The sequence below is a fragment of the Rattus norvegicus genome, chromosome 6 (genome assembly GCF_021556685.1).
Source record: "Rattus norvegicus strain SHRSP/BbbUtx chromosome 6, alternate assembly SHRSP_T2T, whole genome shotgun sequence".
NCBI classification, from domain to species: Eukaryota; Metazoa; Chordata; class Mammalia; order Rodentia; family Muridae; genus Rattus; species Rattus norvegicus.
In genome coordinates, this window is record NC_141539.1 from 130,283,872 (window position 1) to 130,355,434 (window position 71,563).

Here is a 71,563-nt window from a genome sequence, read left to right on the forward strand (position 1 = left end):
GGGGATTACCATCACTTTGTGGATCAAATGACCCTTTCACAGGGGTCGTCTAAGTCCATCTGCATATCAGATATTTACAATATGACTAATAACTAACAAAGTTGCAGGTATGAAGTAGCAACAAAAATAATTTCATGGTTGGGGGGGTCACCATAGCATGAGGGACTATATTAAGGGGTGGCAGCCTTAAGGAAGTTGAGAATCACTGGCTTAGGGCAAGGAATGATGTTGATACTTTTATGGTCTGGTAAATTGTTGTGTAGCAGTTTCCTCCAGATTGAAAACACTCCATCTCCTAGGGAAGCTCACTTAGAAAGAAAGTAAACAACTCAAAGTAGCATCAGGAAGTCCCTGAAACTGACCAGATTCACTAGGTCCTCCCCTCCCCAAGAGTACATAAAGAGTAAAGCCTGTTGAAACTCACTTAGATAAACCAAGTTGCAAAGAAGAATCTCAGTCAGGCCAAGTTGAGATTGGCCGAGCTGTCTAGAGAGGCCCAAACAAAACAGTTGAGCTTGTGGGGGGCATTTTTATTCAAACCACTCACTGCACCTTTGTTCCTGTAAGTAATAAAACACCTATAAAATTCATTGTTTTACTAAGTTGGACTTTGGTGATATACATACTTCAGTCTGCTGTGGGCTCCCTATGTGAAGTGAGTAGATGCATGTGCCTAGGGATATGTGTGTGTGTGTGTGTGTGTGTGTGTGTGTGTGTGTGTGTGTGTGTGTGTGTTGTATCTCCCTAGGATATCTTTGTTGCATAATGAAAGATCCACTATGCCTACAGAGTGGATAATGGATTGGAGACCAAGAGCCCAGATGTTGAGCCAGATGTGAGCCTGTTGAAGCTTTCAGATGAGGAAGGGGCTGAGCAGCTGAAATAAGGTTGGGGCAATGGGAATGGAGGGAGGGGTACATCTGAGTGAAGGCTGAAAGGCACACAAAAGAAACTTCCACAGAAGAAGGCAACATGTTTAATCTACTTCCCTGACCTGTCAGCTCCTCATTTTAGCATCTTCTGAGGATTCTCTTTGGTCCATAGGGTCAAATGTAAAATTTTAAATACATGCCCCTCCCGCTCCCCACTAAAATAGGACATTATTGGAAAAGATGTAGGAATCTATGGCAGTGTGTAACATTGGTTCTCTGGCATAGCGTTTGATCTTCTGCTGAGTGTGGTTGATTAAACTCCAATGTAAAGCTGTTAAGAGTGGTGTCCCAGTTGGTATGGTGACCTTGAGCTCATTATGCTACTCTCCTTCACTTATTAGATGGGCTCTAAAGAATCCATGCAGAGCACAGGAGCTGCATGGTTCATGACATGAGGTGTAGTCCACAGAGATGTGTCTTGGGAGTTCACAAAGCATGTTCCACATGAAAAGGTCAATCACAGCGAGGTTGTGTGATTGTCGTGTCTCCTGTCAAGATTACAGGGCCCACAGGAGAGGCCAGACAAAGAAGGGCAGAGGGACTGGACACACTCCCTGGAGGAAGGTGTGGCTGGAACTGAGCGCCGTTGAGAATAGAAAGGTCTGGTGAGGTGAAAATGGGAAGAGAAAGCTGGAAGGTAGGATGGTGGTAGGGTCGTTTACCAGATGGTGGGATGCTGGGGAGACCCTGAGATGTCTCCAAGGTCCTAGATTCTCTGTCTTCACCATTTTTTTTATAGAATCTCCTTTTCTTGATTGCAGGCACGAGCTGTGATTTGCTCTTAATCAATAAAACATAGCAAAGGTGATAGAATGCCACGCTGGTGATTAGATTATGTAAGATGATGGTTTCTTCTCCCCAGCAGACTCTTTTTATTGCCTTCTCAACTTGCACAGTTTGCAAGCTGACAGAGAGGCCCACATGGCAAGGAACTGAGAGTGGCCTTGGCCAAAAGTCAGCTGGGAAATGCTGAGGCAAGTCCAGCTTCCCTCAAGGAAGCTCCGCTGTGCCAACGATGCCATGAGCAATGGCTGGGGGTGACTATGAGCTCTCTGAGCTCTCTGATGGGATCCCGGCCCTGGCTAGTGTGCTTGAGAGAAGACCCAGAAAAGATGGGCCTCTGACACACGATGACTGTGAGGTAGTAGAATGTGTTGTTGAGGCCAGAAGATGGCTCAGTGGGTAAAGTGCTTGCTGTGCAGGCCTGGGGATCTAAATTTAAGCTTCAATACCCATAGGAAAACCTCTATTATCCCATCTCTGGGGAAGTGGAGTCAGGTGGACCCCTCTGATCCCTCAGCCAGTCAGCCTAGCTGGTGACATCCACGTTCAGTGAGAGACCATAACTCAAAAATGAGGTGAAAAGATTGAAGAGGACACTTCAATTAACTTCTGGCTTTCCCATGCACATATGCACACACATATGCACACACTCACTCACACACATGGACACACACACATACGTGAACCCACACATACACATGCACACACCATACACATGCACATACACATATACACATGCACACACACAGGCATACACATGCACGCACACAGATACACATGCATGCATACATACACATACACACACACACACACACACTCCCATACTCCCATATACATACTCCCACACAAATTATGTTGTCGTAAGTCACTATGTGTTATGGCTATACGCAATAACTAACCAATACAGGGCTTCAGATGTGTCCTGAGCACCTCGGACTGCGCACTTTTCTCTGTAGCTAAGTGTACAAGCAGCCGATCTCTCAGGTTTGGTTAAGAAATTAATAAACAACTTGTGGGACGCCAGCATTCTGCAGAGTTGTGGTCACCACAGCTTTGTCTCCACTAACCTGGGAAGAACCGTTGCAACAGATATTTTACAAGTCGTGTGTGTTTCTCCATCTATTGGAGGGATCTCTGTGGCTCTGTGGACTTCTCCTAGATATCACAGTCCAGGATGGGGGAGGGGACTCTCCAGGCTTTAACCCCTCATAGGCTCTGACAGTGCACACAGCACAGTCTGATCCCACCCATCAAAGAATTGCCAGAGTCCTTGCAGAAGGGTAATTCATCTTTCATCACGGAAGAGAAGGGCAGCTCTGAGCTAGTTCTCAAGTCAGCATTGCCAAGTTAACACATGGCTCAGACAATTCTTAGAGCACTGTGTTTTCTTTTCTACACCCCCGTCCTACTCAGCTTTCAACACAACAGCCCGTGGGTGCTAGTCACTTCGCAGTTGTGAGACAAACTGAAGAGGGTGAACGTATTCTCTAGTCATTTCCACAGAAGCTTGGCTGGAATAACCAAGCTGCAGTCTGTAGAACAGGTTTCACCGAGTTTGTGCTGCCTTTTCCTTCTGTTTCTGCTGTCTGTAAAACTCGGTCATCACCAGACACTGCCTGTGCCCTGTACTCACTCTCACAGCCCTGCCCATGTACTTTCTCCAGCCATCAGACTGAGCATGGTTGAGCGTGTATGCACACGTCTGTAAGAATACCCCCTTCTGAGTCAGGGACACTGACACAGGAAAGTGGAGCGCTTGTGACATACTTCATTTCCATGCATTTAACTTTTACCTGTCTTTTCTGTTCTCACGGGCTGTTGACTCTCATACAGGCTGCTATGACACATGGTTGGCAAGGGGTTCCGGGAAGGACTTTGAATGGCTGGTATGAAGAAGCAGCTAAGGAAGACATCTTTCTGATAGGTTCCTTCCTTCTCTCCTTCTTTCCTTTCTTTCTTTGTGTGTGTTTAGTGTGTGTTTAGTGTGTGTGTATGTTTAGTGTATGTGTGTGTGTGTTTAGTGTGTGTGTATGTGTGTTTGAGTGTGTTTGTGTATGTGTGTATGTGTGTATATGTGTGTTTGTGTATGTGTGTATATGTATGTTTGTGTATGTGTGCATGTGTGTGCGTGTACCTGTGTATACATACATAAACACATACACACATACACAAACACACACACATACACACACTCATACACAAGCACACACACATACATAGACACTCATGTACAGTATAAATTGAGGTCGTAGGACAATTTGCAGGAGTCTGTTCTGTGCTTCCACACAGGTTCAAGTTGTCAGACTTGGCAGTGAGCACTGTCAGCCATCTTGCCAGCCCCATGGTATGTACTTTCAATGATCACTGAAAACATAGAACACCCCAATACTGTGCTAAACAAGCTTCCTTATAATTAAAGCTAATGATTGAGGGAATAAAGATGGAGAAGAAATGGAAAGAGACTTTTTATTTGTTCAAAAGTAGGTGTGATAGTTCAACGTTCTGAGAGGGAAGACTCTGAAGATGGCAGCCGTTGGCCAGGACAGAAGGTTGGCCTTTTAGCCATTGTTGTGTTAAATGAAAAAAAAAAAAGAGGAAAATGCACCATGCTAGCTCTGGCTACTCTCTGGTCCCAGCCGTCTCGCCACCTCCAAGGCTAGCCCCATGTAGCAACCCCCTATCTCATGGCTAGCTGTCATAAACCCCTGTAATCTGGTAAAATCAAAACTCTAGAGGTGTGTAATGATCAGTCAGACATATATCAGTAAATTCTCAACCCACAAAACGTCCAAACAATGAACTCAGAGCCAATTGGTATTGATATAACTGCCCACCTAGATTGGACAAATTGTCCTGTGCTATTCCATCCCTTCTATGATATTCAAAGCTACACGGATCGAGTTTGTCCTTCTCTTCCTCCACCTTCCTTCCTTCTCCCCTCCCTCATATCTCTCCTGCTTCTCAGAAACTCTCAGCCCGCCCTCCTTTCTGCTGTCCAATCACAGGCCCTAGCCTTGTCTTTCACCTGCCCTCATGGCTGGCTTACAGACAGCCATCTACGAGCCACAGTTGGTTTTGTTCTTTGTTTTGTTTTGCTTTCCCTCCGTGAAGGGAGAGATCTTTCTTAAACGCTCTTCATTTATGTTTGTTGAGTGGTAGACGGTGTGTAGGTTTTATCGGTGAGACCCATGACTTTTAAGATACAGACGTCTGTCTTGCTGTTAGCATTCAGTTAATAGCTGCTCGTGTCTGCTACCCTCCTCTGGTACATTAGAGTGTGGATGGTAAAGGACTGTGCTGGGCTCTAGAGACCGCTGTGTCTCTGTCTCTCAATCAGGTAATGAAGTGCCATTGCTTGAAAACTGTAGGTTGAGGTGAAAGTAGCTAGCGCAGGACTGGGATGCGATTAATGTGGGTTATGGCGGTAACAGTGATGATGATGGTGGCCGATGAGAGATGCACACACCCAGATCTCAGGCCCTGGCTTTCGTCCCTCGGGGACGAGTCTCTGGAAGTTCTCCAGTTATTGATACGGTCACCTGAGCAGCCCAACAGTCTCCCCCAGTCTCAGGAGACGCCAGATCCCCTCCCTCGGTTATCCTAAAGGAATCTAACCTTGGGATCTCTAACAGGGCAAGCTGGGGTGTGGCTGGTTGGTTAGAAAAGCCTTTGTAAAGATCGTGAGCAGAAAGTCAAGGTGAAAAAACTCTGCCTCCCCTGTGCTCAAGACATCTCTTCTGTAAGTGTGACCGAGGTGACAGCTGGGAGCTCCTGTCGGTGGCCCCAGATGGCATGGCCAGCTGGGCATGTGTGACGGAGTAGCCAGGTCTGCTAAGTGGCTTCAGATCATATGTCAGCTCGATGATGCGCTGTCTCCCCATTGCCGAGGCTCCCCCATCATCGGAGAACACTTGTCAGGGTTCGGAGCAATTAACATTACGGGCAGCTGAGTCTGGTGGGAGAGACGAGGGGTCGTGGCAGCATTTACATCTTTAGCGGTTTTACAGAAACGCTCCTTTATGGAACAATCTCTCCGGCAGACCTGAATTTACTATTGCTAATATTGATCCTGGGAAGGCAATAATGAGTGTGGTGTGAACATAGCAATTAATTTCATTATATTTTCCCATCTAACCTCAAGAACCCAAACCCAGCACGCCAACTCTGGGCAATCATAAATAAAATACCCAGGGACGAACGGTTTTGTTTGTAATGCAGTGGCAACGAGGTTTTTATTTCTCACACCACGCATGATCATGAGGGGGGAAAAAACCCAGAAAAGTAAGAAGCAACTCTCGTTTAAGAATTTAACATCGTCCAAGCTCTGGTCGGGGGAAATGTAAGCAGGAAGCAGGCAGAAAGAATGTGTTCTGGGAGGAAGGCATAGGGGAGGTTGGAAATGAGATAATTGCTGCCCCGGACAAAGGGGAACAGAAGACACTGGCGTGCCTGGCTGAGGGGGGCTCTGAGAGGGCATTTGGTATAAGTCTTGCTGGGTGTAATCTTTAACATTCTAAGGACGCACTGGGTAGCGTTAAGATTTCTCCTAGCTAGAGAGCAAGCCCTGCTTTGGTTTAAGTAGGTATCGAGTACGATTAACTGGCAGAGAGCAGATGCCATAGAGTCAGAACAGGTTTCAGGAGGAAAGGCCCCACCCCAGGGGCATCCGTAGGGCCACGCCATCTTGCCAGCACCCGGGAATAGCTATGGCAAAAATAACGCAGGTTGAAAAGTAAACTAAATTCCCTTTTCTGCCATGTTTCTTTGATGAGGGAGGGGGAAAAAAATCAATCCTCAAAGCAGCAAGGGCTGTAGAAAAATTGGTACCTAGAATTCAGTGCGGCGTGGGTGGGATTAGAGTCACTTGGGGACTGGAAAGCAGGTCTGCCCTGAGAAGCAGCACAAGCTACCACAATCAAGTCAGCCTTTGCCAGTGGAATTCACTCAGGGACATGCGCTTTTGCTGGTTGAGAAGTCTGCACCTACCACAGATGACGGCGCGAGACGTTCTGCTTTTGTCTCGTCACCCCAGAGTCTCCCAGACTAAGGTGGAGACTTAACCCATTTTGTATTCAGTACTAGCTCGAAAGGACATCAGAGTGACTGTGGACTTTGGGTTCTCCTTAGAGATCACAACATCCCGCTTGGAAAGGAAGCAGAATTCCTGCTAATAACTTTGCGAGTTTGGCTGCCTGGGATCGGTGTGCCTGGCTGTGTTATTTCCTTTGCCTTTGATCCTCCCAAGTCATCTGAATCTGCTCACGCTGTCCAGGGTTCAGGTGACCACGTCTCTAAGGGCAGGTGCTCTGTCCCGTGCAGGCTGGCCGAGTTGTCAGAAAAATGTCCCTGGCAATCCCAAAAGAAACCAACAAACTGACCTCCCTGACACTAAATCTAACCCCTTGCAAAAACATGGAACGTTGCATGAGTCCTCTGGGTATAATGGTAGCCTAGGAAGCGGGGAAGGAGAACCAGTATACATACATCAGAGAGTGGTTTGGGAAGCAACGGGTCTACTGAATGTGCTCTGTGGAAGGCGAGCCATCTGCAGCTGTGACTGACATGACTATCAGACAGCCCAGAAACCTGAATACCTCCTATTAGGCTGGACTCTCACAGTCTCCAAGGCCTCTTCGGGCCGTGTCCTCCAGTCACAGTTTACCAGATCTTCTGGTTTTTGGTTGGATATCACAGGTGCCAGGGAACTCACTACCCACCAGGACAGTCCATCTGGTGCCGGGCTTCTCTAAGCTGGGGCTGGATGTCAGTAAGTCTCAGTACCCAGCTTTACCACGTAAAAGAACACGGAGCTGCAAACCCACACAATGGTTAACAAAAATCCTTGAGCAGAATGTGGCCTGTGAAGTATAATTCTCCCACCACTGTTCTAGCATAAAAGTATTCTTCCTTGTTCTGAAAAGAAGTATGGCCCTGTCTCCGGTGGCCTGGATTCCCCTGTAGGGGCCACGTAGGTCCTGCAAGACAGTGACACCTCTTTCTGAGTGCCTTGTCTTATCACAGGCTGCCTTGGCTGTTCCTGGTGTCTTCATTCCAGACCTGAAGCCGGGAGGTTAGTTCATTTGATGTGAGCATTGCAAAAAAAAAAAAAAAAAAAAGCCATAGACACCAATGCTTCCTTTCCTACAGAATGTTGGTATCTTTCTGTTTCATCTCCACTACTGGCCAGGCCCCATCTCTTCCCACAATGCTCCATGTTCTATGAGGTGAGGGGCTACAGATGAGCCCTGCTGGTCACTCTGCATTTTTGGCTACCGTGTGCTATGCTCAACTCCCCATGGCATCTATCCCTCAGAAGCCAGAGTTGTGGGGACCACAAGGGACACTCAGGAGGGTGGCCTGAAAAGGGCCACAGCACCCAGGAAGAAGTATAGAAACAAGTTTGGGTTCCCTGCCCAGGGGTTGGCTGTGAGACTGAAATATTGCTCCATCTACTCTAAGTGTGTGACAGAAGCCAGTGTAAGCCAGTGGGGAGACAGCAGCCTGGAGAGCTGAGCCCTGGAGAATGAACGTCCTCACAGGCAGATCCTGATCATGCAGGTTTGCTGTATTGACTGTTAATCATTGCACACGGGTGTAGCACCCAGGGTGTCTCTTGGTGTTTGCATGCACGACACTGCTATCTGATCAGGCACATCCACCACATCAAACATTTTTTGTAGTAAAACGCATTTGAAATTCTCTCTTCTGGCACACACGCTCAGCAGGCTAAGGTGAGAGGGTCAGGGGTTCTAGGCCAGCCTGGGATAGATAGAGAAGAGGCCTGGTCTGAAGAAATAGAGAAGAAAAGGAAGGAAGTTGGAGTGGGAGGAGAAAGGAAGGTCCATATTCTCTCCCATGTATTTTGAAATATTCATGGTGATATTATTAAGTGTAGCCATGCAACTGTATGACGGGACCTTGGCAGCTATTCCTCCCGACTGTAACTCTGAACCTGTAGGCTTTCCTCAGCCTATCCTCTCCTGCCCTGTTGGCTGTGTACTATTCTTTACTCTATTCTGTGAGGTCAGCATCTCTAGATTCCATACAGTGTTTGACTCCCTATGTGTGCTGGTTGATTGCTCCTGTGAGAAATTTTCTTGGTCAGATTATTTGAAGTGGGGAGAGTTACTCTGGATGTTAGAGCCCCCTTCTGTTGTTGTTGTTGTTTTATTTTGTTTTGTTCTGTTTCTTTTTGCCTGCTTGCCTTCACTCTTGTTGGCAAGTTCATCTACTTTGTGGCTGGTGCTTCTGCATCTTTCACTGTTACCAGGACCCAGTTTTGGGTTTCCGATGTGGACTAGAGGCCAGCCCTCCAGAAATCCTCAGGACCTCAGTAGCCTGGGTTCTGCTGAGACATCCAGCCTCATGTACTGAGCAATGACCAGGGTCTCAGTCTCTCTGGCATAAGATAATCCTCGTCTGACTACCCAGACCATATTACATAGGCAATCTGACAAATCTTTTAATACACTTATTCTACTGGTTCTGCTCTTCTAGAGTCCTGATTACTATACTGTGCCTGGCCCATTCCAACTAATATAATGTCCTCCAGAATCCTCGAGGGTGCCTCGAATGACAAGATTTCATCTTTTAGTGACTGAACGGTAGTCTCTCTGTATGTGTTCCACAGTTTGTCCCTCTGTTGGGGAACAGTTAGGTGGAATCCACGGCCTCGTTGCTGCAAATACTGGTGAGCGGACATGTGGATCTCATCAGTGTGCCGAGTTCAGGAGCTGGGGAAGCAGCTCAGGTGGTAAGGCGCTTGCCACACAAACACAGACAAGATGGGGCAAACGTGCATGGGAAGTAGTGTACCACCATGCACATGTACACAGAGCACATGAACACATATCTACACCATACACCACACACACATGCACTCACACATGCATGCATACTGTGAATGAACTAGGTTTTTTGTTTTTTTGTTTTTTGACTGTGATACTAAAACCCCTGACAGAGACTGAGACATAGTAACCAACTATTCACCTCCCCTGCCCCTCCCCTCAGTCTTCTGCTATGGGGGAGGCTGCAAATGTCTGGGCATAGAATAGATTCTCTGAGGTTTGGGGTATTATAAGCCCTGGACTCCCTGACCAAATGATATGTCAAATTATTCCTGCAAGCGGGAGGTTAGCGCTGACGAAAGTCTGTTGAAAAGCTGCCGTTATACATTAAAAACTGGAGGCAAACGTCGGGGATGTTGCACCCAGTCTTGCTGTGAAATGTCAGAACGTAACTGCTGCCTAGGGACCAGGAATGACAGCAGGTTTCTGTAGAAAAAGCACTGTTGGGGTGTGTGTGCATGTGTGTGTGTGTGTGCATGTGTGTGTGTGTGTGTGTGCATGTGTGTGTGTGTGTGTGTGTGTGTGTGTTGTGTGTGCGAGCGCGCATGCGCTCCCGCCCTGGTTTCTATTTGGAAGGGTTAGTAGGGGTAGAAGAATGAATGAACAGAGAAAAAGCCACCACTGACATCAAAACCTCAGCAGCCCATCCCCCATTCTCAAATCCTCGTGGGGGGAGGGGCTCCTCCCTCTAGAGAGTCTGGGTTAAGATGTAGGATGTGGGTCCTGGGCATGTTGTGATTCTCTGAAAGGTCCGTCTTCTCCCTCTACCTCCTCATGTTCACACCAGGAAAAGGACAGCAGCAGCCTTGGAAGGAGTGAAGGATGAGACGGGGACTGGCCCTCGGGAGATGGCAGCTGTTCCTGTTGTAGGGAAGGGGCAGAATCTTGGCAGGTTTGAGAGTCTTTTAGACATGGCAGAGTCCTTGTATAAAGCCTAAGTCTGGGTTCTACCCACTGCATTTGAAGGTTTACTTCACCATAGGCTGTGGTCCCTGCCTGCTTTGACTTTGGGGATGAGGACTCTATTTTAGATAGGATGTTAAGTTACTTTGATCCGTCCTATAAGCTGCGAAGAATTGGCTGTGCCTGAGGCCCAGTCTGGCCTGAGAGGCAGCGTAGGAAGGCACACGGGAATCCACAAGAAGGAAGGCACATGGAGGCAGGTTTTTGATCTCCTGAAACTAGATACCTGGTGCGCTGGTCGGGCATCATGGGCTGGGGGACTAAGCTGTCACTACCTAGCAGCCATCCTCTGGTTCTCCAAGGGGTAGGAGGAGCTCAGTGAGATAGCAAGGAGCTTTCATGATGAGAACAGCGCAAGAGCAAAATGTCCAGGAAGGAGGGAGGCAAGGCCAAGAAAGGGGGGGGGGCACCTCTCTCACCCAAGTCCCTGGGTCTCCAAATACTCCATGTGGGTGGGGGCCATCTCACACACACCCACACGCCCACGGCCACATTCGCTGGCTCATCTCTTCATTCCTATGAGCGTCAGGCCTCCATGGGCCACGTCGCCGCCACCTGCTGCTGTAACCCCAGCACAGGGGAACCTGCATCACCATTTCCCTCCATCCACCCTCACGCAGGAGCAGGTCCCCGATCCTCGGGACCAGACTGTGACTACGTCTTTCCTGGCCCACTCCCCAGCAGCGACGTGTAGGTAGAGGGAGGAGCTCTTGCTGGCAACGCCAGATTCCCCTGCCCCCTTCCATTGGAGCTCCCCTCCTCTCCCCCTTCGCTCCCCTCCTTATCCCTCCTCTCCCCTCCCCTCTGCCGCAGCCCAGCTCCTAGCGCGTCAGCGTGGGCTTCCCGGAGCGAGTCGCTAGGTAACAGGGCTGGCTCCGCAGACCCGGGCCGGGGAAGCCCGCGCGCGTCCTCAGCATCTGCGCCGCGGGGCGGGGAACGCACTGACCCTCCCCTATAGGGTCCTGCAGACCCCCTCCGCTGGCTCGCAGTCCCCTCCTCGGATGCCTTAAGGGCGGCCACTGCTGCCGCGGAGTTGCCCCTCCCCTGCGGGGACCCCGACGTCGCCGCCCCCTTCTCCTCCCACGCTGGTCCGCACCACTCTCCGCACGGCCAGGTAGGCGACCCTCCGCCGCGGTTGCGGTGGCCGCCGGTAAGGTGCGATCTGGAGCTGGGGCGGGTACTACGCCACGAGCGGGGCTCGGGCCACAGCGGCCGGCGGACCGGCCATGTGCTAAAGTTTCTGGGGCTCGGCTGCCCGGCGGGTGCGCGGCGCGGGGCGCAGAGCGCGGTGGGTGGGGCGCGCGGTGCTGCCCGCCCCCGGCCCCGCGGGGCGCAGCTCAGTGCTCTCTCACGCTTCCTTTCTCTCCTTTCCCGGGCGCAGCCGCCCTCTGCGATCTTCCCGCCGAGCCCAGGCGCGGGGCATGAGGAGCCCCTGGGTATCGCCTGCAGACAACCCAGCCTCGCGCACACCTCGCCAGTCGCTGACAGAGACATGAGCAGCATGATTGGGTTGCGGTGTCCGGCGGCCAGCCTCAGCCGGAGGCGGCCAGTGGGTCTGCGCTGCTTGGGAGAATGAGGCAGGAACCCACGGCCACCTCTCTTTCCTCCTTCTCGCCTTCCTCTGGCTCCCGCGCCCCGGACCCGGGCCGGGCTGTGGCTCTGCTGCGTGCCCTGCGCGCCCCCCACCTGCCTCCGGATGCTCTTCTCGGTAAGCCAGGCCCTTCGCCTCGGGAACAAAGCCCCTTCACAGGGCTCAGAGGCTGCCTCTGAGCCCCCTCTCCAACCATAACCCAGTGCTTGGAATCTGTCCCCAAACCCTACCTGGTCTCTGAACTGCCTAGGTGCCTTCAAGACCCGGTGTTTTCCTGGGCTATCAGGGAGATGGCAGCGAGATTGACATGCAGGCAGGCAAGAGACCTGTTTGGTCTAGATAAGCATCTATGTGTGCAACCTGGATTCGGACTTAGTCACTAGTGGGAACTGGATGTTTGGTGGGTGTCCAGGCATTGCTGGTTGGTGGACCTCCAAACCGCTCCAAGGAAGTAGGATTTCCCTTCTCTGTATTCCAGTTGAGGAAACTGAGGCCCAGGGATATTGAATGTGCTAATCAAGGTCACAAGGTGGAAACCAAAGTGCTCACCATCTTATCCTGATCCTTTGGTCACAAACACCCCGATTCATTTCCTCCACTAGCTGCTTCTGTCTCAAGAGCCACACTGCATGTGTGTGAAACTACTCCCTCCAATGACAGCCGAGATGGAACAAATTACTAGTGGAATGTATATGCCATTCTCTTCTCCTTTTAGGGAGGGCAGTCATCACAAGAAGCCTCATTGTGGGGCGTGGGGAGGATTGTTAATACGTTTTCCTTGTGGTTTCTTTGCGGGCTCTGTTTTCCAGGGCCTTTAGGGGATGTTGAACAGTTTAACTTGCTCCCATGTCCCCACTCCCATGTTGTGTGGCCCAGGCAAGTTCACCCTCACATAGCACTCTCAGCCTTTCCCCTTGGGCAATACCCACCAGTACCACCCCGGGGTTGGTTGTGCAGATCTTAGGGCCTGGGGGGCTGATTCCAAATGGCCACGAGGCAAGGGCCACCTGGGCCCTGACTCACAGTTGCCATCTGTCTGTGTGTCAGCAAAACTTCACACTTCTTAACCTAGAGGGAGAGGGGTTAAGCTCTGATACAGACACGAGGCTCTCTTCGCCTAAATGCATGCGGGTGATTCTAATCAAGATCACCACCAGGGAATCGTTTGGTCCTTGTCTGAGCACTCGTTTGAGAGGTTGAGTATTTAACTTGTCTGTCTACACCATGTGGAAAGTGATGGTGTTGGAGCAGGGGGAAGATCTTTTGCCACAGAGGCCTCGGTGCCTGTGTTAGGGTTAGGGTGGGTAATGTCTCAGATCCCTCCCAGCTCCAGGACTCTGTGAGTATGAGAACTAGGGGGTCACAGGTCTGAGCTAGGGTATGGGGGGGCATCAATCACCCAGGTAGACTGAATAGATAGTTGATTTCCAAGAAGAGTACGCCTGTGTCGAAAGAGCGGTGAGAGTCTAGTTCAGCCAAAGGAGGCGGTGCCTCAGCGGTAGTGCGTTATCTATTAGGTAAAAATATAGTGGCTATAAAATGTCCCTAGGGGCCAGACTGGGGTTATGGGATAGTGTAGGCACTTCAGTCTGAAGAGATGATGACATTGGCCCCTAAGAACTGATACAATCCAGTATCACCTTGACGTACAGCGGGCTGGGAAGCCTCGTGGCCAGCGGGCCTTGCTGCCCTCTGAAAAGGATCAGTGACAGTTTGTAAGTGAATCCCAGCCTGAGCCATCGGTGTGAGGACAGCACAGGGGTGGTTTGCTCTCTCACCGCTGCTCTCTGGTGATTATGCCAATGACAGGTGGAGTCCACTGAGCGCCTTCAGAGAAGCTGTGAGGAGAAGGGTGGGTGGCAGGCTGCTCAGACCCTCACTGAATTTCATTTTATTTGGGGGCTGCTAATAGAGCTAAATGTATCAAGTTGACCTATGGGCCATTGATGGGTTGCCGGCAGCCCTTTTAAAGATGTAGATTCATGAACCCTTTAAAGCAGTACTGAATCCGAACGCGAATGGACGTGTTGTCACCTTTTCCCAGAAACTCAGCTCCCAGCAGGGCTTGATGGGTATTCGAAAGTCACCAAACCGGAGAAAAGTTTCCTTTATTTTTGACACGCTCTCCTCTCGGGATCTGTGAAGGGAAGACAGTGCTTCTTGGTGGTGGCATTAATCTCCCAGTGCTGTGTGTCCTCACGATTAACGACGGGTGTGGTTTTGGATAAAAAACAAGCGCAGAGAAATGATTTTCATTTAAGTCACTCGCGACAGTGACAGCGTAATTATGGAACAACGATTTCCGGATCGTCTATCATACCCCTAGCACACAAAACTGGATCACACAGTACGCCATCGATCCCCTTTTTTTCTGATATTTAATTTTTAATTCATCGTTTTCTCCCATCTCACTCTGTGCTTTTCCCACACACACGTGCACAGCGCCATGGAAGTGGACAGCAGACTAGAGTCTTCCTTCCGAGAACGTCTCAAAAGCCAAGCACACAGTCCCTAGGCTGGCCTCTGGTTAAAGTATGTCCTAGGTGCTTGTATTTCTGGGGGAGGGCAGGAGGATATGTATGGTGTATAAATAAATAAGATGAAGAAGTTCCTTCGTGGGCTTACCTGTCTGACAGGGAGTGTGGCCACTGGCTTCTGTGCTGGTGAGTCGTGCTTGGCCCTGCGAGGTCTCTGAGGTCTTCCTTGCTACACAGTGACTGTCACTGGAGGTGCCCGTGTGGACAGATCACATCAAGGTGCACGCACAGAGGAAGAGGCCGGGAAACTGGCATTCATCCGCTTGTGAACTTGGCTTTGTAACCTGGGACGGTTTATTCCCACCCTTCGGGGTCTAGACTCCACTCTGCCCGATGGGGCTTCATGTTTATGCATAAATGTGTGTGGTTAGTAACGGATGATGTCCTCTGACTCTCAACTCGAAGAATCCTTAGAGTTTGGCCACAGCCGGTTATTAATAGATCCGGAACGCTGTGTGCACTCCGGTTACATAACACTTTCAATTAGACATCCACGCAAACAATGAGGACCCGGTCACTTTAAAAGATGCATTTTGTTGGCTTAAGTGAAGCCCCAGTGCCCTGGGTTCACAATAATGGAACTCTCATCCTGAGAGACACATGCCAGGTTCCCTCAAACATACCTGAGAACACGGGAACGAGCCGTGACTCTCCCCGGCATCCATGTGGCAAGAGACACAAGAAGGGTTATGTAATTTGGGTCAGTGGGGTAGGAAGAACACAAAGTCCTAGATGCAGAGCCTCAAAGTCAAGGGACTTGGGGATTTTGCCTCGTTCCCAGGCTATTCCTGGAAGGTAGGGAGGGAAGATGGTAATTACTGCTTGCATTTGTTTTGAAAATGGAAAGTACTTAATTAGAGCCCTGAGCTCAGTGGAAGCTTCAGAGTGGCGAGGCACAGTGTCAGTTATCTGTGTGGTCAACCCTCCTGGGTCATGTGGGTAGGTAGCATGTTGGCTGGGGTCAAGGCTGCCTGTTGAAGTCATTTTCGGATAGAGTGAGAGGGAGGAAGCAGCCACCAGACCTTAAACACCTTGGCCCTTACAGAGTAGACGTTGTCCAGCTCCTGAACTAGAGTGCATGGCTGGGCTCCGAGAGCAGATGGATCTTCGACTTACAGAAGTGTCAAAACGGCATGACATGGACCGCTTTTCAGAGTACACTGGAGAGGGAATAAAACCACCTCACACTGTAGCTGATGTCCTCTGGTGCTGCAGTGTCTGCTAACCAAAGACTGTCCTTCCTCCTTCCTCCAAAAATTTTTAAATAATGCCACTGTACTAAAAAAAGCATGTGGAAGATTTGCTGTGCAGACCATATGGAGTGATTCAGCTATTGATAGACCTCTGAATTGTACTTTTTTTTTTAAAAAAAAAAAGGACGTCAGATTTCTTTTAACTGAATAATGTCAAATACGCGTGTCCCCAAAGAGAGTCAGAGCTAAGCCGAGGGTAACCTTAAAAAGGTTGGTGTTAGCTGATCTTTGGGGAAGAGCGAAAATAACTTCCCCAGGTTCCACATGCCCCTGGGGTTCTGTGGGAAGTGGTAGGCAGATGACACCCCAGTCCCTTTAGAAGGTACTGCAAGCCCATACCTGCTGACAAGGGACAGAGAATAAAAGTTACATAACAGAAACTTTCAAAGGTTGGTTTCTCCTGCTCTACCGGATGCCAGTGAGTTAATCCTTCCAAACAGCACAGGCAAGGGATAAATGTGAGGCTTTCAAAGTCCACCCTCAGTGTGGAGGAAGCTCAGGACTTAGGGAGCGTGGGTTCCGAAGAGCTCAGAGTGTGAGCATGGTGGTGGTGGCAGATGTCTGAGATGGCCTTAGGAACCGAGCTGTCTCCTCCGTTCTTTGCTGTTTGCCGTTGGGTTTGCAGAACTTCTTCAGAGCAGCCCTCCCCAGGATGCAAGACTGCCAGGTCCCACCTGCAGCCTGCAATTGATGGAGACTGAAGGGAGGTCGCTAGGATACATGGTCACTGGCTACGTGGCTTTACAGTCTGAGAGTAAAACCTCAGCCTGGTTATTTTTCTCCAGCAGCTGAACATCCGCAGTTCTGCTGTCAGTTTTACCTGTGTCTTCCTAGTGATGTCTTAACAAAAGAACCCTCCCCACCCCCACTCTGGACTGCCAAACTGCTGTGGTGCCAAGAAGCCTTAAGTTTCACGAGAGGTGATTCATGGGGGGAGGGGCGGGGGGCAACAGAACGAGGTAGAAAACTTGAGGGTGATTCAGCTGTGATCCGTAAAATACCATCAGCCTCCTGGCGATCAGCATGGAGATTTTATTCGCTAAGTGAGGATTCCTGGGACTTGATCCCAGTGAGAACGAGAGAGTTCAAACTCTGAGAGAGCAGATGGGTGCCTGGTAGTCGTAGTGAGATTTTAGCGTGTGTGGCTACTGAAAAGTAGGAAGTTCCTGACGAATCGGAGCGTGTGAATGTTGGGACTTGCCCAGGACCCGTTAAGTTGATTAGATATAATGTTCACGTCTAATGTGAGCGCAGGATTCATTCAGCTAAGCCATTGTAGGCATTCACGTGGCCTGCATATGCTTCAGACAGACGTCAGTGGTTTTCTGCAGCTAAACCTCCCCCTGGTCTGCCTTTCCTGTTAGAGAGTTATGCGTTGACACTTGACGCACTTGGATGATGGAAACCTGAGTCTCAAGGTCAGAATGTGGTTATCTCTGAGTGTGTAATCCACACGGATTCCTAATGGGTTTTGTTGCTTAATAATCTGATCGGCCGCTGAGCTGCCCTGTGCACCTTGTTTAGCATCAGGAAGCTAAGAAGCAAACAGGGAATGCCCAGGGCATTTTCCCATCAGCCTGGATCTGCTAATGCAATCAGGGGACTCGTCCAGCGGAAGAGGGACGGGTAGAGTTCAGATTGGCCTTGCCACGTCTACACCTGAGCGGGGCCTCTTTGATTCCGAAAGTGGGCGATGACGACGATCACTGTCTTTTAATGATAGCGTCAGCTCTCAGAATTTTTAAATGAGGCGAACACGCTTTATTTTAAGCCACGCGCCGTGAGTGAGCGTGGGATGATTTGGGGGTGTGGGGGGCGTCCCTTCCGCTTGCTCTGTCAGACACTTCTAAAACAGTAAGCCCTGCTCTGTTTAAGCAAGGCAAGTGCCGGCATCCTGAGCTTCCGGTCAGAAAAGCGAGAGTGGAAAAATCCACCCGCTTTCTGAAAGGGAGAGCGGAAGGCTGCTCCTCTGTCACTCTTACTGACAAGATCAGCATCGCCTCAGTCCAGAAAGTCCCTGCGGGTGGGTGCAGCCTCTACGCTCAGGCCTACTGGAGGACACCCTGGTGGCACCTCCTGGAGCTGCCGTGTCCACCTGTGCAGTCATGGCCCCACCATCTCCTCCACTAGCAGCATGCCCCACTCTGGTACTGCCTGATGAGCAGATCGCACCACCTTCCTCCTTTCGGACACATGCCCGTGGTCAGCACCTTCTCGCTAACTTAGCACGCATGGCCTCTGCTCCGTGGTAAATGTAAACAGCTTCAATGCGTGTGTAATCCTACTGCCCTCGTCGGCCTGGTGCATTACCGGTGCCCTTTGTCCGAGAAGCCATCCAGAGCGGAGGGCTTAGCTGTCACAGTAGGAGTTGGAAGCAGGCTGGGTGAGGGTGGGTGGGACTGGGGTGTGAGTTAGAGGTGTGCTTGTTAGCCTCTCTTCCCTCTTGTGTCCCCTAGGTGCCTAGGGAGAAGCCAACACCCCACTCGTGCCCTTCATGGGCTCCTGTATCCATCTAGGCCGGGAGGCTGCCTAGTGTCATTTTCCAAATGTGACCAGGTACCCTGGCTGTGCAGGCTCTGGAGAGCTTGCTAAATTTGTCGCTCATCTGTAGAATTGGAAACTCTCAGGGACCGAGTCCTACGTCTGGGTTTCTGAGACACCTTCCAGGTCATTGCCACCTCGGGCACTGTGCAATTCCAGGTTGCCGCCCACCATGGGCGTGATCATGGCGGTGGGTGTGACCGCTGGTGGTCATCCCGGCTTTGGACGCTCTTCTGGAACCCTTCCCAGGCCTGGGATTGTCCTCACTCCCGTGCCCACCACACCTCTGCCATCCTCACACCAGCCCCTCCCAACCACTCTTCCTGCTCCCTCACTGCCCTCTACATCTTGTTTCCGTGGGACGTGCAATGGACTCGTGTCCCCCTCGGCTGGCTCAGGGAATGCCAGTGCCTGCCGTGTCCCTGTGAGTCTCTGCGTCATCTGGTCCTGAGTCTCGCCTGCTCTTCTCCCACCGCCCTCCAGCCACACTGGCCTCCTGGCCAGACTTCAGTCCACCTGTTTGCCCAGGTGTGCCCTCTGAGATGCTGGGCGAGGTCATCTGGCAGGAACTGCCATCCTCGGCCCCATTGTTTGAGAATCCGCAGAACCTTTTCTCTTGCCCCTTTGGGACGAGCCTCAGCTTCCGGCTTACCATCCCCGCAGAAGCTGACTTCGAAGTAGCTTCTCTAATTTCCGGCACGGTGTTACAGGATGACTCATCATTACCAGGGCTGGATTGCCAATGTGGATGTAGAAGTGTCTTTCAGAAGGAGTTTCTAGAAATAGACCGTGTCTCTCTTGGGCTAGACTATCTTGTCAGCTGCCTTAGACCCTCGAGGCCCCATCTTTGCTCTCCCTTCCTGACTCACAGGTCCCTTGCTACCTCTAGGCACCATGGAGGATCCTGGATACTAGTCTGAAGTTTTAAGACACCGGCTCTCTTGCTCTCATGCAGGTCAGCAACGTCCCTCTCTGGCTTATTTTAACCTTTCTTTTCTTTTTTTTCTTTTTCTTTTTTTCGGAGCTGGGGACCGAACCCAGGGCCTTGCGCTTGCTAGGCAAGCGCTCTACCACTGAGCTAAATCCCCAACCCCTATTTTAACCTTTCTAACCAGAAACAAGCTCTCCCCATTCTTCACCAGGCCCTTCTGGTACCTCGGTTGAGCAAGCCACGTTTGGCCTTACCCACTTTGCGACTGTCTCGGGGATGGAACTCAAGGACGCTCTTAGCTTGTGATTGAGAAAATGGGGTCGTTGGGGTGGAATGCGTGGCTGTCACACAGAGCTTGGTTTAGCACCTGGAAGCCGTCTCCCCACCCAGCTGTGTGGTATCAAGGCCACAGAGATGTCTCGAGTTTCCACCCTCACCTGATGCCCACGAGTGCATCCATTGCTGCTTGTGCCTTGAAATCTAGACTCCACGTAGGAAGGAAAGAAAACACGTAGTATTTGCCTTTCTGAGTCTGCCTCATTTGACTTAATCTAGTGATCTCCAGTTCCATCTATTTCCTTGCAGATGACACAATTTCACTTTTGCGATCAAACAGAACTCTGTTTTCTTTGCCCTCCAGGGGCACCATGGCTGGTTCTATAGCTCAGCTGCTGTGTGTGGTGCCGTAGGAAGAAGGGGTGGCTGGGTGTCTCTGTGGTATGTCAAATCAGCGTTCTCCATGGGTGCACCCGGGATGGGCGGAGCTGCACCGGAACACAGGCCTTTCTTAGCACTGGTTTTTCTCTGCGTTAGCAACTGGGGAATCACATTGTCCCTGTTTGTGCCGAGAGGCCAGGGGCAGGATGCTATGGAGGGTGGAGGTAAGTGAGGTGATGATGTCTCTTTTCAACAAACTCAAGGACAGTTTGGAGAAGTTTGATATAGCTGATTAGAACGGCTGGCGTGCCCAGAGAGGGCAGAGATGGAGGGTGTATATTGTCTATGGAGGATGGAGACGAGCTCAACTTTGTCAAGGAAGCAGGGAAAAGCATGTCTGGTTGGTAGGAAGGAATGAATGAAAGCAATGAGACCCCGGGGGCTGCAGGGACCAAGTTACACAGGCAGAAGGTGGGGCCAGTCCTACAAAATGGGGGTGGGGCCTTGAATGCCAGGTTAAGGGGCGTTCCCTATCTTATAGGTGGCAGGGAACCATGGGAGGTATTTGAGCAAGAGTGTGGGTTTTAAAACAATGTGTGGCATTCCTGATCCTTGGTATCCTGCTGCCTAAGCATAGGGCAGTAAAGACAATGTGTGGAATGTTGAAAAACCATTGCATGGGAATGAGCTTGACTCTCAGGTATGGCCAGCAGTTCTGTGGCTCTGTTAGCGCCATTTGCTCCCACTGACTGACCTTCCAGGAAGGCCCTGTGCATAGACCCTATCTCCCTTGACCTTGCCAGGCCTTGCACGGGAAGCCAGGTAGACGCTGGCTGCAGCCCTGGCTGCCCAACTCCTGTGGACAGTGGCCAACAGGAAATGGAGTGGGCAGTGTCCCAGCCCAATTCATTGAGCCGTGGGGCTCCCCGTGTCTCTGCAAATGCACTCAGGATGCTTCTGGCCTGAAAACAGCTTCCCAGACCCACATCTACAGCTGAGAGAATCCAGGACACCAGCCTCCCAGCCCTGGTAGTGACCATGACGGTTGGGAAGAGAGGGTCATTGTTCGCAGCCACTGAGACTTGATTTAAAGTGCACAGGCTCTGTAGGGTGGGCGGCTTGTTCCAAGTGGCCTGGAGAGGAAGTGTGTCCCTGGATCACAGGTGGTTACATGCATGTTCCCTCTACTACCCTCACTGACCCATGCAAAACCTCTCTTACTAGCCAATAGACAAGTTACTTGGGACTTTCCGGGAGCTGTGTCCCTAGCAGAGAGACTTCTTCAAGTCAGGCTGGTGAGCATGCCAGGCCAAGAAGAGGCATGTGAAGCAATGCCCTCCAAAAGGTTCCCGCCCCTTCCGTGGACCTAGAGAAAGAAACAGCCATAGTCACCAACAGACGCCCTTTAGGTCAACAAATTAAAGACCAGAGGTGGGAAAGAACCAGCCCAAGGTCACCTAGGGATCATGAATATGCGGGGGACCCAGTAATTCTATAGCCACCATGGTTATTGAGGTTGGCTGGGACTCACAGCTGGCTTGTGTCCATTTGAAAACAGGCAGGCATGCTCACACGGCCATGCTGGCCACAGGCCCTGGGCCTGTAACTCCCACTCCTTCCTTGTGGGACTTACTCCCCAGCGTTCAGATTCTCTGGCCCTCTATTTGCTCCTTGGTTTCCAAAGCTTGTGAGGGTCTTCAGTGCTAGCAAAGAGGGGCATTTGGCCTCCAGTTGCCAAATCCCTGCCAAAATCCCTGTGTTCGGGAAGAGATGGGTTTGTAGTCTGTGTTGGAGCTCCAGGGGTTCGGGTGGGGTCTCAGCTTGCACCACTGGGTTCCGGGGTGTCAAACCCCCCATACCTACCCTGAGGTCTGCCTGAAATATCTCTGGGCATTACCCTCAGAGGCTACCCTTTTTCCCTTGGCTCTGCTCTGGGTCCCCGGTACCTGGGACAAAATGATTCACACTTAGCAATTGCTGCTTTCCAAGTATGGCTGAGTGAGGGGTGCTGGGTTTCATGGGTATCTCAGCGTGGCTTTCTCAGTGACCTGGCTCTCTGGGCTGCCCTGCACCCTCTCAGATACATCCTCCCGTGTGTGAGCAGTGGATGTCCCTTCTGCCAGCTGACTACAGTCAAAGCCTTCCTGGACATCTCCGTGCCCACAGCTCCTGCCCATCGAGTGTCATCTGTCCCAGTGCTACCAACATGAAGGAATACTTTGTAAGCGTTCCCAAGCGTTATCCCCAAACTTGGCCAATCTGTGTTTTGGGTGAATTATGTTAATGGGCCCATTGTTTACTGCAGTTCTGTGTAGATGTGATCTACCTGAATGGCACCGGTTCCATTGTAATTGATTCCCGTTTTAAAGAAAGGAGAGCAGCATTGTTAAAACCCAAAGAGAATTTGAGGTAGTAAGTGAGGTGACAGTAAAAACAGTGTGAGTGCTGGGCAAGCTTTTAGGGTGGTTATGGTTAAGATTATTTTAGCTGGACATGATGGAACATGACTGTAATCTCAGCACTTGGAGGGTGGAGGCAGGAGGATGAGGAGTTCGATGTCATCCATGGCTACAGAGTAAATTTAAAGGCAGTCTGGGATACATGAGTCCCTGGCTCAAAAATAAAATGAAAGAAAGAGAGAGAGGGAGAGGGAGAGAGAGAGAGAGAGGACATTCTGAATATCTTTCTCAAGCTTGTTTTTCTGGGCAAGGACCTGGCCACTTATAGATTCCCTTCCACTTGGCTGATGGCTCCTCTGCCTGAAATCCCACATTTGGAGTGACAGTTCCCCAGCAAGATTCTTCACGCTGTGACAGCTACTTCCAGGGCTCCGCACCTGTTGCCTGAAGCTGTTCTCAGGGAGAAAACTGGAGCCTTACACAGATCTGGATTTAAGTCCAGCTCCCTCTTCTCTCTCTCTCTCTCTCTCTCTCTCTCTCTCTCTCTCTCTCTCTCTCTCTCTCTCTCTCTCTCCCCCTCCCTCCCTCCCTCCCTCCCTCCCTCCCTCTCTCTCCTCTCTGTCTCTGTCTCTGTCTCTGTCTCTGTCTCTGTCTCTGTCTCTGTCTCTCTGGTTCTTGGACAGTTCTCTCTAGCTGTTACAAGTACTGTTTCCTACAATCCAGCAATTACTGAGAGGTGTGGGCTTTCTATCTTAACTACTTACCATGAGTACAGATCTGTGCTGATTGAACTGCCAACCTCACACAATCTAGAATCATCACTGGAGAAGTGAATCTTCATGAGGAATTACCTAGATGGGATTGGTCTATGAGTATGTCTTTGGAGAATTGTCTTAATTGTCAATTCACATAGGCAGCCCACCCTGGGTGGCACTATTCCCTAGGCATGGAGTCCAGAACAGTGTGAGATGGGGAAGGCTAGCTTAATCTCTCTTTGCCATTCACTGGCTGTGATGTGACCAGCTGCTTGATTTCCTGCCTTGATTTCTTTGAAATGATGAGCTCTGATGTGAAATTATAACTCAAACTCTTTCTCTTCAAAATTTCTTGTTCTTGGGGTATTTGTTGCAGCAACAGAAATGAAACTAGAAGGAGACGCTACAGACAGACTACTTAGCTGCTTGTGTTAGCTTCTCATTTCACAGATGAAAAACTAGTGTTTAGGGAGTATTTGATTCTGCCTGCAAAACATCTCCAAACAGTGGTCTTTGCCTCTAGTAATTGTCCATTTTGTTCAGATAGATAGTTCTCGCTAGGGCTGGGGCTGGAACCATCTGGAAGACATCATCTTCCTGGCCTGGCACCTGGACTTAGGAGATGTGCACAGCTCAAGGTGAGGGCTACGAAGTGTGAATGGGGGATGGTCCTTCCTCTGTCACTTTGTGGCCACTCCAGGTTGGTTGACTTAGAGTCAGGCAGGAGATCTCTGCTTCCCACGTACAGCTGACGTGCTGGGGGGCATGGTAAAGACGTCTACCGAAGCTCTGAATCTTTTATGGCAGCCTTGGGAATCATGTGGCATCGCCGCTGACGTATAGTTACAAACATGTCACTAGTCCTTGAAGGAAGAAAGAAAAGCAGGACTCCATCTTTTGCCTTGAGTAGTGTCGAAGGAATTGAAGTGTAACTTTTGGCTAAAGCGGATTGTTTTTGTGATGCATGTGGCAGGCCATGCCAACAGAGCTCTACGTACACCTACGTTGTTGCCAGGGTGCGTCCCTTCCGGTTAAAGAGATCTTGGTCCAGCTATGGTACACACCACCCTTCCCATCCCATCTCTTCATCTCTTTTCCCTCAGCCTACAGTCGCATCTGGACTTTCGGGGGTGGGGGTCCTAAAAGCCTTTGTCTTCGTGGGTACCTTCAGAGTTATCCACACATCCATATTATATATCTATCGCATGCGTCTTGTGACAAATGAGTCAATATAAAGAGGAATTTCCTATTGTGCTGTATGAAAACATTTTCTTTGGGGGACAGTGGTGGCAGACTTCTTTAATCCCAGCACTTGGGAGACAGAGGCAGGTGGATTTCTGAGTTTGAGGTCAGCCTGGTTAAAGTTAACCAGGACCTACACAGAGTAATTGTCTAAACAAAGCAAAACAAAATTTCTCTCCTCCTCCTCCTTCTCCTCCTCCTCCTCCCCCCCATCTATCTCTACTATATGTGTGTGTGCACATGTATGTGTGTGTGTGTGTGTGTGTGTGTTTGCATAGAGTTTTAGATTTTTTTCCTTTTGATTTAAAATAAAAGGTGCATTTCTGTGGACACTAGGCACCGTGCCTACCACATCTCGTGGAGAGAGGAGCCGAGATTGCCGTCTCTCCCACCTACATTCCCTGTCCTCCCACTTCCCTCTGCCTTCCCGGTCCCCTTTCAGGCCATGTCCTCTCCCAACCTGAATCTTCGAAGCCCTTCTCTGCATCACTGACCAAGCCCCAGTCCACTCCTGCCACTGGGAGCCTCCTCTCTTCAGGTTCTCTTCAGGCCTGCGTTTGGCTAAGAGCTGTGTCCCCTGGCTCCTGGCTGGTCTCTGAGAGCAGAGCTCTGGTGGGCCCTCCCTCTTATTTCCCTGGAGAGCGGAGCTTCGTCTGGGCCTCCAGATTCTCCAAGCCAGGTTCTGATCCTCACGCGGCCTCCACCCACTTGGTACTGCATAGCTGCTCTCCGTGTCCAGCCTTTCACTGGGGCTCCCTGATCTCCGCCCTCAGAGACTCAGTGTCAAAAGGCAAACAAGGTAAAACAACAGACAAATGGCTGCAAGCAACAGAGTGGAGTTTTGATATAGGGACTGGCGTTGTGCAGAATCTAGAGCAATGAGTTCTGTCTGCTCGCACGAGAGAGGAGGGGATGGCAACCAGACACTCATCTGAGGAAGATCAGTGTGCCCTCTGTCCCCAGCACTGGGTCCTGCTGTCTCCTCTATCCCCCATCTCTCTGGGCTTTGACTTTCCCTCTCTCCTCTGAATAGTCAAATGACAGTCACCCCATCATGGCAGCCTTAGTGCTGCATCCGAATGACCTGACTCCTTCAGGCTCCCTGGACACACTGGCTCCTATACAAGAAGCTAAGTGGCCTGCCGGGGCGAGCATGCTTGGTCCAGGAAGCTGTGGCTACTCGTGGATCTCACGGTGAGGAGGGCTACCTCATGGGGCTGTGAATGTGATATGTTCCCCCAGGAAGGGCGCACAGGATGGGAAATCGGAGGTGGCAGGCCCTCTGTCTCAGGACTGCTTTCTGGTTTGGGGCGGCAGTTTCTGGGCTGTTGGTAAGCATCCTTGAGAAACCAGCCTATGGTTTTAATATTATCACGTGGTAAATAACTCAAGCACTAAGGAGACGATATTTGGATTTGTCCAGAGTAATTCTTTTGAATTAGTTAATAAAGTTGATCAGTCAACAGGTGCTGTCCTTGTTTGGGTTTGGTTTGGTTTTCCACCCTGGCTAAGGTTGTAGACTCAAGTGAGTTGTGTCTGTGGACTTTCACTGGAGACTAAAAGCATTAGGAGTCCTGGAGGTCACTCAACTCAAAGTCTGGACACTGGCAGCCACAAGAGTTGGCTCGTGTTCAGAACTGGCCAAGGCTGGCTTACAGGGAAGCAGCCTCCTCCCTCCCGTGGCTTAGAAAGAAAGAGAGGCTCTGGCAGTTTGAGAGACCTGTATCTGGGACACTCTGTCCAGCACCCACTCTGAGTCAAGAGATGCAGGCTGAACCAGGCGTGGTGGTGCATGCCCATAATCCAAGCCCTCAAGAGGCTGAATCAAGATGATCTTTGCACGTTTGAGGCCAGCCTAGGCTGTATAGCAAAACATCGTCACCAGCAAACACGCAACAGAAGCAGGCTACAGAGATGTGAGAATGATCTTGACTTTCTCACATCTTTCTGGGAGGAAGACCCTGGTTTTTCAGGAGAAATATTGCCCTCTCTTTGTTTGATTGCTGTCATGAACCTTGTTTGTACAGCCCACTCATGATGGTCCCTGATGACAAAGGAGGAAACAGGCTGGGACCGCATGGGGAGTTTGTTCTGGGTCACTCGGCTTCTAAGAAGTGGGGCAGGAGTGCGGATCAGAGCTGCCTCTTGTCAAGTTCCCCGTGACAGCATCGTAAGAAGCCTGTCATCTTCTTATGGGCACCAGCTCCTGTATTGTGGGGACGGTGCTTGCCCGGGGACTCTGGTGGCAGTCCCTTGTTCCCAGCTGTGGAAGGATTTTTCCTTCTTAACTCTTGTGCGTGTGTTTGTATCTCCGATTTCAATCCTCACCTTTCTCCTTGCTTGAAAAGGGGCCCCTCATCGTTCTCCATTGTGTGTGCCAAGCTAGCTGGCCCTCCACTTGGAGAGCGTCTCCTGTCTCCACCTCCCATCTCACCGTAGGAACACTGGCATTACTGATGGGCGGTGTTGTGTCCAACTTTACCTGAGTTCTGGGGACCGGGACTCGGGTGCTTACACCTTTGCAAACAGAGCCAGGTTTATCTCCCCAGCCCACCCTAGAAGTGCTCTTACACAGTCCTAATAACCAAGCTGAAAAACAGAACAATAATATATTGCCTCCTAGTGTGGAGTTCGGAATCCAAAGGTAAAATTGGCCAGGGTGATGTCTTTGCTGGTCTCAGGGGAGGGCGACCCCTCCACTCCTTGCCTCCTCCAGTCCGTGGTGGTGGCCAGCAGTTCTTGCTGACCTTGATGTGTAGAACCATTCTGTTCTATCCCACTGTCCTCACTTGCTCCCTGCGTGTCTCTGGCCACTTCTCCATTTCGTTCTTTTATAATGACATGATTCAGGTCTAAGGCCCACTCTGATCCAGCATGATCTAGCTAGGACTCAGACATAACTAATAGAGGGATGGAGCTAATGTTATAGCAGGGTGTCTGCCTAAGGTCCTCTAGGGGATCATACTGTCAGCTAGAATGTTCTATGAGTGGTCAGTGCTGCCCCACCCTGGGGCCTCACTGTCTCCTGCCTAGGTCAGCTTGGTGAGTGTCCCAGTGATGTCCTGCATCCCCTAATCCCTCTGTCAGGATGGCCGTAGCTCCTGCTGCTGCCTTCTTGGAGCTCTGGACAGTTTGCTGCTTTGGCATCTGTTTGGAGCCCCTGCCAACTCCTGGCACAGTGAGTGGGTGGCAGCTTGGGCACAGTGTGTGTCTGCAAGGCTCTCCCCCCTCCCCAGCTGTGTGTGTCATTTTCCTCGGGCCTCTTGGCAGCCCCTGACTGGTCAGGGTGTCATCGACCCCAGTGTGGCTGAGGGGCAGCTGTGCTTGGGGACGAAACTGGGAGCTGTGGATTGATCTGGTTCCCTTCACCTCAGTTTCACCAAGTGACAGGAGAGTCTGTTTCCTCTCCTCAGTTTCACATGTGGGGGGACTGCTGTGTGACATCAACTTATCTCGCCTCCTGGGGGACCCTGGGAGACTCCCTTGGGCGGATTCCTCACTCTGTGTGGGGTTGTTACAGCTTGAAAGGATTCATATCGAAAGCTCGTCCTCGAGAATGCCGCCACTCACCTTAGAGTCTGGGATATGCTTAGCTGAGGAACACCAGAAGACAATGTCCCCGTATGTCTGCCGGAGGCATGGGTGGTAATGTGGCCCTAGTCTAACCACTCCTAGGCTTGAGTGTGGAAGTGGTGACCCTATGAAAAAAACTTGTCACAATTGCAGGTGAATGTGGGGGTGATGGTGGTGGTGGGGTCTGTGTTCTCCAGCTAGCCAGCCTGCAGGGATTGTCCCTTCCTGAGGTTTTCTCACTTGAGGGCACCAGAGAGAGGGAACAGGGATCCTCTAGATTTTAAGGGGTCTTCTCCCAGGGACTTCAGGAAACTCAAGGGCAGGTTGTAGATGAGATGAGGGAAGGGGTGGGAGGAAAAGTAGGAACTTGGGGAAGAGATTTGTAGAGATGGCAGGAAGCTATCTGGGACAGCTGGAGGTGACAGTGGCACTTCAGGCCTTTAGGAGACAGGGGCCTGGGGCAGTCTCACTGAAACCACAGATGTCCTGAGTCTTTAAAGTACTCCTGCACAGCAGACTTCATGGTGGCCCTGTGCTCACTGGAAAGGTGGCTGCCTTTGGTAGCATCTCAAGTCCTGGGAATGAGGCTCCCTCTTGCTTTCCCAAGCTGCCTGTGTGCCTGCTGAGGACAGCGGCTGGTTCTGAAGAAAAAAGGAGTCTTCAGTACTGGAGGCATCCTGCACAGGCACTGCGAGTCTCAATTCATAGGCATTCCAGAACATTCTAACAGGCGGCCATTGCAAAGGGCTGATAACATTGAAGAGGCTCTCTTACATTGCCTGAAGAAGGCCTAGTGGGTCTGAGGTAAGGTCTGGGGACCAGTTATTCTCAAAGTTCCCATGGGCGCTATATCTAAAATTAAATGTCATCAGCAGGTCTAGGACATGAGTGCACTGTGTGGGGGACTAGCCTTGTCTCTTATGGGCCTGTTTCTTTATTGGCAGATGCCCTGAGGCCCAACCTGGCAGAGAGGAGTATAGAAAGCCCAGTGATTCTAGGCACACTGGAACCCTTGGCTCCATGCTGTTGCTCTCCCAACAGGGTCAGTGCTGTCATCGATTTCGATTCAGTCTTTGATGGGATTTAGAGTCACCGTGAAAACAAGCCTCTGGGCATGGCTTCGAGGGAAGTTTTAGGCCGTGTTGATCGTAGTGGGAGCTCTCATTCTGAATGTGGGCAGCACCACCATCCCGTGGGTTGCGTCCTAGACTGAATAAAAGAGGAGAAAGTGCACCCAGCCCCAGAATCCATCTCTCTCTGCTGCCTGAAGATGGACGCTCTGTTACCGCCCTTCCCCACTATGATAGGCGTTGTCAACCCTCAAAATGTGACCCAAAATGAACATCTCCTTCCTCCAGTTGCTTTTAAGTACTGTGTCCCTGCAATGACTACGGCTTCTTGCTGACGCAGCACCGTTTGAAGGAGCTGAGCGGTGAGGCCAAACTCTGGTAATAAATAAATAAATAAATAAATAAATAAATAAATAAATAAATAAATAAATAAAATGTCATATCTTTTTTTGCAGGAAATCTCTCTCCTTGGGGAGGAGGCAGTTCTGTGGGTAACAAGCTCGAATTGAACGCGTGCTACGTAGTGCAGCTTGGGGACCCTAAATGGAGTCGACAAATTAGACAGAGCCATGCCCCATTAGAGCCCAGCATGTTTGAGGTCCCCCTTAGTTTAACCCTCAGGAGCAGGTTTGTAGTGGGGGAGGCAGGAAGGGCAGGATTCACCCCTGGCCAGGGCTCCAGGCCCAGGGCAGCCTTCACACTCATCAAAGTATTTTTTCTTCTTTTGGTATAAGCCATTCACAGTCAGCTGAGAAAGGGGATTTGGAACCAGGCCCACGACCTTCTGCAGGTACCTAGCGGTGGGTCGATGGATTGTTAGGTTTTTACATAAAACAGAAAGTCCCCAGGGCCGACCTGGAGAGAACAAGCCGCCCTACGGGTTGACCTGCTTCTCTGAGCACACCGAGGCTTCTTGGATCGTGAGTCTGCCAGCCTTGCAGTAACCTAGATGGCTGTGGAGGAGTTGGGGAGAGTAGAGTAGACACAGAGGGAAGCAACAGAGACTCGGAGGGGGGCGGGGCGCTCCACCATAGCAGACCTTTGAATGCACTTTGTCTATGTAGGCGTGTTAGGACAGTTGTGTTGAATAAAATGCCCACCCTGCTGCCCGTATCTGCTAAGCTTGTCTCTCTGCTGGTGCTGGGTGTAGCCCAGGGCACAGAGATCCAGACGGCGGAGTCAGACTAGAGAGCTAGCACTGGAAGAATAACAAAGGGAACCTCCAGTCACACATAAACCACCTGCATCCCAAGCAGGTGATTCTGAGCTGCTCCTGAAGAGGGGAGCTGCCATGAGCGAGGGCTTTCTCTGTGGCCAGAACAGGTCTGTGACCAAACCTGGGAGGACACTGCTAGGTCAGGCCTGTTTAGGCTTGGCACAGGCTGGTAGGGAGGGCTGGAGCCCAGGACTGCAGGGAGACACACAGACTTGTATGTAGAGTGGATTTAGTAGTAGAGGTCCCAAGGCCTCATTCCGGCATCCAAAGAGCTTGGTAGCAGAGAGAGAGAGAGAGAGAGAGAGAGAGAGAGAGAGAGAGAGAGAGAGAGAGAGAGAGAGAGAGAGAGAAAGAGAAAGAGAGAGAGAAGAGTGAGTCTGTCTTTCTGTCTCTGTGTCTCCTTTGTCTATGTGTGTCCTGTGTGTTTCTGTATGTGTCTGTCTGTGTATGTGTGTCTATGTGTTGTGTTCGTGTGTGTGTGTGTGTGTGTGTGTGTGTGTGTCTGTCTGTCTCTGTGTCTCCTTTGTCTATGTGTGTCCTGTGTGTTTCTGTATGTGTCTGTGTATGTGTATGTGTGTCTATGTGTTGTGTTGGTGTGTGTCAGAGGCTGTTGGGGTGTACACTTTACATATGTGTTGTGGCATGAGAAGAAGGTAGAGAATATGAAGAGTTGTCGAGTGGAGTCAGCCAAAACTCAGGCAGTGGCACAGACAAATCAACCTTTGCCTTACAAGATGGTTCCCGACCCAGGACACTACCAGCTCACCTGGGGAGCCCCTCTGCTATCACGGATTCCTAAACTTCCCAACTTTTCTATAGAGTTGGAATTTTCCCCATGTCTCGGGCTCTTCCCAGCGCCGCCAGGATCCTGTTGTGCCTCTGGCCTCCCCCATATGTCTTTCTGGAAACTTCCTCAGCTCGTAGCATCCTGGATCTCAGAATTCCTCTTGGGTTGGGTGTTTCCTTCCCCAGCATGCGCAGTCTCCTCCTGTCAGCTCACCTGTCAGCTTCTCCCCATCCTATGACACTTGCCGGAAGGCTAACGACCCTGGGCTGTGAGAAATGGCAGTACCTGCTCATGCCCCTCTTGAAGCCCCGGCCTTAAGCATAGTACCTGGCCCAGGTTGGCCCTTAAGGTTCATACTTAGAGTGAGTGGCAGACTTCGCGGTTGTGACTCTGTTCAATACCAGCTTTTCTTCTCAAGCTGTGAGAACTCTAACTGGCAACACGAAAAACATCCCAGAAACTGCTTACAGCAAGAGAGTGTTGGGTTAAACGAGGCATCACGTCAGGGCCTTGTTGGTCAGGCTGTCTGGGGAAACTGAGACAAAAGCCCAGAAACAGAGGCTGACTGGAGGCAGCTAAGTAAAGTGTGTGGAGAGTTGTTGTCCTGTGCCACAGGAGGCCTCAGCCTCTCCTCTGGGGAGAGGACGTATGGAGGTTCCGTGGAGGGTTTGGGCACAGGCTGGGAGGTGGAGCAGGCTCTCTAGACCTTTCTCCTTCACAGCCTCACGTCACCAACCATGGTAGAAGGTCCCGCCGTGCCCACCTTCTGGCACTGTGGGAGAAGTGTGGATCCCCCTTGATACAGTTTGCAGAAGTGCACAAGTCTTCCCCGAAGGTGATTTATTTCCTGTTTGCGAAGCAGCCAAAATAATGCACTGATACACTGTGCAGAGCACCCCACAGTTTGCTTTCTATGGTACAAGAGGCAGCATCTTCCCCAGGCCTCCCTGAGAAGCCTCCTCTCCTCAGCCCTCTTCCGGTCTCTCTCCGCCTTCCCATCCATCCACCCCCAGTGCAACCTCATTCTCCTCAGCCGCCTCCAAAACCATAACATGCACTTCCTGACTCAGTACAAGCTCATTGTTGTTTTTAAATTAGATTTTATGTATTCACTGGGTGGAGGGTATAGTGGTCAGCGTAGAACTGGGAGGAGTCAGTTTCATCCTTCGGTATGTGGGCCCCAGGGATTGAACTCTGGTCATCTGTACTGTGGCAAGCACCTTTACCTGCTAAGCCGTATTATCTGCCCCCACTGCTTTTGTTATTTTGAGACCAGGTCTCACTATGTTACCTGATGGAGTCTTGAACCCCTGGGCTTAAGAGATTCCCTTCTCTCAGTTTCCTGGGTCGCTGGAACCTCACATAATCCACTCCATTTGCTCCTTCAGATAGCTCTGCCCGGCATATTTTTTCTACTTTGTATTAAAAGTACTTTTTAATTAACACATTCACATGATAAATAAAATTGTGCAGACAGGCATACAATGAACGCCTGTTACATATTGAATGCTTACGCTGTCCTGAGACGTTTTCCAGATAAACTCATTTTCTACCCTCTGCAATCCAGTCGCCTTCTGCAGACACTAAGAGTCTTGTCCACATGATTGAGGGAGCCCCCGTGTGCCCGCCACAAGCATCCGAATGGAAAAAAAGAAGCCTTGGCCTCCTTCTAGCTGTCCAGACACATCTGTGTTTTCTTAGGCACTTTTTCTGTGGAAAGTTTATTACTTTGTTTTTTAAGTTTAGTTTTATTATTGTGTGTGTGTGTGTGTGTGTGTGTGTGGGTGGGTGGGTGGGTGGGTGGGTGCGTGCGTGCGTGTGTGTGTGTGTGTGTGTGTGTGTGTTTGCTTGCATGCAAGTCTATGTACCACTTGCATACCTGGTACATCTAAAGGCCAGGAAAGAGCATCAGATCCCCTGGGAAGCAGAGTTACAGATGACTGTGAGCCGCCATGTGAATGCTGGGAACAGAACCTGGCTCCTCTGTGAGAGCGGTGAGGCTCTAAACCACTGAGTCACTGCCCGGCCCCTTCTGTCAGTTGCTTTTTAATCTGTAAATCTGCCATTCTCCTTCTGCGGTGCTGATGTCATCTTGTGTTGTAAGACGAGGCCATTGGTGTCCCGCTCTTTCTCCTGACTCTCTTCTCTGCCTCAGCGTTACCTACTGTCATCAGAGTCCTTCACATACATGTCTTGTCCCATGTTCTCGCCATAGCTATTGCCCCTGGCTTGGCAAAGGACTTGGAAGCAGAAGGTGTCACTGGCATTGTTCGTACTGTGACGGAAGTGTCAACTGCTGGCCATGTGCTGAGACACCTGAAGCCTTGGACCAGGTGAAACAGAAAGGCCTGGAACATTCTCTCTGCTTTTGCTCTCTCCATCAGTGTCTTAGCCATATTTGGCTTGGATCATGTGGTTCCAGACAATGTCCCCAAGAGGCTCCCATCTTTGAACACTTGGTCTCTGTAGGTGCTGTTTGGAGAGGTCATGGAAGCTTTAGGAGGTGGAGTTTGCTGGAGGAAGAACATCACTGAAGGAAGGCTTTGGGGGTTTGTAGCACCACCCACTTCTGGATCTTGTCCCCTCCCCCCATCTCATTCTGCTTTCTGAGTGTGGTTGAAAAGCGATCTCTGAGCTTCCTGCTCCAGTCACCTATTGCCACACCTGCCCTCCCTGCCGTCTTGGACTCTCTCCCTGGAACCGTGAGCAGAAATACTCTTCCGTGAGTCACTTTTGGTCACGATGTTGCAATCACAGCAACACAAAGTAACCAGTGCAGACTGGGACTTGACCGGCCAGGATCGTTGTCTCCTGGGATTCTAGTGTCTTTTGTTCATTTTTCTTTTCTTTTTTTCAGTCATGTTTGCACTTACTCTAGACCGGCCTCAAACTCACTGTAATCACGGACGACCTCTTCAACCTCTGACCCTCTCCTGGTGCTATGATTACTGTCATGTTGTGACTACTACACCCTTGGTTTATGTGATGCTGGGGGCAAAGCCCAGGGCTCTGAACATGCTAGGCCAACACTCTACCCACTGAGCTCCACCCCAGGGCTCTCTACCCGTTCTGCCAAGTCCTACCCCGTGCTTTTCATCCTAGAGAACACATTCCTTCCTGGGGCGTTTTCTGTTCCCCTCACATAGTGTTCTTGGGTGCCTCCCACAGGCCATGCGCTCTCACAGCTCTCTCATTGTTTCCCATGGGAGCTTTGGCTGCTCCGAGCTGCCTGAACTTGCCTCACACCGAAGGTGGATTCCCAGGTCCCAACAATTTCCTCCCAGATTTTTGAAAACCTCACAGCAGTTGAAAATTTGTTCTCCGTGTTCTTTTCCTAGAAGGCTTAAAGAATTCTTCTTCATCCCGGGTCTGCATACGTTACTTGGGAGTAGTGCATTGTTTTGGATACACCGAGGTCCCATTTACTTTAAGGATTCTAGTGCATGTGGTTTAAAGCTAAAGCAGTACTGTGTTTTGTTTTTCATTTCTGAATGCACTTGCCATTGGATATCTCTATCTCTCCATGTACCCTCCTTTGTATTTCTCCCATTCTTTCCTTATTTTATGTTTTGTGCATTTTATTGTCTTTGTTTTCTAGTCATTTTACGAGCACACACACATACACACACACACACATGCGTGCGCGCGCTCGCGCGCGCTTCATCATCACCACCACCACCACCATCATCATCATTAGTGCTTATTTTTTTCTGAGCCTTTGTTCTCTAATCACCTTTTTCTTGAAACGACTTTTTTTTTAGATGATGCTTGCAGATGCATTAGAATGCCCATGCCTTTGTGGCAGACTGGGAATTATTTTTCTCTACCCGGAGGTCAGTTTGTTTCCATCCTCCTCTACATACTCCTCTGGTTCCTTACGTGCCTGCTCACCCAGGGTTGAGAGCAGTCTGATTAGTGATTAGGGTCCACCTCTCTATCTGTGGAGTCCATCTGCAGGTTGGGTACTTGTGGTCAGGCAGGCCTGCCGTAATGCATCCTACGCCTACGCCAGTTGTGCACTAAGATTTTTTCAAACCATGTGCTGAACACCATAGAAAAACAATGACTTGTATGACATTCATATCATGTTAAGGTTTATAAGTAACTTAGAGACAGTTTGAAGCATATAGAAGGATTGTGGGTTGTAAGAAAATACTGTGTATTTTTATGTGAGACTTGCACACTCGTGGAATTTGGTATCCGTGGGAATCCTGACACCAACCACCTGACGGCAAGCTCAGAAAGAGCACATGATTGGCCTGAGTCACAGAGGTAGAAACGGGCATCTGCTGATTGGAAGACTTTCCGGTCTCCACTCTGCTTGTCTTTCAAAGCATTTGATAGATTTCAAGTAGATTTTAGGGTCAAGGGGCTCTTATCTTTGAGGGCTGTGAAGGCTGCTCTTTCCCACTAACAGGCTTCTGGGAAAGTGTGGCATTTGTGTCCCCCTTGTCCCAAGTTCTAAGGTGTTCCCAGCCTTCAGGAGCTGGGTAGCTCCGTTCTACCATATTTGTTTCTTTGTTCTGAGCCAATACCCTTTGCCAAAGGCTAGACCTCTGATTTCATACCAGGTGTTTCAGAAGTACCACTAAACACTCGAGCTCCTCCCTTTCAGGTCAGCAGACACTCCTGTGGGTCCCACACGGGGAACCCAGTGTGCCCGCTGGCTGCTTTGGGGTAACACTCACTGAAAGGACTCCTGGGACCCAGGGATCAACTCCACCACAGCAGAATATATTCGATGAGGGTTCTGACTCCAGACAGATCGATGACTTAGTCCTCATGGGTACCAGGAAGTCTTAGGTCCAGCTTCAGTGTCTGATGAAGACCCACTTCCCAGTTCATAAATGACACCTTGGCTACACGTGATATCGGCGGTAAAGGTATTTCCCAAAATACAAGCAGAGAGAGAGAGAGAGAGAGAGAGAGAGAGAGAGAGAGAGAGAGAGAGAGAGAAAGAGAGAGAGAAAGAGAGAGAGAAAGAGAGAGAGAGAGTGAGTTTGTTGGTGAGATGGTAGGGAGCTCTGACTTCCCACAGAAGGGACCACACCCCTGAGAAGGAGTGGGCGTCTTCCTTACAACAGTTAGTGACACGTTCCCTGGGCTTATCCTGTGGGTCGTTTGTGGGCAGTTCGTACCAGATCAGCGAGCAGACATCTTTGCCACCTCGTTAAGTAGTAAATTTTACAGCACAGATTGTTTTCTCTTGAGACTGGCCATTTGGGTTGGGCGCTGTTTAGAGTTGGGCTCCAGATGTCTATGTAAGACATCGTAAGTCACTGGGTGTCAGGCTGCAAGTAGTCAGGGCCAAATTCTCAGAGGGGGATTTCAAGTCAGCCCGGTTTTCCGTTTGTTTTTGTCTTTACTGTGTTTTTTGTGGTACAGAGATAGGTAGGGCTCTCTCTCCACTCCATCGCCGAGAGCCTTGTCTTCCTGACGCCATCACCTCCCTCAAAGAACTTCATTTCTGACACTATCATCTTGGCAGTTGAAATTCCAACATGCAGATTTGGTGAGGACACAGAATCTGGACCGCACAGCGCAGAACTGGGAGAAGGTTACGTAAACATTAAGCAGTCACTTCAGCTCATGTTACCTTCACTGTCTGCTGCTGCTAAGAACTTTTTTTTTCCCCGTAGAATCTTCTGACAGGAAGAGAGGAAGCAGTAAACATTTGTTTTGTTTTGTTTTTTTAAAAAATCTCAGAGCCTCCAGCTTGGGCAAGTGCCTCAGAAGGAGCCACTTCCTGGGGTCTTTCTCTCTTTCTTTATGTCCCCATGTATGCAGCGGCTCTATGTGGAGTCTCTCTGTAAGTACAAAACTGCTCTTTCAATACAAGAAGCTTGAGGTCTGCGTGACAAGGCTCCCAGAAGGCAGTGGCCAGGCTGAAGAGAGCAGAATGGCTTCAGGGAATTGAGGCACCATGAGCAGAGTACACTGGGGCTGGGCTGGATATGTGTGTCTCTCGGCAGACGAGGACAGTATCCACCTCGGGCACAGGACTGTGACAGATTGTGTTGGCCCTGACGGGTAAGCCACAATCCAGGGCAGCGCCTAGCACTGCGCACAAGGCAGGTAGTCAGAGAGGGACGCACGTGGGGGGCGAGTTACTCTGGGTTTTGTGACACTCTCGGACTTAACAAACAGTTCACACCTCCAAACAGGATGAGACCACCTAAGCTGAGCCCTCATCCACTGGTCAGGCCAGCGGAGTCAGGAGGGTGTGGCTCATTGACTTAGCAAGTCCTAGCTGAGGAAGGCCGGCCCCTCCCCCTTTCCTTCTCTACTTATATTATGAAGGTGCATTTTGTCCACTTTTTATTTCCTGTCATTGTTTGCTGATCCCCCCCCTTTTGTTTTTCAGACCTCATACTCGTGATGGGTAAGAAATGATGTAGGACACAGCCTTAGTGGGGGGCAGGCAGGGGGTGGGCTGTGGCCCCCTGTGAGAACTCTGCCCAGCGGAGTTGTCCGGAGCAGTGGCTTATGTGCTGCTTTGAGAAGTCTCCGCCCATGGAACCACATGGTCTACAAAGCTCCCGGAGATGGCTGGGTGGCCACGGGGTGAAGTTCTTAGAGAGGAGGGAGGGTTCTGTAGGGATTAGATCTTATGGCTTTGATATTTGTAACTTTCCTGGTGTTGGGGGTGGGGGCAGGGTCCTCTATACCTGTACTCTTGTCTCTCATGACTATTCCTCCCATAGCTGGCAGAGATTCTGTGAAGTTGCCTGGGTACGGGGCTCCAGATAGATACCAGGTGATAAAGGTCTCCAATCAGTAGATAAAGCACTTCCCATGCAAGTATGAGGCCTCAAAATATCCCCCAGAAGGCATATTCAAAACACGTTGGGTGTGGTGGTATGCCCTTGGAGTCTCAGTGCTGGGGAGGTGGTGACAGTCAGATTCCTGAGGTGTGTATTTTGGCTCACCGGGTCAAGTTCCAGGTACAGTCTGTCGTGGAGCGGGACTCAAGGTGGCAGGAGCTCAAAGCGGCTGGTCACATCGTGCCCATGAGCAGGAAGCAGAGTCTGTTGCTGTTCAGTTCCCATTCCCCACTTCCATAGTCTGGATCCCAGCTAGGGAATGTTGCTGCCCACAGTGGGATGTGTCTTTCCACCTCGATTCAAATCCTCAGGGGGATGCTCAGAGTCCCTTCTCCCCGGTGATTCTAACTCCTGCCAGACTGGCCATTAACACTAACCATGACTGCGATGGGGGGTGGTGGTGAATGAGAGAAATGGGGGACCTGTGCTCCGAAGGTGACCTCTGTATGGTAGGGTACAAAACGCCAGTTTGAAGGTCTAAACAAAGTGTGCCACTGGAGGGGCCCTGAGATGGTACATTCACAAAAGACCAAGGACGCCAGTGCCGTTGATGTGGGGCTGACTGAGGGAGAGCATGGGAGGAATTGAGGTGGGTAGGCAGGGATGCCGTGGTGTACATTTTTTTAGTGAGGGTAGCACTTGGGAAAAATCCTTCTTCTCCCTATTAGTTCTGGACGAGCGTTGGCTCAGAACCGTCCGCCTGGCTTTCCTCTGCCTGTCAATAGCTGTTTCTTCAGAAAGTTGTCATCCAGAAAGTTCAGAAGGGGCCATTTCCAGCCTGGACACCCACAAAAAATGACTGCAAAGACTCGTATGCAGAGATGAGATTTTTCGCATCTCAGGAGCTGGTAAAACCCACCCAGCTGTCTGGTCCTGTCGGAAAAAATCACATTAAAATGTAAATGCTCCCAAGTAAGTAAAATCAGATTGGTAGCAGCCTGCCAGAGGAGATTCATAAAGCGCAGGCTGTTTATACAAAGCTAGCACAGTCCAACCATTTGCTCATCAAGAAATCTCCATTATAAATCTGTTCTGTGCAGACCCCAGATCTCTCCAGGATGTTTGGAAGCAAGGACCCTCAAGTGCTTGCTCTGTGAGGTGGTGTGGGAAGCCGGTTTCCTAAGTGCACTGTCTGGCCACATCCCTGCCCATCTCCTGTTGGCACCTCTCAGCTTGAACCTAGGGGCAAGGAGTCCAGACGGTGGCAGTCCAATTTGCCAAGAGTTGAGGTCTTCACATCCCTGCACACCCTCTACGCCTGTACTCATGTCTCTCATAACTGTATTCCTCCCATAGCTGGCAGGAATTCCGTGAAGTCGCCTGGGTACCAGGCTCCAGATAGATGTCTTTGATTTGTCATCTGAACAGGGTCCACAAGTACATTTTTTTTTCAAAGCTTTACCTTTTCCTTGGGGGGATTTAAGGTGTTACAATGTCTACTTTCCGAGGTAGATAGCATTTGTTCTGTGACTTTGAGCCATAAAGCACGTCAGGAAAGAGGGGGAGAAAGCTGTAACAGTTTCTGGAATGTTCCTCATTTAATGTGGGCGGCAGCTTTCAGCTAAGGAGTATGATCTCATCTTGTAGCCAAGAGACTAGGGCACAGATGCGCTTTAGTGACACGCTTAGATCGTGGGCTTGTCCAGACTGTGTGGGTCTGGATCTGTCTTGCGTGGTGCCCTGCCAGCTGTGGGTCCGTCTGTGAGACCTGCCGGGAGCAATCTCCCTCCATCTTCCTCCTGCACAGTGACGTCCTTCATCTATGAAATGTGATGGCGGTGTTTCCCCTTCCCCATTGTTGCAAGTGGGAATGCTCGGAGGGCTGGGGAGACGGCTTAGTTGAGAAAAGTACTTGCTGGGATCTGAGTTTTGAGCAGCAGAAGTGGTGTGAAGACGTCTGGACTTGGTGCTGTGTCCTTACAGTCCCAGCATTAGGAAGGTGGAAACAGGTAAACGGCTCAAGACTCACACACAGGCCAGCCAGTATTCTAAGGAATGACGTCTGAGGTTGGCCTCACACACGTGCACACGCTTGTATCCCCTGCTTGCATCAGCAGATATAAAGTGCTTAGAATAATGTCCCCTAACCCCTGGCTTAGCTAGCATGGAGCATATAGTGAAAGTTCTCGTTAGAGAAAACCAAACGCCTTACCCAGAAGTGCTCTACGGCCATCTCGTTTGTGACAATGAAGACATGAGGTCACAAGGATTCTAGAATAAGCACCTCCCCCAGCTCCCCTACACACAGTGACAGACTTAGCATACAGTTACATATTCAGCAAGCCCGTTTGACTCGCAGTTCTTGCTGGACTGCCCAGAGAATTTTTATCCCTACTTCGAAGTTGAGAAAACTGGGGTTCCTATTCTTTGAGTCTCTTCAGAAGACTCCAACCTGTCTATTTCTCAGATGTCACCAGAATCTCTTACTTCTGCCTGAAGAAAACACCTTCTCCCTTAGGATGATAAATGGAGCCTCCTGAGGCTGCCTTCCAGTGTCCACTGCTAAGTAGCTGGCCACCACCCAAAGGTGCTGGGAAACAAATATTGTTACTCGCTCTCTTGACTCTGTGGCTTGAGTTGACTGGACCCAGTGGTCATTCCCCATGAGTCTCCCATGTCCTGGAGTCAGATGGTACTGGAGTTGGAGCAACGAAGGCTCCTGTCTGGTGTCTGGTGTCTGTCTGGGATGGACAGGCTGCACAGGAAGTAGACATCGCCATCTCTTGAACTCCTTCTTTTGGGGGGACTTTAGACATAGCGAAAACATTCAGCTGTTTTACCAAGCTCACTCTCAGATGACGCCAGTACCTTCGTATGTGCAAGTGCCGGGCAGCATTGTTCCGTAGCCTCCAACCTGTGACTGTGTCTCATCTCCCACGACCTTGACCTTTCAGAAGAGCACTTAGCAATGTTCAGTCTCAGTTTAGCCCTGGATAAGGTTGAACTCTTCAGGACAGATTCCCCTGGAGTTTGGTCCCTCACATCAGGGTATGAGATGTCAGGATCTTCATGGCAGTGTTGACCTTGGTCACTTAGTTAAGGTTCTTCCACCAGACCAGTAGAGCAGCCATCTTTCCTCTCTCTATTGCTCTCCTGGAAGAGACCCTTAAGAACATGTGAATCCGTGTGAATCTTTCTGTCAAACGTTCCTCACCAGTTTTAGCATCCCTCGGCGGATCTGGTCCGTGATTATGGCATAGCTCTGTTGCCTGTGGCAATCATTCATCTCTATTTTCTTCTGTGCGTATCATCTGGGGTTCTACTGGAAGAAACAACTGACCCACCCACACATTTATCCCTTTATGTGATCAATAAAGACTCGCAGGTGTGGATTTTACTTTATGAGCTCCCATTGGATGCCAGGCTTTTCCCCTTGTTTGGGTACTGAGGGCTGTCCAGGTTTGTGCTGGCATCTTCTGTCAGCCCTCCCACGGATCTTTTCTCCAGTTCTTTGTTACTGTGTGGCACTGTAGGTGCCCAAAGCCCACCTTGAATTTGCCCTTCCTCAATTCCAGAGTTGGGCTTTTCTCTGAGGAGCGCCAATTCCTTCTGTTGGAGAATGTCGTGCCCCAACCAAGACCTGGGTACCAGGCATGCACACGGCTGCTAAGCTGCTCTTGCTGCTCCTGTGTGTCTCTGGTCAGATGTGAAAACTGCAGTTTTCCTCAGAAGGGTCTTAGTATCTTAACCATCAATGAGATGTGTGTGAAAATGAAGGTGACCACATGGGATCCTGCCACCTGCTGATGCCATCACCACCTTGGCTTGTGTGAGCTCCTACGGCACAGCTCCTTGGAGCCAGGTATGAATGCAAATCCCCACCCTTGCCTGTGAGTCTTGCTTGTCCTCTGGTGGGGTGGAATCTGCTGACTTCCCAGTAGGGTCTGTAGCCCAGAAGAGGTGGCGAGCATGCAGGGTAGCAGGGCTCATGGACTACAGTCCCTCAAGCCTGGGTCTCGTGTCCCCTGCTTAGCTTCTTTTTTTTTTTTTTTTTTATTATTATTAACTTGAGTATTTCTTATATACATTTCGAGTGTTATTCCCTTTCCCGGTTTCCGGGCAAACATCCCCCTAATCCCTTCCCCTCCACTTCTTTATGGGTGTTCCCCTCTCCATCCTCCCCCCATTGCCGCTCTCCCCCCAACAATCTAGTTCACTGGGGGTTCAGTCTTAGCAGGACCCAGGGCTTCCCCTTCCAATGGTGCTCTTACTAGGATATTCATTGCTACCTATGAGGTCAGAGTCCAGGGTCAGTCCATGTATAGTCTTTAGGTAGTGGCTTAGTCCCTGGAAGCTCTGCCCTGCTTAGCTTCTGTGCCCTTGGCTCAGGACTACCTGGTGACTTGCACTCCTCAGGGAAGTTTAGTCTGATATAATTAATTTTTCCACACCTAAAAATATGTTCTTTCGCTGAGTAAGGGAAATGTTGATTAATTTAGTCTTAAGTGTGAGTATGGGGAGCTCGCTCCTCTCCATAGACTGCTGTTCAAGGTTTTTTGGGTTTTTGTTTTTCTTTTAACACATCGCACAGTAAAGCGACCTTTCTTGTCATCAGACTTCAAGGTGAGAAAGAAACTAAAGCTAGACCACCAAGGTCTCGTGACCACTGTCAGCTCCCGCTGTTCTCCCTACGCACGTGGGCAGACTCATCCAGGAGGAACCGATCAGACTCTCTCCCCAGGAGCAAGCAGGGCTGGAAGTGGAATCTTATCTGTGAACTCCTAGTGTCATGCTTTCAGATTGACACAGGTGTCACCACTTTTAGATGGTGAGAGCTGAGAGACGCAAGGTGCTGAGCCAGAAGGAACTTCTTGAGGCGAAGGACTCCCGTTGTCTCCCCTGAGTCCCCCTCCCCCATTCTGGAACATGAACACTACCTGGCGGACCCTGCTTGGTGGTCCAGGGAATAGCGCGTGCTATTTAGCGGCATCCTGTTGGGAGTCTGGATTGTTCTCGCCACACAGATCATCTGGTTCCTGTGCTTTTCTATAACCTGGACTGACCGCTCCAGGCTCTTAGTACTTCTTTCCATCCATCCATCCATCCATCCATCCATCCATCCCTCCCTCCCTCCATTCATCCATCACCCATTCATATACACGTCCATCCATTCATCCATCCATCATCCATGTATATACGCATCCATCCATCCAACATCCATGCATATACACATCCATCCATCCATCCATCCATCCATCATCCAGCCACATATATATACACATCCATTCCTTCATCATCTATGCATGTATACATCTATGCATCCCATCCATTCATCCATCAATCATCCATCATCCATCCATCATCCATCCATCCATCCATCATCCATCCATCATCCATCCATCCATCCGTCATCCATGCATGCATCCATCATCCATCTGTCATCCATGCATCTATCCATCCGTCATCCATCCATCATCCATCCGTCATCCATCCATCATCCATCCATCATCCATTCATCCATCATCCATCCGTCATCCATCCATCATCCATCCATCATCCATCTGTCATCCATCCATCCATCAGCCATTCATAAACTCACCCATCGTTTATCTACACAGTTATCCATTCATTACTCGATCTTCCATCATTTATCCACTATCCGTCATCCACCCATTAGCTTGTTTATTTTTGGAGCATCATGGAGCCTTCACAGTGGAACTAGGGTTGGAGGCCGTGGAGATGCGTCATCCATCCCACACAGGTATAGTGCAGAAGGACTGGGTAAAAGGATGACCGTGGCCAGATGAAGGACGCTCATATGCAGTCAGAATAAAGGGTCCTAGACACGCTGTGGAGCCTGCGCCTCCAGGGGTGACCAGCGGTAATGTAGTCAGAAGAGTGTGTGAGCAGACACACTGGGGTGAGAATGTGGCATTTGAAGCATTGGCCAGGCAGGAGTGCTGGGAGAGACATCCATGCAACTCCTGCCTCAGTTTCTCTGAGTTCTTTGTTTAGTCCCATCGATCTTCCTGGTACTAACTTTTGACTGAAGACCTTGTCTCCAAAATAAGAATAATATTTGTCACTTCTCATGGTGCATCCTAACGTACTAGAACAGGTCCTGGCATATAATAGATGCTAAATAAATATTTAAAGATTCTTGGCATACAGCTATATATGCTACCGTTATTAAATTTAAAAAAAAATTCTCACAGTGGCTGTAGCTGGTCCCTCGTTTTGATTTGTAATTCTGACGTCCTTTTCTGGGAAGACAGACGGAAGTCCATACAGAGCCTGGTCCACACCCTTGCTTACTAAATAGCCTTGACAGTTGTCCCCTTATGCAACTGGAAAGCACTAACTGGGTACATTGTGAGAAGTACCAAGTACGGGGCTTTGTAGCAATTAGAGAGGAAGAGCTCTAATTAATAGTCATAACTGTGACGCTCTGTTGAGCAGGCTAAACGTCTTACAAATGTTTCCTGTCTTCAGTGGCTCTCAGGAGCTGCTGAACAGGGTGGGATTCCAATGGCAGAATGACCCGGCTTCCACCCACTTCAGGTAACTATGTTACAACACCAGGCCTTTCTGTGGCCACCCGAGATGCTCAGACCCAGGTCTCTGGAGAAACTCTTGCCCCACCCCTTCTGAGGACCTTATGTGAGCACAGGAAGTTGGCCACTTGCACAGAGCTCTCAGCACCTGTCCTGAGAGCTAGAAGACGGAAGTCAGATCCGTGGGTGCAGCACCAGCAGAGCTGGCGGCAAGGTGCACCGTTTTAGCCACCGAGCAAGCCAGCGGTGTTTGCTTACTGTGGCTTGATTTGGGGAGCTAATTGAGCTTTAAAAATTTATTACAAAATATCTCGTGCATACAAGGCGTGTCAATAGCGAGTGTGTGTGGCTGAGAAAATAAATGTGACATGAGCATCCGTGTCCCCACTGCATCTACTGAATAAATCCCAGAATTGCTTTCCAAAGCTTACGGGGCTCCGGATATGATCCCTGCTTCACCTTCCAGTCCAGCCCCTTCCTACCTCACTTCTTCGTAGCCTAGCCTTGCAATGCCACCATGTGTGTTTCTGTTCCCCTTTCCCTGATGCCTGTCAGCCTCCCACCCGAGTGATCTCTCCTGGACTCACTAAGCTCATCTCATTCTGCAGTTAGACCCTGGCCCCATCCTGGGTTTTCTCAATGCCCCGGACTCACATGTCCTCTGTGGTCTGCTTGCCTTTAGACCTGAAAGCCTAGGCCTTGTCTGATTCGTAACTCCACCACTCATTGTTGTGCTCAGAGGATGTTCAAGGAATGAGTTTGGAGACCACCAGAGTCTTCTCTTGAGGGAAAAGCTAATGCTGCCCCAGCCGTCCAGCAACCACCCACTGGACTCATCAGCCAGACGGTTAAATGTAAAGACAGTAGCTCGTCCTTGTAAACAGGGCCAGAAGGAACCTTCCTTGTCCCAGCTTATGGAAATGTTCTAGAGAAGGAAGTGCTCAGAATGACAATCGAACTGGGTGACTGGCTGCAAAGCGAGGATGCAGGGAGGAAAGGGTGTGGATGAACTCAAGGCTTTCTCCCCTCCCCTTCTGGAGCATGTGGTACCTTTCACACACCAGGGAGCAGAGGTGGATTTCTGCGATGGACGATGGGCGTTGCTTTGAAAAGAAGCTAGGGTAAAAGACACTGATGCCAACTCCCACACCAGGTAAATAGCTCTGCTTATCGAGAGAGAGAGAGAGAGAGAGAGAGAGAGAGAGAGAGAGAGAGAGAGAGAGATTACATGTGTGTTAAGTGTATACGTGTGTGTATGTGTATGTACATGTGTGTGCTTATATGTGTGTATGTGTGTACATATGCGTGTGTGCACTTGTATGTGTGTGTACATGTGTGTACATATGCGCGTGTGCGTGTGTGTGTGTGTGTGTGTGTGTGTGTGTGTGTGTACACAAACTTGAAGGCAGCACCTCGGAAGCCATATACTTTGTTTCTTAGTATAATGTCTTATTTTGGCCTGGAACATTCTGGCTAGCCAGGGAGACCCAGAGATCTATCTGTCTCCATGTCCCAATGCTAGGATTATAAGTATATACCACCGTGCTTGGTGTGTGTGTGTGTGTGTGTGTGTGTGTGTGTGTGTACATGCAATGTGTGCGTGTGCACATGTCTGTTCAGATGCACACACCCATGTGTACATGCAGAGGCTGGGCAGCATGCCAGATGTCCTCCATGGCTCTCTGCCTTGCTCCTTTATTCCTTTGGGACAGCGTCTCTTGCTGGACATGAAGATCACTCTATCTTCCTAGACTCACAGCCCGTCAGCCCCACCCGACTCCATTTCCCCTCTGTTCCGTGCTAGTGTTCCAGGTACACAGAGCAGGGGATCTGAACCTCGACCCGCATGCTTTTGCAGCAAGCCCCCTTACCCACTAAGCCATCTGCTCGTCTCTGACCTTTGTTTTTATTAGTGTGGATTCTGAGTTGAACGCCCTGGTCCTGTGCTTGCAAGACAAATGCTTTGCCAGCTCAACTCTCTCCCTAGTCTTAGAACCTTCATCTTTTACGGTTTTGACACCCAGCTCCAACCCGTCTCTGACCCCCTCTTGCCTCTCCAGCAGAAACAGACAGATATGAAGACCTCTCCTCACACACCAGCAATGAGTGCCTTCCTCTTGGCACCTGGGAGCTGCTGTTCTTCTTTTTTTTTTTTTCTTTTTTTTTTTTTTTTTTCAGAGCTGGGGATCGAACCCAGGGCCTTGCGCTCGCTAGGCAAGCGCTCTACCACTGAGCTAAATCCCCAACCCCGAGCTGCTGTTCTTCTAAGATTGAGATAGAACAGAAGTACTCAGGGTCTTCATAGGTTTAGCCACTTACATATCGATTGCTTAGAACCGGACACAAAACAACCAACTGTGCAGCAGAAAATTTCTGAATTTCCCCTCGGGCATTTTTTCCTAGTCAAGTAAAGCTTATTAAAGTTATTATTTGGAAAGGGGACCTGAATTTTTTTTTTTTTTTGGTTCTTTTTTTTTGGAGCTGGGGACCGAACCCAGGGCCTTGCGCTTCCTAGGTAAGCGCTCTACCACTGAGCTAAATCCCCAACCCCAGGGACCTGAATTTTAATACCCTCTGTCTTCCTTCCTATGCATGACTTCCTCATTGCCACACGGTCTTTGCCCCCATTGCTCTTTGCAACTACGCCAGCATTCTGTGGGTCCCCAGCTACTGCAGAAAAGGTGACTGGCTCTGCCAGGGTTGATCTCCGATTCCCGGTACGCTTCTCTGAGAAATGAGTGCAGAGGACTCACAAAGGAGGAGCTCCGCCCCTGCATACTTGCCAGGAGCGGTGCAGGTGCTGTATTAGTTATGTTTCTTGGAGCCCAACAAAAACAACTCAAAGAACGGGGAAGGGGAGAGGTTGGCTTCCAGTTCCAGGTGGTACAGCCCTTCTCAATGGCAGGGAGAACTGACGACTGGTTGGTTACATTCTATCAGCAGTAAGGAAGTAGAAGGTGAGCAGGAAGTGGCAGCGAGAAGGTTACACTGTATCAGCAGCAAAGAAGCAGAAAGTGAACAGGAAGTGGAACCAAGCTACAGAATCCCCAGGCCAGTCCACTTCCATCTGCTTCCTCCAGGAAGGCTAAGCTTCCTAAACACTCTGTCACCTTCCCAAACAGCACCACTACCCTACCGCCACGTGTTCAAATACAGGAGCCTAAGTTGTGAAGCATTTTACGCTCAAACATTGTCAGCTTAGCAAAACCTAGAGTCCTTTGGGAAGGAGGACCCTCAGTTGAGGAGTTGTCCTGACCAGATTGGCCTGTGAAGCATGAGAGACTGCCTTGACTGTAGATGATATGGGAGGATACAGTCCACTATGGGTGGTGCCCTACGTAAGTGAGTCAGGGCTTTATAAGAAAGCAACGATCTTCCATGGTTTCAGCTTCAGTTCCTGCCTGAGGTCCTGCCTTGATTTCTCTCAGTGATGTGACCTGGAAATGAAACAAACCCTTCCTTCTCCAGGTTGCTTTTGGTTACCTAGTTTTCTCACAGCAGCAGAAAGTATCTAGAACAAACCACAATAGACTACCGAAACTGCCCAACCCCTTCCCCCATCATTGCCTCTCCTGCAGAATCAGTAACAGAGTGAATCTAAATTCCACTATCCTCCTCACTCTGGAGAGAAGTGGGAGGCTCACCCAGTAGGAGAGAAGGTTGGACGTGTCTGTCAGAAGAAAGAGGAGAAAGTATGTAGAGTGGGAACCCCACCCTAGCGTAATGTCATGTTTTAGTTCGAGCTTCCCTAAGAGAAGGGCTGTGATGAGTGGGTTCTCTGGTTGAGTAAGGAACAAGAAGGTGCTTAGCTGGGGAAAGGGGGTGTCCTGAAGAGCCTCCATCATTGTTACCCTTGAGCACAGCAGCCGTCAATCACTCAGATGGGCAGGTGCATCTTTTGTCTTTCACCCTACAAGCTGCGTGCTAACCTTCCACCACGTTAAAAATGAGGAAACCGTGGCTCTGAGGGAGCCAGCATCCTGAGCAGATCACACAGCTGCTCAGCTATGGAGACAAGCTAGGATCCCTGCCGTCCCCGAAGCCAGGGCTCTGGATGTTAATTTTTCCAAAACAGAAATGTTACTGAGGATGATAAGGACTTACCTTGGCTTAGCGGCTAGTTTTTGAAATGGCCCCAGTGGGGACAAGATGTAGTGAGGAGGTTTTATTTTCAGACAAATAAGACTGTTTCTGAATAAGCTGCCAGGGGAGTGGAATCAGCTGGGTTGAGAGGTGGTAAATTCCAGAATGATGAGGGGAATCCTGTTAACACTCCGTAGATTTCTAGCAGGCATGTTCAGTCTACAGCTTGTGGGGCTGTGTACAGCTGCATATGGCTGAGGGCAGTCTAGCACAAAGACGTAAACTTACTTAAAAAGTAGATTTTGCACATCTTAGGAAATTTTAGGTATCAAATGAGGAATTCAAAACAGAATACCCATTCTGGAAGCGGAAATGTTCTCTGGTTACCTGGGATAGTTACCAATCACAACAGGTTCTGACTGGCTTAAGCTAAAACAGTACTTTCATGGCAGGAATTTGGGGGATGCTCTTTGGGGCACAAGGAGACAATGAGCTAAGCTCTGCAGAGGTCTGATTCCAAGAGGCAGCGCCAGTGGGCTCTCTTCTGGGCACTGTGGCTGGGACGCCTCTCCATTGGCTATCAGTATTGGATGTCTGAGAGTTTGAGGTGGCCCCACCTTCTATCTCTTCCTAAGGTCGAGTGTAGAAAGAGGCCCATCTGTTTGGTAAGCTTATCCGGCCAGATGCAGGCCATCCCTTCAGTGCCTTGACTGACAGCACCCACATGGAGGATAATTTTCCAGAGGAAACCCGAGATGCTGGAACAGAGAGGAATGCACGGGTGCTGGACAGTGCTGTGAGCAGCCGTGAGTATCCTCGTTGCCTCTGCCCTGCTGTGACTCCGGCAAGCACACGGAGCCCGCCCTCCCTCCCTTCTACTCTCCCAGCACTCCTGCTGTGTCCACGGCGCAGATCCCTGCAACACTGTATCACTGTGTACTCATGGCTTATTTCCCAAGATGGGCATCCCAGTTAGGCAAGCAATTAAAACTCTCCAGTGTGTTTAGCAGGAGTAGCCCAGCAGAAGACCAAGCCTGCTGAGTCTGCTCAGAGTGAGGGACCCATCCATTTTGCACCTTAGGGATGCTGGGCTGTGAATACTGTTCTTTCTCCGCAGAATCGTGACCTTCTTTCTGGTGGCGAGGAAGGGCTTCTTTGACAGTTAACATGACACTAGATATGGACAGACCTTAAAATCTTATTGTTGTTTTAAATGTTGTTTCTCTTGGGGAGCTGACTCCGTCGGCCAAGTGCTCACCATGTAACCATGAGGAGCTGGACTCGGTCCCTAGTATTCGTGTAAAAAGCTAAGCATAGTAGTGTGTGCATTATCTCAGAGGTGAGGAGATAGAGGTAAGGAGTCCCTGGGGCTCCCTGGCCAGGCAGCCTAGCCGAATGGGCAAGCCCTGGATTTAAGTTACATACTGTGCCACCAGAAACGAGGTAGATGACTCCTGAAGATTGACACCTAAGGTTGACCTCCAGCCCCCCACTTCCGTATGCACACAGGTACGTCCCTGCGCACCCACGTACACACCCCCATGCCTACATCTGCCCATTCATGAATATCCACTTGCAAATGCATCCACCAAGTTGTTTCTAATTTCTTGTTTCTCCCTTTAGCATTGTTCAACTGGTCAATTTACTAGTCATTGATTTTTCTTACTAGTCAATGGGTAGGTAAAAGGAATGCATTTAGGAAATGATGTTACAACACACAAGGCCTGTGTGCCGGCCGGTGGCTTAAGAAACAGTACCAGAGCCTCAGAGCATCCTCCTCCATCGCCCCGCCCCGCCCCCTGGTGTTGGCGAGTTCACTCCATTGCTTTCCTTTGCAGATTCATTGGGTTTATACTTTCCCATAGAAACGGTGACCTTCTATCTGTAAGACGCTCTATCTGTCATCACTGTGCCTGTGGTAGCCCTTCATCACCGGCCTTCTCTCTACTCACACTGTAAGGGATCGCAAAGACCATCTGCAGTGTCCAACGTCCTGCTAAGAGGAAATCTACTGCCGATAAAGATCTTGTCCATGCGCCCTGGTGTGCGCACTGGCGCGTGTACTCAGGGTTTGTCCCCAGAGGTGAATGGCTGCCCCTCAGGGGCCAGTGTGCTCAGCTTTACCAGGTGCCATACAGGTTTCCAAGGTGGCAGCCCTGACGGGCCCTGAAGCCACTGTCTGGTATTCCTGCAGCCCTGGGTTTGATGCTTCGGCTGGAGTTTTCTTTCTTGCCAGTCTGGTGCTTCTAGAACAGGAGCTGTTTTAATTCCTCTGATGACTGTTCAGTGTCTCTGTGGCTATGCTTTTGAGAAGTTCCTGGGTAGGAGTTTATCCACTTTCCTGTTGTATGTCTGTCACTATCTTGCTGGTCCGATGCTACTGTGCAATGTATGTTAACTATATAGTACATTAGATATCATTGACCACTATCTATCATTCACCATGTCTGTATATCCTGGGTTGAGGCTTCCACTGGTCATTTTTATGGTAGTGTGTAATAGTCAAGGGTCTCGGGTATAACCCCTTGAGATTAATGAATCGTCATCCTCGGACTTTGAGCCTCTCTCTCTCTCTCTCTCTCTCTCTCTCTCTCTCTCTCTCCTCTCTCTCTCTCTCTCTCTCTCTTCTCTCTCTCTCTCTGTCTCTCTCCCTCTCTCTGTCTCTCTCCCTCTCTCTGTCTCTCTCCCTCTCTCTGTCTCTCTCTCTCTCTGATTGTCTGTCTCTCTGTCTCTCTCTCTGTCTCCCCCCCACCTCTCTCTGAGCGTTTCTGTCTTAAGGCAGCTGTCGCTACCCCGTGGCCGCAAACACGCTCCTTTCTCCTGATTCTTAAAGATCGCAGCGTCCGCCCCTCACCCGTCTTCCATCTGGAATTGACTGGTCTGACTTCACCTAGTCTTGATCTGCCATAATCAGTTACCTCTTCAGGACGACCAGACAACTGGCAAGAAGCAGCCTGAAGCAGCAAGCATTTATCTTGACTGCATTCCTGTCGCTGCCCCTGTTTCCAGGCTGAGCTCCCAGCCCCTCGTTCTCTCCAATCCATATTGTTCACCTCCTGGCCTGGATCCAGTTATTACCTAAGGAAACAATGCTCTCCACACTTCCCTCTGGTGAGGCCCTCCGTTACACTCCTGGGAATCCAGCCACCCTCCCGAGGTGGCTTCTGTGGGCAAAGATGGGCTGACATGTTAGCAACCACCGGGGACTTGGAGGCTGCAGCTCTCCTGTAGGTCAGAGGGGCCTCTCTGGTTAGCTGTAGAGCCCTCGAGGTATAAACAGGGCCGACCTGATTTTGCCCTCCAATTCCTCCTGAGTCAGAACCATCTGGGGTTAACTCAGGGAAGGAGCTAAATTAAGCTTTGAAATGAAGCAGCCTCGATGACAGGCACTCTGTTGTGCTTGAGTGACTGGGATGATGGGAGTCTGGTTATGAGGGTAGCACTAATCGCATCTCTTGAGAGCAGCCTGGCTGTCCAGCTCCTGCCCTGCAAAGACAGGGAGATGCCAGGTCCCTCGCAGGACCAGCCTGGCTGCTCAGCATGGCTGGGCGCTGTGCTGTGAAGTAGCAGGTCAGACGCTCCTGTCCTAGGATTCTCAGCCTGTAGAAGAAAACAGACAAGAAACAAGAGACCCCAGTAAAGAAGGAACTGGTGATTAGAGACCCCCTCCACCCAGAGCAGAATGAAGAGTGGCTTCTGAGTAACTTTCTTAATGTGTTTGCAATGACTGCTCCAGAGAGTGGCGAAAATCAAGGGGAAGGAAGTCCGTCCTCACTTGCCAATGAGCAAACATACATCACCGCGTTGAAAATCTGTTCAACAATACTACCAACCCCCCCACACACACACATACCCCATGCCTGTTTTCCTCTGCCAAATATATGTAGCTACAAAGAAACTACCTATGTGTGCGTTTTACATCAGAACAAAATATAAATGGACGTGAGGCTCTAATTAAAACGTTTATGCGGCAGCGCTTAACGGGAGAGGCTTCAGATCTGCAGTGCGCTTTGAAATGTTCTGAAACAGAAAGCAGGTAGACGCGTGTTGAAGCAAACACATCCCAGGGCACGGGAAGGGTGGAGCAGGCGAGCGTGTGGCCGCTGACTGCAAGAGCCTCCTCAGCTCTACTCAACATAGATCGCCTCTGAAGTGTGCATGCTGGGCACAGGAGACAACGAGGACAAAAAGGATGGCCACACGGCAACGCTAGTCACAATTGTGCCAAGCTCAGCGCCCCTCAAATCCCTGTCAGCAGTAGAATAGAGCCATCTGTCACCCACCGGTGTGGTACACCGAAAGACCTCTGTTCCTAAGTGGGACTGGGTGAGCCAAAGCTACTCCCGGCCACATGGATAAGTCTTACAAAACTCCTAAGGGAAAATGTGGTGTGATTCCATTTGTAAAAAATTCCAAACTGGGCAACACTGCCCACAGCGTTAGGAATTGCTTGAGAGTTGTCAAGAGGAGGGAGTAAGGGACAGTGACTGAATGGGTCACCAAGGGTGGGCCCTAGGGTCACAGAAGGCTCTTTTGTAATCTGAGCACTAAAGAGTATATCAAGCTACACACATGCACACACGCGCACACACATGCATGCACACGCACATGCACACAAACACGCACATACACACAGACACAGGTGTCCCTTTATACAGCATTGAAAATAGAAGGAAGAAAGAAAAGACCAAACAAACTTTCCCTGACAGGTCTAGAGGTCAGAGGCCGCCACTCAGAGCTAGTGTCGCAAGCCACAGTTGTGAAGAAAATAGAATGTATTCCCTTGGAATTCGTCATTCACTTATACACACACCCACGTGGTGGTGTCTGTCTCTCCAGGTGTCACTGATGGGCTCTGTCCTTCACCAAGACAATATACTATATTCAGTATAGTGAACTGCTCTGTGGAGGTGTGGCCCAGGCTTTGCAGGGGATCACATGCACAATAAAGAGGTGGGAAGGCATTTGCCATTGATGCTGGATTTCCAATGGTGATCCCCCCTGGGATATCCTGCCTGGGACATCCTTTGACCTTAGTCAAGAGTCTCCATGGAAACAAGGACATGTGAGGAAGCATGTTAGAGTGAGCATGTGTGGAGGTGGTGAGCTGTGTGGGCGTACATGTGCACTTCTGTACCCATAGCAGCACACATGTGTCTATGTACACGTATTGTCCTAGTTAGACGTCCATTTCCATTGCTGTGATAAATACAACACCAAGAGCAACCTTGGGAGTAACGGGTCTATTTCACCTTTCAGCAGATGGTACACCATTGTGGAAAGGCTAGGCAGGAACCTGGAGGCAGGGACTGAAACAGAGGCTCTGGGAGGACCCTGGCTTGGTCTCCACAGCAGACAACTCAGAGTCAGCTGCCCAGGGTAACTCCGCCCCTCCTGCATCAGTCATTAGTCAAGAAAACGGTCCTTAGATTTACCTACGGACCACTGGATGGGAGTATTTTCTCCGTCGAGGTTTCTCTTCCCAGATAGGTCTATGTTTGGGTTGAGTTGACAAACACCAGCCAGCACATACATTAGCCGTGCCACCCCTAAGTATCAGAAAGCCTTTTGCTGACGAGATGCAGTTTCCTCGTGGAGGAAGCCCAGTCTGGTCTGTCCCCCAATCTCATTCCATTAAAGTCCCCATGGGTCAGCTTTTTTAAGTATAATTGGGGTACAGGCTTCAACCTCTGACCCTACTTCTGGGTGACTGAGTTAGCTACCTTAATGTATAAATGTTAGTCTTGCCGATTAAAAATACACAAGGCATACAAAAGAATGGCAGCAACATACACCTGTTGTCCACAGCGAAAATAACAAACTCCCAGTGTCCACTCCCCAGCCCATGCAGAGAGTGTTCAGCATCTCCAAAGGCCACTGCGTCCCCAGGGTATTCCTTACTGCCATGGCGTGAGGAAGGCAGGCTCCTGAATTTCATGGCCATCACTCCTTGCTTGTAACAGAACTCAGAACACACATCGCCCAACAGTGTGCTATTTGGAACCCTCACAGACAGAGGTAGGCTATGCTTTCTCCCTCCAGTGTCTGGGCTTGCTCCATGCTGTCAGGGACAGCTGCTGCAGTCTGCCATCTTACTGGAATATTCCAGTCATGTGGCTGCGTTACCACACGGGCACTGACACACACCTGGGCAGCCTTTGGCCCTTCGCTGTGACAGCTGCTTCTGCAGCTGGAGAAGTGAAGTGGCCTCAGTCTCCAGGTACACAAAACAGAGCTCACACCCCCAGGTGCCCAGCTGGGAGAGCGGGTGCCCAGCTGTAGACTGTGTCTCTTGGCTTTCCTAACTAGTGCCAAACGGTGTTCCAGAACAATTGTGCCAACGCGTATCCCTGCCAGCGACCATGAGAGTCTCTTGAGGGGCCACCTCCTTCACACCTCACAAAGATTGCTTACAGCTTCTCTGGGTACAGAATCGCCTTCCCTCAGGCCTGCCTACTCCTGTCCCTACCTTCGGAACACGTGTAACTAACTGGGATGTCCCCTGTGCCTTCCTGAAAACAGGAGGACTCATCTGCTGGGTTGGACCTACTAGTTTTAGTGTGACTGCGATAGCCACCCATTCCTCCTTCCTGGGAAAGGGGAGAGCAAGCTACACTGAATGGACGACCCAAGGGTTGACGTCAGGGTGCATGCATTTATGTTAATATCTCACCCTGGAATCCTTACCTTGTGTTCTTTCGTGTGTGTGTGTGTGTGTGTGTGTGTGTGTGTGTGTGCACGCACATGCAAATGTGTGCCCATATGTTGAGGCCAAAGGTCAACCAACCTCAGGCTGTCATCCTTAGGCAGGCTTTTCACCTCCTTTGAGACCATATGTCTTAATTTCCTGAAGCTAAGCAGCTAGACGAGCCTAGACTGGCCAGTAAGCCTAGGGATTCTCCTGTGTCTACCTCTCTGTCTTAGTCAGGGTTTCTGTTCCTGCACAAACATCATGACCAAGAAGCAAGTTGGGGAGGAAAAGGTTTATTCGGCTTACACCTCCACATGGCTGTTCATCACCAAAGGAAATCAGGACTGGAACTCAAGCAGGGCAGGAAGCAGGAGTGAGGCAGAGGCCATGGAGGGGTGCTGATTACTGGCTTGCTCTCCGTGGCTTGCTCAGCTTGCTTTCTTATAGAACCCCAGACTGGGATTCCACACATGTATGCTTTGTAGGTGCGGGGGAATCTACCTCAGGTCCTTGAGCTTGCAGACCAAGCACTTGACCGGCTGAGCGATCTCCCCAGCCCCCGTGTTCTGCCGTCTCTCAGTGACCGAGAGGAATGTTTCCCACGATTGTATTAGAGGCTCCGGGTGTCATTCCCAGCCATGATCTAGTCCTGAAGCCTATAGTCAATTCACCCTCCCGCCTGGCCTCGTCGAGGATGCTGGAAAATGATTGTCTTTCGCTCTGTCTCTCTTCACACAGGATAACCTGTCGAGGAAGATAAAGACATTTGCCACCAAGATGGTAATCACGAGCGGAAATGACGAAGACCGGGGAGGCCAAGAGAAAGAGAGCAAGGAAGAGAGCGTGTTGGCCATGCTGGGCATCATCGGGACCATCCTGAACCTGATTGTCATCATCTTCGTATACATATATACCACTCTATGAAAGGCCCTGCGCAGCCTCGGTGGCCTCGGGATGGCCACGAGACAAGGCTCCCGTGCGTCCGCGTATCGGTGACCACACACTGTTGGGGGCTGGCAGGTTCGAAGACCACACACTGCTCCATCGATGCGCCTTCGAACTTCCTGACGGGTCACCAGATGAACCCGTCCTGCTCTGAGGAGCACACACTCTGAAGCACAATGGATCCAGCGGAACTCATTCAGGCCACGAGGAACTCAGCGTCTCTGGCAGGGGACCAGGCAGGATGCCGGAAAGGCCAGCCTTCTGCACTAGCGGTGAGCATATGGGTGAGGAAATGCTTCACCTTGGAGGGCTGACCGCATCCCACACTGGAAAGAGGATGCGTGGGGCGGTCACAGCTCTGCTGCCCTCCTCCCAGGACCAGCAGGATAAGCGCTAGGTGCGGTTCGCCCACAGGCGTTCTGTTCATCAAATGTTTCCAGCTGTTTGATACGGGAGAGAACTTATTTTTCCTTTTTCATTGGCTTGATGTGTGTATCTGTTCATATCGAGGTTTATAAATCTATATTTTTAATAAATGTGCTCTATTTTTTAGCATGAACCAAATATTTGGAGAGGCGCTTCTGGATCCATAGCTCTTCTTGGTTTTAAACGCTTTTGCTCCGTCAGCTGTAGGACATCTTTGTCTGTAGTCATCCGGTTGTCTCAGCTCATCTCAAGCCTTGCCCCTCGGGCTCTTCTCACCCTCTCTGTGCCCCCGCACCCCATTCTCTCGTCTCTCTCCCCACTGCCTCTCCCTTCCATCTCTAATTCTCCTACCCTTCCCTCCTACCCACCCGCATCTGCTCGCCCCTCTCCTCATCTCTTGTCTAGAGGACATTTTCCCATAATGCCAGCCGTGGTCTTGGCTGGTGTGTGCTTCGAGATTGTCAAGTGGCTTTTTGTTGTTCTGTCAGAGATATAAAACGATTGTGGGCATGCAGACCTTAGATGCACCCTGTCTTTACTGAGAATTATGCATGAACAAGGGCTGAGTGACGGATCAGCTTTCCACGTTTTAAAGGACTACCACGGAGGAAGAGGACCGGCCCTGCCTGCGGGTCACCCTTGGGACGGAGCAGTCACCAGCACAAGTGCAGTATTGCTCATTTGCTCCTGTAACCATTCGATTATCAGATTTTTATTTATTTATTTATTTATTTTGTGACCGTGAGAGATGGGAACGGGGAGAGCTCAAATGCTCAGTGCGCCATCCCTTCCTCGGTGAGATGCCTGGGTAGGGGGGGTCTTTTCAGAAGTCAGTGGGATGTGAGGAAGTGAGACCTCCCCACTGTGAGAGTGCACACACAGTCCCTGCTATAACGGCACTGCTGTGACAAGTGACCCTTCAAGGGCATTGGGAGGGGACTGGACGATCTCAGTTAAGAAACCCTGTACATTTTAAAGCTGTTTTCCACCCACACAAAGCTCACTTTTCTCTGAGGGGGGATGGTTGAATAAATACAAATTTGCCCTGCTCCCTGGCTCCCTAACGTAGCCCCAACCTGGCTGCAGTGCACAGCCTTGAGCAGAGCAGAGGGTCAGTGTTCATTCTGCCAAGGGCAGAAATGGCAGCAGCCTGCCCCTTGGCATACAGATGATGCTAATGGGGGAGGGGTCTCTGCTTGCCCCCTTCCTTAAATGGCACCATGACGGAGTCATTTCCTGGGCTCCACTAAGATACCAGTGTCTTTTATAAATCAAATACCCATGAGCACCTGGCTCTGCCCGGAAGTGTCTCCTGTTCCCCAGCAGAAGGACGGATACTTTGTATACAAGTCGCCAGGCCCTCTTTGTTGCCCATGAGAGGGAGAGTCTCTCAACTGTGTCCTAGTAAAAGGAAGGGCAGCTCAGACCAGGAATCTTCCCTGAGGTTACCTGGCACCCAGTGGAGTCAGATTCTAGCCTCAGTCTGTCTAGTTCCTTGCTGTGGCTGGAAAGCCTGTCGCTTTGCTGAGGGTCAACCCAACACACACACACACACACACACACACACACACACACACACACACACACACACACACACCTCATAACAGAAAACAACCTGAGAACTCCCTGGACACACAGGACGCAGAATATGACACAAATAGACCGAAGAGAGGCTGGTTAGGAACGTGGGAGACATCCGGGGGTGAGCGCTACCTATCAGGCTGTGCCATTCTGGAAAAACTGTAATTCTGGACAGTGGACTAAACAAACAATAAAGGTACAGTGGGGAAAACCTATCGGTGTGGTCAACTTCCTTGTGAGCCCGTGTGTAATTGTTTGATTTAATAAAACTTGATCGTGGCTGTGTATGCATTTTATCTAATTTATTGACTTTGAGACAGCGTCTCATGCAGCACGGGCTGGTCTTGAATTTGTTATGTAGCCAAGAGTGACCTTAAAGTTGTGATCTTTGTGCTTCCACCTCCCAAGTCCTGGAATCATAGGTATGGGCCGCCCCAGCCTGACTGAATGTCACTCTGTTAAACAGAATTCTGTCTGGTTGGTTTGGACTGGACAAGTACAGTGACTTTGTAGACTGTTAAAAAGAAATTTACAGAGGAGCGGAGAAAATCATCCCTGACCATTCTTCTACCCGGCCCTAATCTCTTGGCTGGAAATAAAACTGCCCTTTCCGTGGCTGACACATGGTGGGGACCTTTCATTCATAGCTCCAGTCCCTGTGTCCACTCTGGCTCCTTAGCAGAAATTAAAAACACACTGGCAGGATCATAGCCGTCACCTGAATTGCAGGGCGTTTTTGGGTGGGGGGAAATATTGGACCCAGGGGAGCAGCACAGTCTTCCCATTAACCAATGAGGTAGGTGAGCCTAGCCCAGCCTCAGCTAACACCCACCCTCTGACTCCAGCACCGTCTGTCCACTGTGGAGCATAGGCGATCTCAAAAGCAGTGCATGTATGTGTGAATGCATGCGAGTGTGAGTGTGTGTGTGTGTACATGTGTGTGAGTTCATGTGTGTGAGTGTGAGTGCATGCATGTGTGAGTGCATGGGAGTGTGAGTGCATCCATGTGTGTGTGTATGTGTGTGTGAGTACATCTGTGGAGTGAGTGCACCCATGTGTGAATGCATATGTGTGAGTGTGAGTGCATGTGTATGTGAGTAAATGCACTTGAGTGCATGTGTGTGAGTGCATTCAAGTGTGAGTGTATGTGTGTGGGTGCATCTGTGTGTGAGTACCTGTGAGTGTGAGTGCATGCATGTGTGAGTGTATGTGTGTGTGAGTACATGAGTGTGTGTGCATGCATGTGTGAGTGCATGAGTGTGAGTGTGAGTGCATTAAAGTGTGAGTACATGCAAGTGTGAATGCATGTATGTGAGTGCATGTGTGTGTGAGTGCATGCATGTGTGAATGCATGTGTGTGTGAGTGCATGTATATGTGAGTGCATGGGAATGTGAGTACATGCAAGCATGAGTGCATCCATGTGTGCATGTATGTATGTGTGTGAGTACATGTGTGTGTGGGTGTGTGGGTGTGAGTGTGTGTGAGTACATCTCTGTGTGAGTGTATCCATGTGTGAATGTATGTGTGTGAGTGTGAGTGCATGTGTGTGTGTGAGTGCATGCATGTGTGAATGCATGTGTGTGTGAGTGCATGTATATGTGAGTGCATGGGAATGTGAGTACATGCAAGCATGAGTGCATCCATGTGTGCATGTATGTGTGTGTGTGAGTACATGTGTGTGTGGGTGTGTGGGTGTGAGTGTGTGTGAGTACATCTCTGTGTGAGTGTATCCATGTGTGAATGTATGTGTGTGAGAGTGAGTGTATGTGTGTGTGAGTGCATGCGTGTAGCTCTCACACTCTCCTCCTGTTCTCTCTCCAACATCCTCCTCCCCTCGGCCTTGCCTCTAAAACCCAGGATAGAGGTTAGAAATAGCCAACACTTCGGCTTAGCTTAGGGCTTCTTTTACCTTTTGCCTCCAAGCAGGAGAAAGCCTACCATATCCCCCTCTGATTGTTCTCCATGGGAACAACCCATCTCGAGTGCTTCCCCAAGAGCCGCATCAGATCCCCAGACCGGTAACGATTCTACCTCATCCTAAGAAGAGAAAGACCGAGGGACCAAGTTCCCAACTCCTGTCCAAACAGTCCTCCACCCATACCCTGTGCCCCAGCCTCACTACACATGGGCCTCTGCCGTGGCATTCCTCCTGAAGAGCACCGTGTGGTCGGGAAGACACTCCCACCAGTACATAAGGAACCTCGCCTCTCAGGAAAAGCAGATGGAAGGAGCAGATTACTCATACTTTATGTTCATAAACATTTGACACAAGCCTACACATGCTCTCCCAGCAGGTGGCTGTTTTGCTCTAAGAAATAGAGTCATGCAGTCTCTGTAGATTCTCTCAAAACTGTTGAAAGGCACACACTCTTTTTCCCTGCATCCCTGCGAGAGCAGCAGGAGAGAGTCAGGAAGGGGCCTCTCAATGAGCAGACCTTTCATACAGGCAAGTGGACCTCCCACCTGGGCATGCTGAGGGATAGCCTGTCAGATTTCCTACATAGTCAGCTTGTCAATGGTCCTGCCACCCTGGTGGCTAGCACTAGTCTATGCCCTGCCTAGCCAAGTTCAGGAAACAGAGAGCCAAGGACAGGATAGCCTTAAACATTATAGATCAATAATAACAACAGTGATGACCGTCAGTGGGGCTGAGTAGCATCCATCTGCTCAGGAGTAAGGAAATGAAGACTGGCCGGGCACAAAGTGGAGTCAGCTCTATTCTGAGAAGAGCTAAATGTTCTTTATTTGCTCTTCATCTCCCTCATTGAAAATGGGGGATTGCCACCTCGCAAAAAGCCAGGATGGTCCTGAGGACTAGTCGTGAATGAAATCTACAGAACTATCTGTCTTCACTTAGACCCGTGACTTCCGATCGGGAGGTGACAGCAGGCACCCACCCACAGCCGTATATTCAGGCTGCCATGGGTGTGCTGCCTTCTGGAGTCCACATGTGGTCAACCTGCCTGACTCCACAGGTGGTCTCCTGAGAGGTGTGCACTCCCGTTCTTGGCTGTTCATCCTTCTCCAGAGAGTTACCACCAGTTTTGCCGGCATCAAAGACTCATCCTCCCAGTCGCTGAAGTAATCACTTGACCATGCCAGACTCATTCTCTCATTGGTTCTGAAGAGTTGGCTTCAGTGTTTCAGGTTCTAAAGGCTCCACTGTAGGACTTTGAGCTCTGAGATTCTGAGGTTGCCTCAGTGTTGGGGAGTCCTGTGAGCGAAGCTTTGAGGCCAGTGGTGGTGTGATGGTGGCCCAGGGTCCCACACTCTCACCTGTCGCCTTTGTCTACAGAAAAGTTGGGAGATAATTGTATGACCTGTGGGTGTCTAAGCAGTAAATCAGCAGAGAACCCATCTAGCCCCTCCTTCCCCAGGACGCATACTTTCCCCCCTGAATATAAACTTTAAAAAAAAAAAAAAAAAACAAGAGAGGGGCTGGGGATTTAGCTCAGTGGTAGAGCGCTTACCTAGGAAGCGCAAGGCCCTGGGTTTGGTCCCCAGCTCCAAAAAAAAAGAACCAAAAAATAAATAAATAAATAAATAAATAAATAAATCAATCAATCAAACAAGAGGTGGAAATAAAATATGGAAAGAAAAATCTCTAAATTCAAGTTGGGACTCATTTATTGGCTATTGACCTTTGACCAAATCTTCAATCCTTCTGAACATTCCTTTCCTCGATGTCTGGTGAGTTACATCTCAGCATGAAATTACTTGGGGTGTGGGCTTTAACTAGCCTAGTTAAGGAAAGGTTGGAGATGAGAGATGAGCAGGCTTCACTCACAGTGAGGGATGATACAAGATTCAGTCAGTAATGTTAACAAATCTTCTTCCCGTGAAAGCCGAGAGGAACTGTACCCGGGATGGTGTCCAGGTCATCGAGTCTGGGGACAGCGGAGGTAACTTCCCCCATTGGAGCCTGAGGGAAGTGAGCTCTCCGGCAGAGGCTTGCGGTTTGTTCCTTATCTTCTTCCCCCTCACAAAGGAAACAAATAGAAGAACTGTTGTGGGGATGGCAGAGGTGCAGGTCTCCAGAATCCCACCGCAGGGTGGAGGCGCTGGTAATCATCTGTAGAGATGGGCACTGCAGGGGGGCCCACCATCTTGTTCCAGATGACTGTCAGAAGCCACTTAGGGAAGTGGACTGAGAAAAATGGAGACATACTTCTGGAGTTCTGTGGCAGGGTTCCGATCCCCCACTGCCTGGCACCTTTAAAATAAATAACACTTGTTTGTTTGTTTATCTATGTACACACACACACACACACACACACACACACACACACTTGCATGTATGCATGTGCTGTGGCCCCTGTGAGGAGGTAAGAAACTAACTTGTGGGTGTCTGCTGTCTCTTTCCACCTCACGATTTCTGGGGTCCACCTCAGGTCATCAGGCATGGGGGGCATTGCCACCGGCTGGGCTATCTTCATGTCTTACCTAGTCCATTTTGTAAGACACAGAGGCGGAGTGACAGCCACCAGAACAACTCACAGCACACACTGGGTCTCCGGTGCAGCAGAAATAACTCCAACAGGGCATCAAGGCTCCCAGATAACAAAGTAATTGGGAGCAATTATGAACTCATTACACAAGGCCAATATTACCCCGATACAAAAACAAATAATGATTTTCCCCCAACTACGCCAATGGCTATCATGGGCATAGACACAAAAGTCACTTTAAAATTAGCAAGTCGTGATCTACAGTGTAATCTATTTTTGACAAAATGAGGTCCTTCTTGGAAATGCAAAATTGATTTAGCAACGGAAGAAAGGTTCTTGAAGCCTACCACGGCCACAGAAGGAAAGGGAGAGAACATCGAGGCCACACAAGGGGTGCAGAAAAGTGATTGGCAGTGTCTGGCATTCACTCTCGGTTTCCAAGAAATTGTGTCAAACTTCCTCATAATCGGACAATTTAGACACCTGAGGCATATCTACAAGCAGACAGTATACTTAAACATTTTCTTAACTATAAAAATTTAAATCTTTTCCCTCCTAAAGCTGGAAGCAGAATGGCAATATAAAATTATGAATTGACTCAGAATAACCTTTTAAAATATAGATAAGTCCTGTGCATAAAAATGAGGGGCCTTTGCTGAAACTCTGAAAGATCCAAGCAAGGAACAGCTTTCTAAATCTGTAGGGGAAATGACCTGTAACTGTTAGCATTCATTTTCCCTACATTTGAAACTTGCATTCAGCAAAATCCACTTCAAATCTCAGTTGCCTTTCTGGGTTGAAATTGAAATTGACAAGATGATTCGGAAATGTATGTGGGAATTTCAACCCAGCTGGGAAGTGTTCAGAAAAAACAAGGGCTAAGACTTCCACCATTTAATTCCACGACTCACTTTAAAGCCGCAACAAACAAGGTGTTTGGGGCTTGGTGGAGAGAGAGAGAGAGACAGAGACAGAGACAGAGACAGAGACAGAGACAGAGACAGACAGAGACAGACAGAGACAGACAGAGAGAGACAGAGAGAGACAGAGAGAGACAGAGACAGAGACAGAAAGAGAGAGACAGAGACAGAGAGACAGAGACAGAGACAGAGAGACAGAGACAGAGAGACAGAGACAGAGAGACAGAGACAGAGAGACAGAGACAGAGACAGAGAGACAGAGAGAGAAAGAGAGAGACAGAGACAGAGAGACAGAGAGACAGAGACAGAGAGACAGAGACAGAGAGAGACCAATGGAATAGAATACAAACATCTAGAAATAGACTCATATCTAATAGAACAATTGATTTCTAACTGTTTTCCTTCTAATAGAAGGCACCAATACTAGATGATGGGGAAATGAGAATCCTTTCAACAAAGTGGAAGCAATTGAAGGCGGTGAGTGTGTATGAACCCAGTCCCCTTCCTCACGCCGGGCACGGCATTAGTACAAAGACCAGGTCAAAGGTAAAGCTGTAAGAAAACACAAGGAAGCATCCACCCAACCAAGGGGTAGGAAAAGAATTCCTACATAAGACACAGAAACGCTCACTGTAGACCACCAGTTGATATTCCAGACGTCATTAAACTCAGAGCCTCTGTGCACTAAGGCTGGAGACATAGCTTAGAGGTAGTGTAGTTGCCTGGCACACTGGTGACCCTGGATTTGACTCTTGGAGCTAAGGAGGAGGGGGAGGAGGAGGAAGATGGGAAGAGAGGAGGAGGAGCAAGGAGGAGGAGGAGCAAGGAAGGAGGAGAAACAAGAGAGGGGATGAGCAGGAAAGAGGGGGGAGAGGAGAAATAATTCTTTTACTTATCAAAACCACCATTAGAAAACTGAAAAATCAAGTCTTGAGCTGAAAGAAAAACTGCAATAATTAATCTAACAAGGACCTGTAATCAGACTATATAAGGATTATTACAGCTCAGCAATTAAAAGAAAAACAACCCTGGCCCTTTATATTTCATCAGCGAAAGACATGAATATAGGGCTATAAACAAAGGGAGACACATGAATGACAAATGATCAGATGCGAACAACTCTCACAGTCATGCCGGCTGCACACCCGTGCCCTGAATGAAGACGCCTGCATCTTGCTGTGACTTTCAAAGCCGTTCGGAATCTTAGCTACATCCCCGAGAGATCAAGGCTGAACACCTTCATAATGCAGCATTCGTCTCTTTTCTGCCCTGTAACCACAAAGAAAAACCCAGAGTCTCACGCATGTTTAAAAGCATCCAACAGTGAAACTCTGGAAACCTAAAGGAATAGGGGCTTCCCAAACCAGGTTCCTTCTTCCACATCTCAAACTTGTTTGTCCCCCATGTTCTGTGGCAGCTGGGTGTCACAGACAAAGCTCCTACTAAGGACACATCTGCAGTGGTTGAGAAAATGGCTTAGCAGGAAAAGACACTTGATATACAACCGTGAGGGCCTGAATGTGGATTCCCTGTACCCATGCAAAAGCGATACATGGCAACACATAGGTAATCCCATCACCAATGAAGACAGAGAAGGGAAGGTCCCTGGAGCCTGCTGGACAGATGATCCAGCTGAATTGGTGAATTCTGAGTTCAGTGAGAGACCCTGTCTCAAAAGAACAAGTTAGAGAGCCATTAAGAAATACACCAGATTGTCAGATCTCCACATACGCATGTGCACATATCATAAATCATGTACATAACAGAGAGAGACAGAGACAGAGACAGAGACACAGAGACAGAGACAGAGAGACAGAGACATACAGACACAAACACACAGAGAGACACACCCACAGACATAGAGACACATAGACATACAGACATACACACCAGACACACAGACATACAAACACACACACACAGAGACACACAGACATACAGACACACACACAGAGACACACAGACATACAGACACACACAGAGAGACACAGACATACAGACATACACACACACACACACACAGAGAGAGAGAGAGAGAGAGAGAGAGAGAGAGAGAGAGAGAGAGAGAATCCATCTCTGCCTTAGAACTTTTGGTCCATCATGTGCTTCACTCGGTTAAGTGAGACTCAATATTCCTGGCAGCTTTTCCTGCTAGAAACAGCTAAACTATATATGAAGGTAACTGTGAATGACATAAATGTGTTTCACAAACCTCAAGGTAAATGAATGTGTTCCTAACTCAATATCCCTTCAGGCAGAAACCACGAGAAAGAATCACAGACATGTCAGCATCACCTGACACAAAGGATTTAGCATCCATCGGCAACCTTACTGCTCGTATCAAATGCCTGAGTCTGTGGGTTAACGGCCACTCCTGCAGGGACCTCCTCAGCATCCCCCAGTCCATCCCCGGCCTTTTACATCCAAGAAGTCGTAAGCCCAGAGGTCCATCCCATGGCCACCTGCTTCACCAATGCCTCAGCTCCTAGTGCTGTCTCTGGTACAGTCTGCAGGGGACAGGGCTGCCAGCGAGGAGGAAGGCCCATTCTCCTGACCTCACTGGGAAGAGCGACCCCCTCGCCTGCCAGGCAGCACCCTGCAGAGCTTCTTCCTCAACAGCTGGTCACTGGGTTTTCTGCCCTTGGAATCTTGTCCAAATGGAGAGTTTTTATTGGCTTTGCAAGGCTGCCATGCGGGCTGTCAGGTTATAAATAAGCATTTCTGTTCCCAAACCCAACTTTGTATAAACTCCTCCAAATGTCTGCTCGTGAGCCCTGATTCCAAATGGAGCACTGCCTGCCCCATGGGATTGTGGAACCTGCCAGATATGGTAAGGAGGGAGCTGGGGAGAGTGTGTGGAACGGGGTGGAGGTGGGGGTCTGGGGAAAAGCCAGGGCAGAAAGAACTTGACAGGAGATTGCAAGGTTCCGAATAAGAGCTAGAGGCATGAGTTCAGCTCTCTACATTCAAATAATATCTTTATTACTTATGAGCCAGAGTTCATCCACCAGTTACTCCATCTCTCTGGACAAATCCACCCAAGCCCACTCTGATGTTCCCATTGCCCAGACCGGAGCCGTCACACAGTAGGTGTGACACATAGTAGGTGCACAGTAAGTACTTACTGAGTTGGATGGGTCTGGAACTGTGCTCCACAGAGAGCTGCTGCCATCAAACATACATCACTTGTCTCTTCTTACGAGTTATCAACCTTCAGAGGAAGGAGAAAAGGCAAGAGCCCAGCTGCACAGGTTCAAAGACGCACACAGTCCAGCACTGAGGGTCCACTCGGAGTTCAACATGGTTTCCTTCCCGATGGAACGTCACTCCGTTTAGTAAACTTCATGCTCAAAATGTGTGAGATCATAATTAGATGTGGGGTGTGTTCTTCTCACCCCCTGAAATGCTTCGGAGGGAAGTGACTGGAGTCCATGCTGATACTGCATCTCCACAGTACCTCTCTGCTCTCGCAGGGAAAACAGAGAACAGGCTATGGGGTTATAGTGATGGTCGTGATGGTGATGGTGGTGGTGGTGGTGGTGGTGGTGGTGGTGGTGGTGGTGGAGGTGATGGTGATGGTGATGGTGGTGATGATGATAATGGTGATGGTGGTGGGATGGTGATGGTGATGGCGGTGATGGTGCTGGTAGTGGTGGTGGTGATGGTGATGGTGGTGGTGGTGGTGATGGTGATAGTGGTGATGGCGATGGTGGTGGTGATGGTAGTGATGGCGATGGTGATGGTGGTGATGGTAATGGTGGTGTTGGTGATGGTGATGGTGATGGTGGTGATGGTGGTGGTGATGGTGATGGTGATGGTGATGGTGGTGATGCTCACACTAATGGTTCATAGAGAGTAACCTATCAACTATTTTTAAGACCTGAGAGGGACTCTACAGCACTTTCCAATTCCCTTAGTGTAAATCGCTCCAGTGTGTGCATCAGTGCCATAGGACCTCTTCTGAGACTCCGAGAGAAGAAGATTACCGATGGAGCTGATTCATGACATGGTGTGAGGATGAGATGAAGTGCAGCCTCCCCTGACACCAAAGGGGGATATGCACAGGGACAGAACGGAGAAACCCACAGAGTGACTATCTGAAGGGTGAAGAGAGCAGGGCCACAGGAAATGATCCCTGGGCATCAGCGATAAACCTACTCTGCTCAGCTGCAAAGGGGTGCAGAGAGAATGTTTGACCACGCCTGTGATCTTAGGACATACGGCCAGCTGAAGTGTGCAAAACACACAGAAATAGCCGAAGCCAGGCCCATGGAAGCAGGCTCATCTGGGGATCAGGAGGAGATGAGAATCCCTGGAACGAGACTCGCAAGTGTGGAAAACCTTGTGGAAAACATGGAGACAGCACTCTGAGGTCTACTCAGGAGCTCTCTGCCCGTTTTCTAAACAATAGCAGTATGGAGACTTTGCATGTGAGGGTCTTGGTTCAGGTAAAGGAGTCATGTAAGAGGATTAGCTTCCTTGAGGAAAACAGTAAAACTGGCTCCTTCTGCCGAATGATGACCCTTGAGGAAGACACTTAAGTGTCACCAGACACTTAATTCTTCAGTGGCTGCATTCGGCTTCCTGACCTGCAGAATCACGAAGCCTATCTCAATAGCTCTCTGTTTGTCTTAGGAGCCTGAACGGAGTATACACGATCGTGCCTCACATGTCAACTTTTACTGTCTCTGAAGATGCTCAAAATTCTTGTCCATGCCCCTGCTGCACCCACAGAAACGCAGCAGTTTTCATCAAGTTTCCACAGACTTTCCCCATCGTGAGCCCTCCACTGAGACCACAGGACTCATTGACTCATTTTTCCATCCATCGATGGACCATGCGTGAAGCAGCTACTCCGCCCCAGGCACCGTGTATGGCTGGAGACTTCTAAGACATCCGTGATGGACCAGCTCACCATGAGAAGCCAGTGTGTAGTGGGAAGACAGAAGTATCCTATTACCCATGATGCCTCACTGTATCTAGAATACGATGGAATAGAATGGAAGCCTTCTTAGAAGAGGCTTTTCTCGAAGGACGTGTAGGCTTTGGTCATGAGACTCTAGGAGAAAGACGTGGGCAGCAGAGGCAGAGTCAGGGAGAGCGAAGAGGGAATAGGTGTACAAGCCCAGACCCAAACTCTCATAACTTTCTGTTGTCTGGTGACACTAAGTTGTCTCCAAATCCAATGTCTTCAAGTTTTTTATTAATCAGTTTATTCATTTACATTTCAAATGGTACCCCCTTCTTGGTTACCCCTCCACCAACCCTCACCACATACCCCCTCTCTCCCCTCCCCTTTGCCTCTATGAGGGTGCTCCTCCACCCATTCACCCACCCCCACCTCACCCCTCTAGCATCCCCCTACACTGGGGCATCAAGTTTCCCTCCCCTCCCATTGATGCCAGATAAGGCCATCCTCTGCTATATAAGTATATGGTGTCCTGCTCCCTCCATGTATATATCTTGGTTGGTGGTTTAGTCCCAGGGAGCTCTGGGTGGACCAGTTAGTTGATATTGTTGTTCTTCCTATGTGGTTACATTCCCCTTCAGCTTCTTCAGACACTGCCATAACTCTTCCCTTTGGCGTCCTCGGGTTCAGTCTGATGGCTGTGAGTATCTGCATCTGTATTGGTCAGGTGCTGGTAGAACCTCTCAGGAAACGCCACAGGCCTGCAGATTTTTAACTCCGTCATTTTCTCATGGTATGGATTGCATCTCCATAAGACCTCTCCACTCGTGCAGGGAAGACAGGCTCACCTGTGTAGATGCCAGGCTCCCCAGAGTCTTCCCAGCTTGGGGAAGAATAGGTTGACTTTAGTTGCCTGTTCTTCAATGTGCCTTAGTCTTGACATCCTGCCTCAACTTCTGAACTACTTGCCTATGAAAAACAGCACAGGTGCTTATCAACTCCCTGAAATGTTTAGCTGCCAAAGCTAAACCAGGCTGAGCAAGAGGCAGCAGAGCTGGGCTCACCCTGGCTTCCTTCTCTGTTGAGATCATTTTAAAACCTACCCTTTTGTTAAGAATCAAATATTAATGCAGAGGGTGAATAATTCACCGTGTGTGCCTGAGGAGCTCAGAGGAAATCCCCGGGGGTATTTTGGTGCACCAGAGATTCTATAAGTGAGCTCTTTGTACCAAACAAAAAGGAAAGGTCCTGGTTCCAAGATGGGCTCTGAAGCTGGTCTCGCTCCTCACTGGGCCCATGCCTTCTCCTTGCCTCTGGGGCCATTCTCTGTGCTGCCCCCTCTACTCCTTCATTGACATGCTGAATCAAGTGATCTGCAGGGACAGACACACAGCATCTCTAGCTTCTACCAGTGAAAAGCCCATTTTCTTAGTTTGCCTTCTACGGATGTGGTAAAAACCACTGCCCAAAAGCAACTTGAGGAAAGAGTTTATTTCATCTCATGACTCACACTCCATCACTGAGGGAAGTCAGGGTATGTAGGTGGATGTCCTTATGCAGGAGAAGGCAGACACAGAATAAAACGAGGCCTGTCATTGGACAAGAATAAAGGGAGGCAGGAACAGAGGTTTTAGAAGGGAGGGAGGAGCAGAAAGGGAGAGGCAACATGGAGGCAGATGTAAACGATCCTCACCGTGCATCTCTACATAGATACAGGTTGTTATGAATATTTCTTAAGGGATAGATTTCTATAGGCAAATTTATCTTATCTAGGTGGGCGATTTATATCCTTATCAATTGATGTAAGTTAATTGTGTGGCTGTATTGTACATTGAGTATTTAACGTAGAAATCTGGTTGTTGGGTTACAGTTTGTTGAGTCATGATTTCACTGGGTTGTTGGGAGAGTGAGCTTCTCCATGACAGGCCATGCTAGGCTATAGAATGCTTAGAGCTAGAATGGCATGGGGCCACACTTGCACGGCCCTCAGAACATTATGTGTGTGTCAGGCATGCTAACAATCTGCCAAGGGAACAGTGTGTGAAAGTGGCTGACAGAGAAACAGCTAGAGTGTTCTGATCCTTGCAGAGTGGGAACTCGTGGGAACATTTCTGCCACTTTTTTAATATACTAGAACAAGGGTAGGAAACTCGAGGCAGGAACCTGGAGGCAGAGGAAGGCTACTTATTGGTTTGCTCTTCAACACTTGCTCAGCCTGCTTTCTTATACCATCCAGAAATCCTACCTGGGGGATGGCACTGCCCATAAGGGCCGGACCCTCCCACATCAATCATCAATCAAGAAAATGCTCCACAAGTTGCCCATGGGCAAACACAAAACACTATTCACACAGTAGACTGTTCTCCAACCTTCCCTACAGACTTGGTACCTCAAGGAAAGACACAGCCATGCATCCCTGGGTGATCCCATCCTGTCCTTGTCTATGTCAGAATATAGGACACAGAGGCAAGATCTCTTGTGCTCAGGAAGCAAGACAACGAAAGAGGCTGAGAGCCAAGCCTCTGAGGAAGAGCCAACAATGACAATTCATTTGTTTATCCATTCATTAATTTATTCCATCACCAAATAGCTGAGTGACTGCTGTATGCTGGCACCTGGCCAGGGCTACACCAGAGGACAGAATAAACGAATGGTTATTCTCATGGAAGGCCATGTCTGGGAAGACAAGTTCAGAGGAATAACTATGGTAGCCAGATCCAGACTCCGGAATCTCTTTGACTCCAACTAGGGGTGGCTGTGGGTAAACACTACAGTTATCTTCCCGGAGCAACTTGAAGCATTATGAACTTGTGGTTGAAAGGCTATGCTTAGTCTTGACCTCCCTGCTCATCATGTGACAAAGTGCAGCTTTGTTCACTCCTGAAATTCAGTCTCTGTGTGAGCAAAGTGGGGACAGTCACTCCTGCTTTTATCTATTTATTTTACTCATTAATTTATTTACTAAATTAAAATTTGGTTTTGCCTTATCAAAAGTTTGTTAAATGGAGGAAGTGTCACACATCTGTAGATTTTAATCTCACTCTTGGAGGATTAGCATTTTCACTCGATATCTGTTAAACACGACAGAGACTGAGGGGAGCTTCCAGTAACAGTCTCTACCATCATGTCCCCATCATGCCCCCCACCTCCACCCTCACATGGCA

The 71,563-nt window shown here is 49.7% G+C and overlaps 1 protein-coding gene and 1 long non-coding RNA gene across 2 annotated transcripts in view; both read left to right on the plus strand.

The window, feature by feature from the left end:
* Window positions 1-11,361: 11,361 nt before the first annotated feature.
* On the plus strand, window positions 11,362-58,408 carry Tunar (transmembrane neural differentiation associated intracellular calcium regulator). Its single transcript, NM_001447082.1, is given in 3 exon segments — window positions 11,362-11,639; window positions 11,907-12,233; window positions 55,908-58,408. Coding segments are annotated over 2 exon segments (198 nt in total). The 5' UTR covers window positions 11,362-11,639; window positions 11,907-12,221; the 3' UTR covers window positions 56,094-58,408.
* An 11,629-nt stretch (window positions 58,409-70,037) lies between these two features.
* Window positions 70,038-71,563, plus strand: part of LOC148005449 (uncharacterized) — a 6,660-nt gene continuing 5,134 nt past the window's right edge. Inside the window, exon 1 of the long non-coding RNA XR_015623507.1 lies at window positions 70,038-70,115. This is a non-coding gene — a long non-coding RNA (uncharacterized LOC148005449). The remainder of the gene's footprint in view (window positions 70,116-71,563) is intronic.